Source organism: Euprymna scolopes, chromosome 9 (assembly GCF_053919585.1).
Source record: "Euprymna scolopes isolate OS-2025 chromosome 9, ASM5391958v1, whole genome shotgun sequence".
In the NCBI taxonomy this organism is placed as follows: Eukaryota; Metazoa; Mollusca; class Cephalopoda; order Sepiida; family Sepiolidae; genus Euprymna; species Euprymna scolopes.
In genome coordinates this window covers 52,339,411-52,403,275 of record NC_136490.1, presented here as the reverse complement: position 1 = coordinate 52,403,275, position 63,865 = coordinate 52,339,411, and the positions used below count along the sequence as shown (strand labels likewise).

The 63,865-nt window shown below is 34.5% G+C and overlaps 2 pseudogenes; one reads left to right on the top strand and one right to left on the bottom strand.

Moving 5' to 3' along the window:
* The first annotated feature begins 19,901 nt into the window (after positions 1-19,901).
* Positions 19,902-20,018, top strand: LOC145285054 (5S ribosomal RNA; annotated as a pseudogene).
* A 43,157-nt stretch (positions 20,019-63,175) lies between these two features.
* On the bottom strand, positions 63,176-63,292 carry LOC145285103 (5S ribosomal RNA; annotated as a pseudogene).
* Between the last annotated feature and the right edge of the window lie 573 nt (positions 63,293-63,865).

Genomic DNA, 63,865 nt, shown 5'->3' with positions numbered 1-63,865 from the left:
GCCTGTTGCTCCTTTCATCGGATTATTCCGATTATCAATATTTCTCGAAGACATTCCGATACAAAGCGTATCTGCCAGGCACATAAAGTACCTTGGTGTAAAATTTCATAAAAATCGGCCAAACCGTTTTCGAGTCCATGTGGAACACACACATACAGTTATTATATAAGTACGTATATATATATATATATATATATATATATATATATAAAATTTTAAAAAATTACTCAAAGCCATATACATTATAACTCAACAACCTAGAAATAATAACATTGCTTTTGAAATAAGTACTATTTTAAAATGGTTAACGTAATAAAATTATCATGTGACGCTAATTCTGTCATTAGGGAAATGGAAAACGTTAATCGCTCTCCTAGAACAGTGTGAAAATATATCAGCGTCTAATTTCACGCGGCCGTTTCACAACTACCTTTTGAAATTCTTTTTTGCTCATTTACCTTTCCGTCTGATGAGAATTTTATGAAGAATCCAAAATATTTGTGAGAAATATGGAATTTCGTATTGGTAAAATGAAGCCCAGTAAAGACCGTTAGAAAATGCGAAAAAGATAGATATAATTAAGCAGAAGATTTCTATTATTTTTAGCAACGTTTGCTTTAAGAAAAAATGCTTTTTGAATAAATACACGCACAAGCATATATATTATTAGTAGTATCCAAATATTATTTTACGTGTCCGTGCGTATAGTGTCACAGGAAAACCATTATCGCAAGCAGTTATTAATGAGAAACGAATTACCTCCCTTTACAGTCGCTCTTTATTAGTTAGAAATCATTAAACCCATTTCCTCTCCAAAATTTTTCAAAAACACATGGCTGTATGTTTACAGTTCCAAATTGGCTATTTTATTTTAAAATAAAAACATCGTGTTGAAAAGAGACTATTTTTTATTATAGTTTAGTTTTAAAATTTAAAAAAATATATACAAGTGAATTGACATCTGTTCCATTATAATTTAGATAAAACTTATTCAGAACAAAAAGAAAACAAAATGTGTTAAATTTTCATTGAAAAAAAATCTATATTTTTTAAATCAATCTTTTTAGCTTTAAAAAATTGTGTGAAATTTATCGTTATTTATTTTGTTTTATTTTTTATTCATTTTATTTGTGTTTTAAAAGATTTTTAACTACTGTGGAATTTTCACGGGTTCTGCTAGTTATTATTATTAACATAGCCTACTTGACTAAATCAGCATTCAACTGACAGCACATGCTTGGCGAGCAAAGAGACCAAAATATCTTTTAATTTACTTTTTACATAGGTGTTACTATCGTGCCCATTTTTTGACTAATTGGCACCTGCCGATTGTATTCTATTCTACCTGTATTCTATCTACTTTTAAGAACAATTTAATTTTCAGTTCATCTTGCAGCCTAAGAATATGTGTTGATATCTAAACGCTGCTGTACTCGCATAATCTGTTCTAATATCTATATATCTATAAAAATGAAAACGTCTGTGTGTGTATACATTTCCTTACCAAATAACTCTGTCAATTTTCGATCTAGAGGCTCGAGATTTGACATAAGGAGTATTGAGATTTGGGAAAATCTTTTTAATCGGTTTTTGGACAGAAATTTAGCTGTAAAGGGATCAAAGTTCAACGATTTGAACTTTGAAAACTCTTCCAAACTCCTCCGCTAATTTTGGGTGTAAACACTTTAAATTGTAGATGTAGGTTAGTTGAACATGGATCAAACTTTTTAATTTGACTTGAGCTCAAAACAAATGTTAAGGGGTCAAATTTTTAAAATATTGATCTCTGCGGTCTCTACTAAATTACTGAGCCAATTTCTGGTTTAAACATTTTAAATTTTACATAAAGGGTATTCAGAGATAGGGCAAGCATTTTAATCGGTGTTGGTCGAAAATTTGAGCTACCAAGGGGTCAAAGTTCACAGGATTTGACATTTGCGGTGTCTAGCAAACTACTCAGCCAATTTTGAGTCTAAACATTTGAAATTTATACATAAAGGGTATTCAGACATGTGGCAAGCATTTTAGTCAGTTTGGGTGCGAAAATTTCGCTGCCAAAAGTCAAAGTTGAAAGAGTTAAACTTTGCAGATTCTACCGAAATACTCCGCTAATTTTGAGCCTAAAGACTTGAGATTTTAGATGTAGGTAACTTGGACATGCGTAAAACTTTGTATTTTGATTGGAGACCAAAATAATAAATGTTATGGGGTCAAAATTGGGGCCAAAGTTTTAAAAAAAATGCCTCTGCGGTCTCTACGAAATTACTCAGACAAATTTTGGTCTAAACATTTTAAATTTTACATAAAGTGTATTCACACGTAAGACAAGTTATGAACAGTACATAGGACCCGAGCAAAGCCGGGCTGAACTGCTAGTATTATTATAAAATCGTATTCCTGTTTGTTCACAATTTAATTAATCATGATCATGATCATCATGACGGGCTCCTTGCCCGGACCAATGTGACTCTTCCTCTCCAGAGTTTCCTGTCTTCCATCAGTTGTCTCAGATCTTCAGGTTCACAGTTGGCGTCGTGTGCTATTTGTTGGATGTACGTGGATCTAGGTCGTCCTCTGCTTGCGCGTCCGTGTCGTGGAGTCCATAGCAATACATCACTCACCAATTCATGCTTGCTCCTCAGACAATGACCGGCAAATCGTAAGCATCTTTCTCTGATGGTATTAGACATGGCAGGTAGATTGCCATAAAGTTGCTGCTTCGTGGGATGATTTTGCCAAGATGTATTTAATATTATTCTTAGCATACGGGTGTATGTGCCGACTAGTTTTCTTTCCAATCTTTTGGTGAGTGTCCAGGTTGTAGCACCGTAAACAAGGACAGACGTAATTAATTTATACAAAAGGTAAACGGTTTCACAAATTTTTACACTGAAAATCGACTTTTGTTCCTTCATCATTTCTACATATATTATTTATTCAAAAGAAATGTACACTAAATAATTGCCTAATTTGCATATTGCATTAAAAAAACTCTATTGTAATAATTACCTTGATATTATTTATTGATTTTAGTAATAGAATTGTATTGTGTTTAGGAATATTATTTAAAGTTTAAACGGAAGTAAGCTTTAAAAGGTAAACTCAAGAATTATGCATTTCAAATTTAATTTGGCAAAACGCGGCTCATGTCTGTTAACAAAGGCATATAGAAATATGTGTGTACCTGTGTTAAAATCGAAAAAAAGAAACGATGTGGTCTTTATTTTAAAACTTTGTCAGTCAACGAACCAAGGTTAATCGTTGGATGTTGTCAACTGAAATTTGAATTTAGCCGGTTACATTCAGTTGCAGTCACGTAAAATATTTAGTGCAAAATGTATCCCGTTATCAACTTCTTTTTTCCTTTAAGCACATAGAAACATTAACGTACTAAGTATGGCGTAGTTTGCTTGAAGCATTGTTAGAGAATAAAAGTTATTTTTAGAAGGCTAGAACAATGTAGGAATGTACAGTCGTTGTGAGAAGATAAATAAATTTATAAATAATAAATAATTCAATTTTTTTTTAATTAATTTGCTTTAATATATATTCATTTATCTACCTGAGTTTTTACTGTGGGTGGTATTTAACATTAACCCACAGTAAAATTATGTAGATAAATGAATAAATATATATTTTTAAAAAAATCTATATATCTGTGAAAGTGTGTGTGTGTCTGTATATTTCCCTACGCAATAACTCTGTCGATTTTTAGTCTACAGACTTGAAATTTGATATACAGGGTATTGAGATTTGGAAATATCTTTGTAATTGGTTTTTGACCAGAAATTTTGCTGTTAAAATGTCAAAGTTCAACGATTTGACCTTTGAGAACTCTACCAAACTCATCCGACAATTTTGGGTCTAAACACTTAAAAATTTTAGATATAGGTTCCTTGGACATGGATCTAACTTTATTACTTGATTTGAGCACAAAACAATGAAAGTTAAGGGGGTCACAATAGGGGTCAAAGTTAAAAAAATTTACCGCTTTTTCTTTTTTATTTTATTTTATTTATTTTGCTCAACATACACCTCCAAACACCCAGGCAACGCCGGGCTGAAATACTAGTAAATAAATTTAAAAAATTGAATTATTTATTATTCATATATTTATTCATTCATCACCTCACAACGACTGTACATTCCTGCACTGTTGTAGCCTTCTAAAAATACCTTTTACAGGGTGACCCCCCCCCAGGACATTCAATTGTTTTTCTGGGCATTTTACAGTCATCAGAGAAAAAAAAAAGGCCAAAGACCCTCGTTTTGATGTGATGTTTTGAATATAATAAACTAGTCATGAGCAAAGTTTCATTTCATTCGGACAAAATACTAAGAAACGGGGCCTAATTAGAGCCGGGGCCCGTTTTTTGGGGGGGTCGCCCTGTATTAACGTACTAAGTTATAGAAATACTTTATAATTATTGCATTGGCTTTAAAAATCGAAGTGTATCCATTGTACAGAAATCCCTTCCTTATTACCTATAATCAGTACGGCATAATCACGTTTGACACACCGGTTCTCATTAGCGAAGTTAAGCAACGTTGAACCTGGTCAGTACTAAAATGGGTGACCAGGTGCTGTATGTGCTCTCTGTTCATCTCTACATTGTTTCCAATCGTCCTGGACTTCTCCTTTCCACTGGACTCAAATAGTACCGATTCAGGTGAGGGTTGGTTGAGATTGCACGATTCTTACCTCACAATTACACGTGCAGCTGCCCCTAATGAGGGTATCCTTTGTCTTTCGAGACTAAACGGAGGTACCAAGATTACGTATAATAATGTATGCATTTTATTTACTTCGGTTTTAATATATTTCTATACTGTAAGATCTTGTGCAAATCTTTTATTTTTAAAGTAACCTTAAATTTCAAATTTTAAAGTAACCTTAAATTTCAAATTTTAAAGCAACCTTAAATTTCAAATTTTAAAGCAACCTTAAATTTCAAATTTTAAAGCAACCTTAAATTTAAAGCAACCTTAAATTTAAAGCAACCTTAAATTAAAGCAACCTTAAATTTTAAAGCAACCTTAAATTTTAAAGCAACCTTAAATTTTAAAGCAACCTTAAATTTTAAAGCAACCTTAAATTTCAAATTTTAAAGCAACCTTAAATTTCAAATACTGAAATTTAAAAAAAATTGTCCGTTTACTATTTGGAAAACAAAAGAAAAGGGAGAAGAAAAAAAGAAAAATTCTATATACTTAAAATTTTCCTGTTATGTTATTCTAATATATTTGAAATATTTATCGCGTCATCTATGAAGCAATGGTTTTAAAAACTAATTATTTTTTTCGGGTCTCATCGGAATTGTTTTCCATTTCACTTTATTTCTAACTAGTCTAAGGGAGATAACTTTGTGAAGGCTAATTCAAAGTGATAATTATTTTCATTTAATTTTAATATTCTTCTATATTTACTACTATACAATTTACAATATATACAAATTATACATGTTTATATTTTCCTTCACCTGTCTTATTTAATATGGGTAAAGAGTAAATTTTTCCTTAGTAGTCTGAAAGACACCTATCATACACAGATCTTAATTATATTCTTCGAAATCTTATTTTGAAAGCCGCTCAGATTCGAATGCTAATTTGAATTGATATTAATTGTTTTATTATTTTTGTTTAACTCTACTCTTCTTATATATGCACTTATATTTTCTAGTTGTAAAGCAAATGATTATCGGATGAAGAGAGCTTGATATGGGTATCAAAAACGGTCCCCTATTATCAGGTTTGAAACCGACGGTACCGATGTGTAATCGCCTCTAAACTTTCTGAACATACATATGTGTGCGTGTTAGTTTGAAGATATGTGCGTATTTGCATATATAATATATATATATATATATATATATATATATATATATCAGCATATTTTTTAATGTGTTTATATCCGAAAATATGTAGGATTGTATGTAGGAATATGCATGCATGTGTATGTATATATATATATATGTGTGTGTGTGTGTGTGTGTAGGAATGTAATTATGTATAAATATAATGCATGAATAAGTAAATATAAATTTGTGTGTATATATGTATAAAATATATGATACACGTTGGTGTATGAATATGACCATGTTTATGTGTGTGTAGGTGCAGCTATGTGTATAAATATCTAATCCATATAATTTATTTGGCAACAGTTTTCAATTAGTGAACGCGAAGAGACGAAGATATGTTGTTTAATTTCCTTGTTATTTTTATTTTGCCTTCACACAAGGTTATTAACGGAATAAATGAAGAATTTATCCGAATTAATTTTCTCTTTTGGCCATTCTCTGGTCATTATCAGAAAATTGCTTTTATTTATGAGCTAAATGGAATGTCTGCTGACTGTCTGGCCCACCGCAGGGCCTAAAACTAAGAGACATGAAAGAAGAAAGAAATTAGAGAGTTTCGGAATGGTATGGTGTTATATCTCCGCGACAAAGCAGCACTGTCCCTTATAGCATTGACAGGGTTCGATCCTGACAGCTCGTTTCTTTTTGAAAGCATCTTGTAAGTTTTAACGTCTCTTTATAGTTGTCGTTTTTAACGAAGTTCATACTATCAGGTCATCCATAAGTTCTGTCTGAATGCTTACTTTTGTTTTTAAATTGAACGAAACTTAAAAAATATTGTGTATATTGTGTAATTTTAAATGTTTGTTTAGATGCGTTTTAACTGATTACATTTTTTTACAGAACGATAAAATTTAAATTTGCTTGATTACAACCCTACTAACATGCAAGTGCTAAAGAATCATTTGAGGCATATAATGAGTTCAAGAAAGGAGAGTCAGCAGTCGAACCGGCTAGAGATATTTCACTTTGAATTGTTTCCATCTAATGTAACAATTAATACTCAAATCTACTGTCAGTAATTAGAGCGTTTGAACCAAGCTTTGAAGGGGAAAAAACCTGCTCTAGTGAAGCCAGAAGGGGTGATGTTTGATCAGGACTATGCACGACCCCACACAGCAGGAATCGCCTCACAAAAGATCGAAGAACTTGGTTAGGAGAATATTCCCCATCCACTTTATTCTCCTGGCCTTGTCTCTTACGACTACCATTTGTTTCATAGCTTACAAAATCCTTTGGAAGGAACAGCTTTTGTAACGCAGAAAGGTGTTGAAACTGACATTCGTGATTTCTTTGGATCCAAGCCAAAAGGATTTTACAGTGATGAAATTAATAAGCTTGGTAATAGATTGTTGGTTGTTTTTATTTTACGGCATATCAACCCTTTTCAAGGGTATTTAATGCTGAATCCAGTGATTATGAAGAAATATTTTTTAATAGAATATATATTTTTTTTTTAAGTCGGTTTCTATTTAAACAATAGTTGGGACCCTAACAGGTACTACCACTTCGGGTCAGAGTGGGAGCAATGGCAATTAAAGGGTAGCTCCACACTCCAACCCACAAGCTCGAGCCTCACCATCGGATATAGTTTAAGGTCATATCCAGTACCGTTAATAGATGGAAGGAAGACATAGATAATCAAGGAAAGTATATTGATGATTAAATCTTAATTGGTCACTTTTTTTCTTTATTCATAAAATCTGACAGAACTTATGAGATGATTTAATATTTCGATTGTTTAAGTTACTGTTCTCATCTTGGTTATTTTCATAACGTTTTGGTTGATGAAACCTTCAACCTACTTCGGGTGCGTCGTTTCCAACTTGTAAATCTTTTGTCGAATTCGGCAACCTAGTTTTAATCTTTATCTGATTGGCCCATCTCTTTGATGATCGCCTTCTTGATCTTTTTATAATTAAATCCTTTTGATATGATATTTTTAATATATTTGGAGTCTTGTAGCTATTCTTTCTTTCTTTTTTGTATAACGTTATAGATAGATCTTCCCTCCCCCCCCAAAAAAAAATCAATGAAGATTAGACCATTCCTGTGATAAACTGGTCTCTAATGATAGTGTTATACTGGTTCTCTGCTGTTCTAGGAGGTCCACTCTCCCGAGCTTTTCGTTCTCTCTTTGAGAACTAGTTAATTTAAATTTATTGCTAACTGCCGGCGGCGCCCTTACCAGAGAATGCCGACGGCGCTGCATAGGAACTTTTTGCAGGTAAGAGTCTCCCTCCTCAGGGGCACTGACTTCTCAATCTCACTTTCCGACCTCGGTGTCACAGTTCTTGCTGTGAGAAAGAACTAAATCCTCTTTCTGATATGAACATTTTTAGCCTATCTCGCAAATATATATATTATGGATAGAAATATGTGTAGATGTAGGTAAGAAATCTAAATGCAAATTTTTACTTTGAATGATGACTCCTTAATCGATTTTGTAGCAGTAAAATTTGCTATTAATTTTCTCTTGTATTTACGTGAAATCCCTCGCATAGTGATGCATATGTGGTTCTGTTGACTAAAGCCGACATATCCAAACACACATAGAAAAACATCCGGTGATTAAAACCCTTCTGCACAGGTGTGCCCTTTTCGTATCTTCACACAATCTTGTTCGGCACATTTTATAAATAGTCTTTTGAGCAACACTCCCAAGACCAGACGCTGCAAATCTTGTCTCTCGCAATATCCTAGCATAACGAGATGGAACTGTCGAACCAGCCTAATATTCTTGTTACTAACCCGTTTTAGTTCACATTCTGTTTGAGGAACCTGCTGAATGAAGTTGATTCATTCATAGAATATTTTGGTCCTCCGACAAAAGGAAGGTGGACCTGTAAATTCACCCTTGTCCGTTCATTTGTTCATCCTTTTCTCAATAACTATGCTTTGGAATTTTTTGAAATTTTGCACAAACATTAAACATGATATGAGTAAAAAAAAGTAACAGAACGGATTTTCCGGAAAAACTCCGGTTGCCCCCACTAGGCGTGCCTTTCAGGTAAAAATGGCTAAAATTGAAACTTTTGTGCTTATTAAAAAAAAATTGATGCCTTGGATTTTTATAAAACTTTCTGAAAAGTTGGAACTACCTGATTTCTATATAATTTTGTTTGTCTATACGTTGCGATAACTCTTGGGTGTGCCCCAGGGGCTCTTTTAGGGCTAATTAAAACACTCCATTTTTGGGACTATTTTACCATATTTGTCCAATATTTTATGTGTATGTCTATTTAGCAGTTTTACATGTGCTGAACTCAAATTTAAATATGTAAAGGCCTTGAGGACTTTTGGGGCTAAATGGTGGGGATGCTGACACTATTATAAAGTGCAGCAAGCATCTTCATATACTAACTTAAAAAAACAAACTTTTTTAACCCAAACAAGGAATATCTACACTTGGACGTAAGGGCTACTATTTGGGATCATGTCTAACAAGGAAGTGTAGGGAGTTGAACAGCGAGACGTTTGTTCATATTACAATTAAACGTCTGTATGTTAGTACAGTCAGGGAAGCAGGAAACACAGGAATTACAAACTCTAGCAGTCTGAGGGAAGAAACTATTAAAGTAAAAGGCTTTCTGCTTATCAAGTTAGTCAAGAGTATGTACGTCGAGGGGGACACAAGTGCCATCCGTTCATCAGAGCATTTTCTATTAAAGTACTTATAAAACGTTGATCAATGGTTGGATTTTGACATAGAATTTTTACTTTTTTTTTCGTGTCTAAATGCACCACAATACTCCATACATTGTGGATTGGAAAAGATATTATACCATATGGTATGAGTAAGTTTCTGTACATAATCGGTGCTTTAGTTGAAGTGTTCTTGTAAATCATTTTTAACCAAAATTTTCTAGACCCAAATATTTTCTGGTAAGTTTTTGTTTGGGCGCCTCGTATTTGGTACCGAATCACCTGACAGGCTGACAGCAACTCAGTTTGCAGTCAAAATCCTGGCAGTGAATCACCAATCACATCTATTATATAAAGGGTAAAATGGATGTGAAAGTTTTTTTTCGTGGGAGTTCTCGCGTTGGTTAGATTCCGGGAGAAGTTATGGCATACTTCCTAGCTCGTAATATCTCAGATTCGCTAACGGACATCATCTCTATCCATTTTTTTTTTTTTTTTTGATTGAGTTTTTAAAAATATTCTCACCATCTCGTCGTTTTTGCTGTTTGTTTGTCTTTTTCGTATAAATCAAGCGAAACTTTTGGAGCGCAACCGCCTGGAATTCTGGCCAAGATGTAGTATATGTTCTGGTGCTTCACTTAAGTAATTAGGCGTTGGTCAGTGTGGGGGGAACCCTTTATACCGAGACGATTACATTAAAAACGACCTTGTGTCTAATTTGCGTTTATGGGAAGCAAATAAATAAACCACCTGGCCTTCTGGCCAGGTAGTATCTGTTCTGTAATTGGTCCTTGGATAATGTAGGGGAAACCCTTCATACTGAGACAATTTATTTATTTGGATACTGCCAGTGTGCCCCCTTTTTAGGGAAGCTGCCCCTTCCCCCAACAACAATAAAAACAACTTTGTGCCTAATTTGCTTTTGTGAGAGGTTTAAAAACAATGCTATTTTTGCTAGTCATCTTTTGTTTTTAGATTGACTATGCTAAATCTGAACGCTTTACACTATCGGTCGCGTCATGGCATAGCAATAAGATGTCAGACTTTTTTTTCACTTTTTTTTCGCCTTTGCGTCGCGGGTTCAAGCCTGCCTGCCTGACACATTTTTTTTTTTTGCTCAACACACATTTACAAACACGCAGGCAATGCCTTGCACTCAGGTTAATTGATTTGTAGACTTAAATTATCAAAAGATTAAAAGTTATGGTCAACACATTTTTAGTATTATCTAGGACTTGTTTTATATTTATATTTTATAATTTGATATTTAATTTATAGCATAACATATTGCAGCATTAAGAATTAATTATATAATATTATAAATTGAATTTTTAAAAATCGTTCATGCTGCAATATTTTAAGTTATAAATGTATTATGTTTTTCACTAGAATATCTTGTCCATTTCTTTTTCAGTTTTAACAACTAGTTCTTTACATTTCCATGTTTAAACTTAACCATATTACTTTTTCATGCTCGCATTTTTCTATTGTAATCCATGATTTTTCCAGGCTTCCAATAAGTTCAATTGTTCTTTGTTTAATTTCAGTCTTATATTTCGCCCCCTTAAACGTAATATACACATATGTAATTACAATGTACGACACTCGTCTGCTTCAATAAAATCCCCCCAATTATCTCCTTTCATTCTGTCTGTTTCACTTGTTACTTCTCTTTTCGCGACAGCAGTGAATTAGTAGCAGCATTATTCGCTGAAGCGACGTGGTTGCTATGGAGACCAGTCATAAAAAACGTCGCTCACCTTGTTTTTTATGCTTTTGAACACTAGAAAATTCATAACTTTTGTTTTACTGAACGAAAATTGAAAAAAATTTTTTTTTTCACAATATAGCTGAGGTGTTCTATAAACTAATAATTGTTTGAAATTTGGTCGAAAAGTGAGTGTGGGTTGAGGCTTGAAGGCAGTTCTAAATTACTCAACCTGCCACTTAACCATATATTCATCAAACACGGTAGTGTTTGAATGATATATACACACACGCAAATGTATATATAGATGTATGTATGAGGGTGAAGGAATCTTAGGGGATGAGAAAGAGATAACTGCGCAACGGTGTTTATATAATAGCACTGATAACTGTTTGTTTCAGCGCTTTGTCTAACCGAGCAGATCTGAAAGATGTCTTATCGCCTGATCATGTTCTATTACTGAAGGTTTCTCTCGCCCACAAGCACCCATATCTCTTACAGTTTATCCCTCTTAGGTTAAAAGGTCAGCTACCAATTACTGGATAGGTTGCCGTCTATTTAGCCAGACTAGTGACACACAGACTATTGTAGATTAATTAGAAACCACCCTCTATCAGAATATAAAGAAAAGGCTAGAAGAGCAAAACGTTGATTTGAAGGAGACCCACTCAACACCACGCACAGTTGAAGAGGTGCAAAGTGCTTGTGCTGTAATCGATGATTTACTTATAAATTGATACGTAACTACTTATTTTTAACCTCCGTCTAATCTTCAGGCACAACCGATATCACTTTGCACGTGTAATTGTGAAGCAAGTGTTGCACAATCTACAACCTCACTTTACCTTAATCAGCACTGCTTCATTTCAGTGGCAGGTTTATTGGTTGTTTTCTAACAGCATATCGCTCCTGCTAGATCATTTAATACCATGAAAGATTATTTATTGTATATCTTCATGTGTAGGCTATTTGCTGTAGTATTGGGTTATATAGTTTGTTTTTTTTAAACGTATAGTGGTAAAGAATATTTGTAATGTGCGTACAGAAACGTTTGCGTTTTTCAAATTATCTTCCAACATCATGTAACTTTCAGAAAATTGAATATATTGTCTACATGAACTTAAACAGATTGTCTTGTGGTTAAAACAAAGAAAAGGGTTAAATTCGATACATTGCTACCAAAAATTCGCTACTGTAATTCTCGACGATCTGTTGTCACAACTCACTACTAAAACTTGGCACTCTACTGTCAAAAACTCAACTCTAGAACACTATGCACTGCTGAAAACGCTTGCTATACTGGCATCGAAAATCAACACAGTCTCTTAAAAATTATGCTTTTTATATCGAACCGGAAGCATCTAATTTACATGTTAGGTGGCACTATCACAAGTATATAAAGAGAAAAGGTTGCCATTTTTTTCTTCATTCTTTTTGTCTGCACGGAACTTTACAGGCTGCACGCAAACAGGTTTGTACTAATATTTTATGCATTTAATTAAAGAAGAGCAACTTATTTTGCCTTTAGTAGCATTCCATACCACATGTCTATTTAGTAGGGTTTTTTAAAATCTGGTTTGTTGCAGGTGTCTAATGTTCAACGGTAAAGGGGGGCAGGCATAATATATATGTTGGAGCGTTTTTCTCCCTTTAGGAGAGACTAGCGTGGGTGTCCAGCGTTGTCCAGGTGTCAGGAGTTGAATGTCGAGCAAAAAAAAAAAAAAAGAAAAAAGAAAGTGTTAGAAGGCAGGCAGGCTCGAACCTTTGACGCTAATGCTTAAAAGAAAGTGAAAGAAAATCTGACGTTTTACTGCTACTCCATGACGCGCCCGGAAGTTCGGAACGGTAAAATTAGGCAAAGTTAATCGAACTGATACAATGACTTGCAGAAAATAGCCCACAAAATATCGACGCATCCTTGTAGAAAACTGTCCAGTTGAAGGTGAAGATATTAATGTTTTTAGTCAATTTCTCGATATTTGTCGTGCGAGACGTCGAGCTTCAAACTGATACCGATTTTATGAAAATCTTTCGCCTCTATAAAAAGTTTTTGGCATACATACATAATACATACATTTAAACAGACAGGTGAGATTTATATTACAGACTAGCAGGGCTACCCGGCGTTGCTCGGGACCGTATAAACAATGGAAAAACAAAAGCAGATATTGAACATATGTTTTATTCTTAGGGGAGAGGAATCTTTCATATCTATGTATTATTTGTTTTATCTACCCTAGGACTGGTATTGTTCATGTTTTATCCCTAGCATAGGTAATTTACAGCATGTATATGAAATTGTTTTACCTTAGGGAGAAGAGAACAGGTAATATACAACATAATGTGTCTATATTACATCCCTGGCAACGCCTAGTATTACAGATGAGTTAAATAAGTATGACCAAGTTATATATTTGCTAATACAACCAGTTCCGTCCTCGGTCTTTCATTTTTTGGTTGCCATTCTTAGATGATAAGCATGATAAAATCTAGTTTATTCCAAGAAGTTCAGGACAGCTAGAAACAATATTAAAATAAGCAAAAACGCATACAGTATTTAGTATTTCGAAACGGTCACCCATTTAATACTGACTAGGATCAACGTCAATTAACTTCAGTGATTATGCAGTGCATATGCAATTATATCCTCTACTAAAAGGGCCAATGCTCTATGTATGTATTTATTCAGTAATGAGTTTAGTTTTTATCATCTGTGGTGGTAACATTTCCTTGTAGCAACAAAACAGCATTTTTACTTTTGTATAAATAATAAAAAAAAAAACAGTTAAGTTAACGAAAAAATTAACCTGATTTTACGTTTCTGAATTTTGTTTTTTGATGAGAATTTGTTATTATTTGGACTCATCGGACTACTAGTCTCATCTTGAGTGTCATTTTCACAACGTTTCGGTCGGTGTAACCTCTGAACTTCTTCAGGTGTATCTTGTTCAACTCGAGAATGTTTCTGTCGAACTCAGGAATTTGGACGGAATTTAAAACAGAACCCTTTATTTACTTCACGGAAGTAGCAGCTCTTGTTCCATCGACCATGGCTGGATAGAGGTCCTAAGTAATTCGTAATTGTATTTTTCATTCGCCCACACTGGGAATTGAACGTTCATGAAAATCTCACTTTTATAATTGATTTTTCCAACTATTCTAACCACTGCACCGCTGGTCCTTGCGGAACAACAGGCACTCATCTAGCTACGACAACTGTTCTCTACTCCTTTTCTAAAACTAAACTAAACGCAAATTCTACAAAAAAATTATTTTCTAAAACTGCTCTCGTAGTATGGGACTTCCAGGTATCGTCAAGTCAGTTAACTGGTTAATATCATTATTATTCTATGGAGATGTTATGAAATAGATAAATTCAAGGAATGAATATTATATAAAATATCTGGCATTTGCTGTGTCCTTCATCTTTTTGCAGCTTTTCAGGACCAAAAAGAGGAATCCCTAGAAAAGATGTTATCCTACTCGGTAAAGAACTGTCCTTGTACATTATTGTCCACGTTTGTTAAACTTTGTATTGAATGTATATACACCCGCCCACGCACGCCTCTACTCAAGGAACATTGTAAACGCCAGACGATCACAGATATACAAACTGACATGTATATACACACTACACGTAATCACACATTTCGACACGTGCATACAAACGTCCTAGAAACGATATGGATGGTGATACAAACATACATGAACGTAGATAATATGAATGAACACGTAAATATATACACACATTAAGTAGATGTGTTTACACATTGACTCTCGTTATGTATACACAGCTACATAAAAATACCAGCTTGTGGAATTCTATACCGCGTGGCTTATTGTCAGCTGACTACAATATGGTCGTTTTCAAGTCCAATATAAGATCGTGTTGAGATATCCTCTAAATAATCAAATTCTACCCAATTTTCGCAACTAACCAAACTTGTGCTGTTGTCTCACCGACTTCCTGACACTCAAAATCCCTTATCCTTAACTGACTTACTGATCTTGCTAAATGTTGTCTCTTTGTGTGTGTGTGTGTATATATATATATATATATATATATATATACACACACAAAAATACAAAAACAATTTTCTCATGAGCTAATTTTCTGGGCTTCTATCTTATTTCGTTTTGTTGAAACTTTACTGAGCACTGAAAACTAAATGTAATACTTTGTATATTTAATTTAAGTTAATTACGATTTTTTTATGATTTCGACCAACAGTAAATTCATAACTTCTGTTTTACTGAACGAAAATTGAAATTCTTTATCATTTTTTTTTTAATTTTCTTCCTTTGAAGATTGTAATGCTGCCAACATTGCCCTTCTTTTTATTGAAACCAACCGAGAGCTCTTTTTAGTATCCTCGCTGTTCCCTTAAGCGCAATTTTCAAAGTATAGCTGCGAAGGTGATCTTTAAAATGTAATAATTATTTGAAATTTGGTGGAAAAATGAGTGAGCGGTGAAGTTTTAAAGCAGTTCTAAATGACTAAAACTGCCACTAACCCGTATATTCAAACACTACCGTGTTTGAATGATAGCTAAGTTAATTAAAGTATGCCTTTGTCTTTATGAATTGTTTCTGACCGGTCGATCTCAGTAAGAGTCTAACTGACCCTATGTACCAGGATTGTATATATTCCTTTATTATTTAATCTGCAACTGGAAAATTTACCTCAAATCTTTTTCATACCACACATAAATAATCAATTTCTCCAGCATTAACATTCACATTGATAAACCTTGGGTTATACATATTAATCTGTTACTTGTTCAAATTTATATCTGCACCTAAAGCCCAAATCGTATTGTTGCTAAGTGACATGTAGTATTTATTCTTGCAAACTCTGTGTTTTTTACTGTAAGATTAGAGATTTGTTCGTAGATTGTTTTCTAGCCTTCAATTAGGCAATAAAGAGTGCGACAAGGTTAATAACAGAGTTGGTAAATAATCTGTCTTATTCTATTCAATCAAATAATCAGTGTTTTTCCCCCGTTTCTGGAACGGCCATTTTTACTTGATCTTTTTTTTTTCACATGAAATAGAACGAAATTATTAATCTTATTATTATTATTATTATAAGCTTTAGATTTTGAGTAAGAATCCTGCTTTCTTATTGAGTCATCTTATGATAATCGATGTAGAAAACCGGCTTTACGTCGACTCTTTCAGATTCACTTTATTCTGATTCATCTCTGCATAGAAAATCGTTCTTTCTCATCGTATTAGTTTGGCATAAGGGCAAAACAATGCAGATCAAACTTTCCTTCTTCATTCACTTGATTCTTCTTTTTTGCGTGTCATTGAAGCAATCGTCTCTCACTTTTTTACACAGTCGTCTGCATTATTGATGTATTCTACAAGATATTCCAAGCTGCACAAATTGGATAGTAACGATAAGACAATGCAATGCTGCACCGTATGGTTATCCTCTCCACATTTGCAGATAAGTGAGTCAGTTTTGTAACCTCATCTTGTCATAGCAACTTTTGATCCCCATATTCCCTTTCTTTTCCATTTGATCCATCGTGCTTCTAAGCCGGGAAGAAAGATCTCAGAACGGGAGATTTTCATGTCAGTAAGAGGGGAGGACATTCTCTAGCCATCTGGTCTACAGCTGTAACAGTATAGTCTATGTTATTATTCCAGTAATTGCACGCTGCACAAAGTGGAACGAGATAGACATTCATTTCTTTCTTAAATCAAGAGATATTAACTCTTTTCATGTATACAATTTGATCAAAGCTTTCCAAGATGTCAATAAGAATTTTTATACTTGCCTTTCCATCTTTGTTATGTAAACATTTTTTTAAAGAATTTAAACAATATAGACAATGTAATTCGTGATTATTTTCTTTTTTGTTTGTTCACCTAAAACAAGGTATATTTTCACTGAAACGCTAGAACTATTGTGATTATGGGCGGTACATTAAATTGGAAAAACATTTTCATTTATTTCAAGATCGAGCAATAGAGTTTATTGTATTAAAACTTATACAATGTTGCAGGCTACGACATTTGACTTTATTGTATGTCTTTGAAGCATGTTGTCATACAGCAGTTTTCAACTACATTATTTTTGTATTCTACAAGATTTTCCAAGCTGCACCGGTTCGGGTAGTGGAGAGCAGACGAGTCAATGCTGCATCGTATGATTCTCCTCTCTACCAATGATTGTGTTTGTTTTGTAGCCCTATCTTGTCACGGCAATTTTTGATCGCCTCCCTTGTTCTCAGGCTGTTGAGTTTATTATTGGAGTCAGGGTGCTTCTTATAAAGGAGAAAGAGCATCAGAAGGGGAGATTCCCATGTCGGTAGGAGAGGAGCCATTCTCTAACCGTCTGGCCCACAGCTGTAGTCTGGTCTCTTCCTGAGATGTTGTTAGTGACTTGTTTTAAGGCAGTTGAGTCAAGGCCCCTCTCTCTTATCATATGAAATCAAATGAAGTTAATGAAATCAAATTTATTTGGCAAAAAATATCAAAGTGCAAAAAGTCCTGTAAAGATAGCGATAGAATGTTTTTTGCATCTACTCCCTCAAGCAGTAGGAGCCTTTGGGATCTCTGCAGTTCTCTCTCACACTTTCTTTATGCAATACAATCAGTCAATGTATGCCATTTTCTCGCAACTCTCAATTTATGATCCTTTCTACTTCAATATTCACAATAAAAACTCCTCTAGATACAACCACTCTAAATAATCTTATTTTCGCTCTATCTATTTTATCTCTATCTACCTAAAAAAAAAAAAAAAAAAAAAAAAAAAACGGAACTTCCATGCATAAAGTTTCTTTCCTAGAAGTATCTGTGGGGCATAATACTGCAGCGCTGCTTCCTATTTGACTATAACATGGTCGTTTTCAAATCCAATGTAAACAAATTCTTGTTGAGTTGTGCTCTTAAATATTTAAATTCTGCCCATCTTTCATCATTAAGAATTACAGTAGAACCCCGGAATACAATGACACTAGAATACGCTTTTTCCGGTTATAATGTGGAATACAATGTTTTCCGGAACCTGGTTACGGTATTTGCCCCGGTTTACTGTGTTATTTATAATGTTATTTGGTTATATACATGTATATTATATATTGCACTGTATTTTGTTACTAATTTTTAATGCTGTATCCTGGGGTTTTACTGTATAAGGTTTGTCACATTGGCCGCCTGATACTCATTTACCCTTAACCTCTCGTGGTCTTCGGCCTTAGTAAGTGCTAATCCACCGCCTCCACAACAAATATCCCACTCTTGGAATTGTATAAACATAAAAGAGCCACAATCTGCTAATAAATTTCCTAAAGAAGATAAAGGCATGAAACCTATGAGAAAGATGTAACTCCTTTCAATATAGGTCTTGGATATGACCTTAAACTATATCCAGTGGTGAGGCCCCAGCTTGTGGGCTTTGGGGAGTGTGGAGCCCCCCTTTAACTGCCATTGCTCCCAGAGTGGCAGTACCTGTTAGGGTCCCAACTATGTGTTAAATAGAAACCAACGTGAAAACAACAAATATATTCTATTAAATTTTTTTCTTTAAAATCTTTGGATTCGGCATTAAATAACCTGAAAAGGGTTGATATATTTTTTTTACATGGAGTTCACCACTTATCAAGGCCCAATGGCCACTCAGGGATAAGGGTTATTGTGTGTACAGTAATCAAAGGGATAGTGTAGCAATAGTATTGGAGAATTGGTAAGGTGTCATTACTTAGGGGTGGGGGCGGTTCATCAGGAATTTGTTTTTGTTGGACTTGAATACATCCAGGTTGAAGTCGGAAGGGAAACAGGCAAGCGGAACAGAGTTCCACAGGCGTGCAGTTCTAAGAAAGAAGCTTTGTTCATGGTATCTACGTTTTGATTTAGGCACAGATAGGGAGTGGGGAAAATTATTGACGGTGGTTTCAGCTAGTCGGGTGTTTTTTGAGAAAGATTGGCGAGGGGGGACCAGAGAATGGAGCTCAGACGAGCACCTGCCATGGAAATAACGATAGAACAATGACAGGCTCGCTACGTCTCTTCTGTGGGAAAGAGGTTGCAGGGTAGAGAAAAGGGCATCCCCCACCAAGCCACGGAGTCATAAAACAAAAACAACCAACCAACCTTTCAATATAAAAAAAAAACTGAGTTGCTGGCAAAGGTATAAGTGAATAAGATAATCCCTCTTTGACAATCTTTCTTTCTTTAGTCATCCACCATCCGTGCCTCTCCGCTTGATAAAAATGTGTGAAAGAAGTATTTAACACCCTAGGGAGAATCTGAGATTCGGTTATGCAAGCCAAACGGAATTAAAGGGATCCTGGAATGAAAATGTCTTCGAGCTAATGCTTTTAGGAATATCTCAGAGGTTGATCATGTTTTCGAACGAGATCAATAGATTATTGATCAATCAAATTATCAATGAAAAATCTCTGGAGCAAACTTTTTATATTATTCCAAAAAAAATGTTATATCTATTATAGAATGCCAGATATTCACACAAAGATAAAATCAAATTTAGATCCGTGAGAAAACTCTTGAGTTAACAACAAAGACCAATCGTCAACTTAGAAACACCTGTACTTCAATATATAGTGAGATATATAATGTACTAGCAGGATGATCCGATGTTGCCCGGGATTGAATAAAGATCAACGAACGTTCCACATTTTCAATACTTTTATTCTGATTGAAATTTCTGAATATACGGCACAATCACGTTGACACACCAGTTCTCACCAGATCACCGAAGTTAAGCAACGTTGAGCCTGGCCAGTACCAGATGGGTAACCATTTGGGAAGGCGAGGTGCTGTATGTACCGCAGGGTAAAATACCAGGTTGAGAAACTGGCGCTGTCTATACTTGTATAGAGGGTAGATGGGACTCTCTTAAGCAGTGTTTGGCACCTCGTCTAGTGATGGCGTCATGATAAGAAAAAATACCCTTGATAGCACTGACAAAGCATCAAGTATTTAGCTGCCAACAAGATTTGAATTACACTACAAACTCGTGTAGTGTGTTCAATCTCGGCTATGGCCGCGCTGAATGGGTTATGGAAATTTGTGAAATCGCTAATTTTTCAATCAAATTGATTGCTTGCCTGCTCTAGCCAGAGAGCCACCTCGATGCACCTGAAAGAAATCTTCACATGTTTGCCGCAGTAACTTAGTCCACAAAACATTGCATTGTGGACTAACCTGCATTGTAGAGCACCTTCTGTTGATTTTATAAAATTATCTGTATGTAATGACTTGAAGTAAAGTTTAAAATTCAAAAATCATGTATCACAATTGAGTTGGGATCAAAACGGAAACATTCATTTCAAACGCGCCCCTGTCTATTGATTTTATACGCCGCTCCCGTTTGCATGTATGATGATAGACATTCTCAAATGCACTTGGGATGTTGAACTGTCTTTGGTCAAAATGCGATTGTTCCTTCTTTAGTCAGTTTTTCGATTATCTATTTTCAATAATTTTCAGCGTTCTTCTGATACAAAACCTATCTAAGAACACTCCCACACGAAAAAACATTTGTGTTAAATTTTTAAAAAATCGACTGAATCATTTCGAAGGCTAGAGTGAACGAACACATACAAGTGCTTTATATATATATATATATATATATATATATATATATATATATATATATATATTGCTAATCCCTACCCTCTGATGAGAAGGAAAGTATGTCTTCGAAACTCCGCGGATTAGGGACTATCCACTTATCTAGTCTTTCCTTTTCAGATTAAATATGTTTTTAACTCATTTCAAAGTGTTTTTTAATATGTTTTATTAACTGTTTGCTCGTATATATATATATATATATATATATATATATATATATATATATACAAATCGAAATACTCGCAAAGGATGTCTCCTCAAACGAAAAACTTCCTTGATCGGTGTTTTGGAAAAAGTTACTGAACATTAAAGACGTGTGCAATAGTTCGATCAAAACAAATAATATAAACAATCACCATTCACCTAAAAAAAAAAAAATTGGGATTGTAAAAAATTTTGTTGTTTAATGTTTACATAAATTAGAATATTCTGCCTAAATCACACACACACACACACACACACACATAAATAGAGAGGGGGCACTGTAAAAGTGTGTTGTAAATGTTTATGTAAATGGACATATGTTGAGGTCATTTGCAAGCACCATTCCCATGGGCTGGTGGGTAGAACTGCGGACTATCAACGCGACGGTTGTAGGTTCAATCTCCGGCTAGGAAAAGGTGCCAGTCTATCTGCACTGAGTTGTGATACAACGAAACAGTACTGTGTATGGATAACTATATATATATATATATATATATATATATTAGGGGATTTAAAATTGTTTAAAATAATGTTCCTAATATAGAGTATGCACAAAATATTAAAGTGCCTTACACCTGTTTCAAAGCAATGATTGTTTTACGTCATATAATCCATTACATGGTTCAATTGCAATAGCTGCTTAAAATGTGAGGTTTAAGTTTAAAGAGGTCTTATGAAAAAATTGAAATTAAAGGCATCTTGCCAAATTGGTGTCCAATAACTATGGATTGAATTTAATATAAATCTGAAATATCTGAATGTTAAAGTGGGAGGCTGTGCTTACATTCTCCTCTCTAAAACCCTTATCCTCCCCTTAAGAACACCCCCTCTCTGCAATTTAGGGAATATTTATTGGTGACTAAAATTTCACGAACATGGAAGGTAACTGAATTTTCACGAATAGTTTCCATCCGTTTTTATATCCGCTTTGCATAAACGAAGTTAAAACTGAACAAAACCGTCTTACACAGTTGTAGTCCGAAATTCATGATGATCAGTTACTTTAGGTACAGATCCGGTACGTACAAATCTATTAGTATGTACACAAGTTTAGATTGATTTTTATTCATATAAAAAGGATGCGTTGACCTTGACTTTGCGTTGAACTTGCTGCCAGCATGAAATGTCACATAAAAATGCTGGTAGCAAAAGTCGTCTCTATCCCCGTTATTGATCCATCGTTTTTCCTGACTCGTGTTTTCAGATCGCTTACTCTCCCTCTTCTCCTTCTCTTCCTCCCCCTCCTTTTGTTCCCTCATCTTATTTCTTTGGATTTGCAAGACAAGAAACACCAGAAGAGAATAGAAGAAAGAACACACACACACACACACACATACGAGAGGTAAACCGCCTTGCTATCAATTGTTAGTTTTATTACAGTCTCATTTAAATAGTCCCAACGACTTGGCCCTTCTTTTTTTCCTTTGCTGAATCTTTTTCCAACTGAATAACGCCAATCTCATTAAGAATATGAATGAGGTTAATCGGCTCCAAGTTGTAACATTTGTCTTCCAAACTTGTAAATGGTTCCAACAAATCTAAAAAGAGGTGGAAGAATTGCTGTTATTTGGGTCACAATCTATCCATCTAACATTCTTATTGGCTAGTTTTTCACCTTGTATTTTTTTTAAAATTTCTTACATCAAGTATCTCCATGCCTTGTCTGGATAGATTTCTATAAAAATATACAGATAAAAGCAAAACAATAAGATATATGAATTTATTATATTGCGGCGTAGTATACTTATCTTTCTTAGATGTTGTATCACGACGTTTCGGCGAACTATTCTTCTGAGCTCCGTCAGGTGGTAAACGCAACGGGATAGGAACTTCGAATCTCCTAACTGCATTCTCAGCAATTACTGCTATCCATAGTTGCTGTCGTCTCACAACGTGTTTTGCTCAAGTAAGCCTCGGGCCAGCTGTGAGTACGATTGAAACCGCTATCTTCAGACAATTCTCACCTGAAACCGTAGAGATTCAACGTCTCTATCCACTAGCCCCATACCGTTCCAGGTGAAAATTGTCACCAGACTGACGCCGACACAGTATTTCTGTTATGGAATTGTTTGTACTACTACGTCACACTTCAGAGCGCACGCACACACGACCATTACAGCGTGTTTCTCTTTCTTTTTTTTTTTTTTTTTTGACGACGTAACTTCTTAATGTTGTTCCGTTAATTGGAAAGACGTTCATTGATACAATTGGACAATTTACTTTATTAAATCAAAAATTCTCAGGCGGCAATACATCAATTATAGTATAAATACAACTTAACATGTTTTTTATATTTTAAAATAGTTCTTCCATTTTTTCCATAAACATGACTTTAATTAACACTTTAACTAACATTATTTATACAAATACAAATTCATTAACTTACCAAGAATGATTTTTCTTTGACTAACTTTTGGAAAATTTATATTTTTACATATTTATCAAAGGTCGGGTAATACTGCTTGTATATATATATATATATATATATATATAATATTACTATGGGCATGCATTTTTCTAGCTCTCCGCAGTCTGGCGTTCTACCGATGAGCTACGATGACCTACCACTTGAATGCATTTTTTTTATCGCTAAATTTAAAATTTGTTTTTGTTGCTTGTTTTAGCGATATCAATAGAGTGGAAATTCCACCAGAAACAAATGATTCTGATACAAAATAAATCAATAAATGAAATATACATATATAATATGGGATCTGTGTGAACTGACGTAAATTGACAGAAACCAGGCATAGAATTTAATAATGACGAACACAAGCATATAAATATACTGTAAATAAATAACATATCGATTAGCACCGATAATAAAAGAATGATAGTGAAGCTGACAACCATTTTAAACTTGCATTTTACTTTATATAAAACCTTGAGTATTATATATATATATATATATATATATATATATATAAACGCAGTATTTCGTTTTATATATATTTTTCTAGTTTTATTACGAAGCATCTTTCTTTAACGCTTCTGCTATTCAGATATGATTACCTTATGAAAATACCACCTTTTGTAGGAACAATTGATTTCCATAACCCTGATTGGCTACGTACATCTGCCACTCGTTTCCTTTTTCAATTAACCGATTAATTTCAAGAAGTGATTCTCAACGTCTCTTTTATTCTACAGCAAGTTCGAATCGAATATTAATCCTAAGTAGATCAATTCCAATTCTGAATCCCTTCAAAAACAGAAACGGTAATGCCAAGTTATTTCGATCAATATTTTTTTTCCACTGGATTTCATGAACAATATGAAGAGGGGAAAAAACTGGAAAATATTTATTCTCCTTCTGTAGAGGAAGTTTATGATCGCTTTCAATCGTTTAGAAATGATCTAATCTTCATGATAAAGAGGAGATTTAACCTATATAACATAAAGACATAACCTGTACTTATGTCAGCGAGAGAGGCGCAACTTGTACGCACAGTTCGGAGAGAGAGAGAGAGAGAGAGAGAGCGAGAGAGAGAGAGAGACGCAACTTGTACGCACAGTTCGTCGAGAGAGAGAGAGAGACCCAACATGTACATATAGGTGGGAGAGAGACTCAGGAGGAGTGATATTTATTTAAAATAACATCTGTGAATAAAATATATCAAAGTATTGTGATATATTCACTGCAGTCGATCGTCAAATGTGTTTTTCAGGCTATATATTTTCTAAAAATCAACTTTTGTCATTTCTCAATATACTGGGCATCCCAATAAAATGTATACACTCTTTAAATGACCATAAATCCAACATTTATAATAAGAAAGAAAAGTTTTATACATCAAAATACTGTGAGCATATATAGAAACCAGCGTTGAAATCATTGACGATGGTGGTCCATGAACAGCTAACAACGCTCACTGATTGAATCGAAAAGTTCCTAATCAGTGTAATTGGTATGTTGACACATCTTCTTTCAGTGGTTGCTTTCAACTCATTCATTGTAGCTCGTTTTGTGGTGTGAACCCTGTGTTTAATGTGCCCTCCCCCACTCCGAAAAAGAGAAAAATCTAGTGGGGGGGGGAGGTCAAATCCGGTGAACGTGGACAGTACTCGATTCTTCCTCTTCGTCATAACTATCTGTTTCGCAGGTGACTATCAAGATATGCTCTTACGTCATGATGATAGTAGGAAAGTGCTACATCCTGCTGGAAGTGCCATTCTTTATTCTTAAACATCTCTTAGGAGCGCGGCATAGTGTATTCCTGTAGCAAGTTGAGATTTAAAGAGTGTATACATTTTATTGGGACCCTCTGTATATACTTGTTGGCGATAATTAAATGTACAGGTGGTTATAAAAATATTTTGTTTATTCAAAATAACCTTTTCGGTTTTTGAATGACAGTTTTGGCATTAATGATGGTTGGTGGAATAGATGTGTGGATAAAAAGTGTACCTTCTCGCTGTCGTGCTCTCTCTCCCCCTCTCTCTCCCTCTCTCTCCCCCTCTCTCTCCCTCTCTCTCCCCCTCTCTCTCTCTCCCTCTCTCTCCCCCTCTCTCTCTCCCTCCCTCTCTCCCTCCCTCTCTCTCTCTCTCTGTGTTGTCTGTCATCTCTCTTATTGGCCAAAATGGTATCAGTATTTCAACATGCATTGTTTTAAAAATGTGGGTCAATCTCGTTGACCCAATCTCCGGGGATTTTACGTCCCACAATTTGACTTCCTTTTACGCCATTCTCAGCCATCCAATTCAGGCTTCTGACCGACTTTTATTTTGATGTCATCCCCGGGGATCTGGATTATCGAACGGTATGTTTTTTCCTTATTGATTCTGACTCTTAATGTGAAGAATCTGCATTCACTCTGACTCCAAAGCTCTTGTTTACAACGTTTCCCATGGAGTATTAGATCAGAATTGCAGTTTGACGGGCATTTTACCACTTCAGAAAGTATCTGATTCTGCTGCAGTAGTTGACCTATATACAAGTCGGATAGATCATCAGATGTAGTGATGCTGCCACGTCTTGACAGATGCTGCTTGGATCACTTTTTTTGCTTAGGTAACAAACAAATTCGACTAGGGATGCTGATCATTCTCTATGTTTATTTCCATAGAACGTGCGCATTTAAGCTACCAATCTATCTATTCTAGGTCAGATATTTGCAAAAAGAACTATTCCTTCTACTGCAATGAAAAATAACCTTTTTTTCTTCATGTGTCTTGCATAAGGCGAAATTTCAACGACCAGTTTCTTCTCAAGAGCTTATCGTTTAATACATTACTTTGGGACTGCTTCCCGCAAACTAGAACATAGACATATTAAAATCCCATGCCAACAAATACTTGTCATATACTGTCCCTATAAATAAACAAGCTTTGTTCATTCCATTCTGTATTTTCAATTCTTCCATAATAGTCATCATTCAACTAACAATCTATTTAACCTTTCTCTTTAACCTTGATTCGCATCTGTATGAATAATATGGGTGATATGTGGTTAAAAATAGCTCTATTAAAACATAACAAATTTATTGTGTTATGATAACTCTGACTCCTAAATCAAAAAATTACTGCCTTTGACTCCATTGTCCTGGTTGACACCCTTTTCCAGGAATAATAGAGAGGAGTCACATTTTGATCTCAACTGGCTACAGCAACTATATACGATTCGCCATCTCTCTATCTGTGTCTAAATCTAAACGCTGAGTCCATGAACAAAGCTTTTTTTTCCAAAATTGCCCGCCAGTGGAACACTGTTCCACTGGTCTGCTTCCTGATCCAATACAATATGGTAGCTTTCAAATTCAATGTAAACAAGTTTTTGTTTAGCCGTCCCCATTAATAATCAAATTCTACCTAATCTACTCCATTAAAGATTACTACACTATTACCTTACATTCATTAACTCTTATCCTCGAGTGATCTGCATGCCTTCATAAGTGGTGACTTCAAGTAAAAGAAAAAAGGTATCAGTATAAGTAAATTGACACTTAACAGCAAAAGAGCTGTATAATAGATGATCCACCCTTGATTTTGGACTAGCAGCCAGTCAGAACTCTGAGATGGGATATCCAAGCATAATGGAATGGCCCCTTTTAACAAACTAACTGGTCACTGATTACTAGATTCAGTATGCTGCTGCAAACTGGACTGATAGGTCAGGCAGAATCGACGATTCTTCAGAAAACTTGAAACACTCGTGTGTGTGTGTGATGTAGCAGATAATACTCAATTGTATGATCAGTTCAGTAACGGAATAAGTAAAATTGAAAAGAAGCAGCTTTATATGAAAGTGTGAATAGATAATAGTGAAGAGTGTTTGCTTTTTTCTTTCCGGTTTCTTTTTTATTTTTCTTGATAATTAAACATGGTCAAGCGGTTAAGGAAGGCATGTTTAACATGGTGAAAGAGGAACTTTCACGTTATCTGTCAGAAAGATCTCCATTAATTAAAAGGAACAATACCTTTATTTTTAATTGGAATTCATTATTGAGATGAGTATTATATAAATTTATTTATTGCGGATTATTATTGTCATCTTTATTAAAGATGAGAATAATAATCCACAATAAATAAATTAACATGAACAATCTCTTGCTTGTCAACGTTGTCCCATCTGCGAAACTGTTCATTATCTGCACTTTGATTGGCTGCTGAGTGGATAATCTGTTATGTAAATATTGTTATTAAAGCAATGTTTGTATATGGAATATTAGAGGAACTTATGTCGGTCATTATTAATTTTATTTTATAAATAATGGTGTAGAGTTTAATGATGTATCAATATTTCTTTTGATCATTTAATGTTGAATCCAGTCACTTTGATAAATATTAAATATTAAAACATTTTACTCATCAGGGTTGTCAATTATTTATAGGGTAAACTCATTTGTAGTTTCTGTATGTAATTTTATGTAGTACTCGATGGATATTCAAATTTGTAAATTACTGGTGTAAGGGCTCCAACTGCTGTCAAGTTGACAGAAAATGCCTCTAATATTTGTATAGTAATGTATCAATGTATCGACTACAAACCAATCAGAAGCCATGTCTGTCTAAACATAATGGTGTATTCCACCGTACTTACAAACCAACATTCTAGGCTTCTGATCTCATTTTATTTCTAGTTTATGGTTATGTATCTGAATTTAAGGGTATATGTGTGTTCATATAAGATATCCAGAAATACTCAGTTTCTTTTTTTCTGTTTTTTTCTTACTTGTAAAATTCAAAATTGTTCAAAGAAAAAAATATTTTGAATTTTTGAGACGAGGATTTGTTATTCGGATTTATTATCAAGTTTATAGGAAAATGCTTCCAAATATTTATATAGTAGTATATCAACTTATGACCTACCAACCAGTCAGAACCCAATTAATTTATTTGCCTTGCTAAGCATAGTGATGCATCACAGCTTGCTTATAAACCAACTTTCTAGGCTTCTGATCTTAGTTTATTTAATTCTAGTTAAACTGCTTAGATAGCTGGTGTATATGAAAGTGAGAATATTTCATTATGTACAGATGGACAAATTCATTATTGGAGTGGATAATCTATCAAATGCTGTTTCATTAAAGTAATATTTACACATGGAATATTGCAATTATTTCTGCCTGCAAGTGGTAGTTTGATTTTATAACCGGCAATTCTACACGTTTTGTAGAAAGACATTGATTTTACAAATTATTTTTTGGTCCATTCGTCCGTCCGCACTTTTCACAATAACTATACCTTGGAATTTTTTAAAAATTTTGCACAAACATTAAACATGATATGAGAGAAAAAAAAAAGTAACTGGACGCATTTTCCGGGAAAACTCTGGTTACCCCTCTCGGGGTGCCTTTCGGATTGAAATGGCTAAAATTGACACTTTTGTGCTTATTAAAAAAAATATGATGCCTTGGATTTTTATAAAACTTTCCGAAAAGTTGTAACTAACTGATTTTCTATATAATTTGTTTGTCTATACTTCGCAATAACTCTTGGGCTCTTTTAGGGCAAATAAAAGCACTCTATTTTTGGGACTATTTTACCATATTCGTCAAATTTTCTGTGCATGTCTATTTAGCAGTTTGAACTCAAATTTTAATATGTTAAGGCCTTGGGGACTTTTGGGGCTAAATGGGGGCGGTTAATGATGGATTTAATCATTTCTTTTTTTCATAGTGCAGAACTCAAATTTACATATGTTAAGGCCTAAAACTGCACATTTTGTTCATTTTCACCAAGATTTGACGTCCCTCTGGGGATTTGGGGTCTAAATGGGGGGGTAATGCTGAACTTAGTCATTTTTTATGCTTCGTCCACTGTGCATTCACAGAGGGGGGGGGGAGCATGCTCACTTTAATTCTATTTGGAAACTGCTTTCATTATTGATGTAATAGGTTCATTTTAAAATGTATAAATAGGTAAAGTTTAGTGTTTTTAGTTTTACCCTTACTTTGTTGCTTGAGAACAGATTTTTTTCTCTTCATTTTTGTCAACAATTTTGAACGTGACCTAAAAGGAAAAAAAAAACACTTCTAGATTATTGACTGACTTGAACCTACTGATCTTAGTTGTTATTCGAGAAAGTGCCTTGTTGGCACTATTCCCAGGTGAGGATAGCGAAAAATAAAAGACGCGTGATTGAAATATAATGTAGAAATAATGCAGGGAGTTCAATATCAATGTTTAGAATCTAGGTCACACTGAAAGTAAAAAAGAAAAAACTGATATTAGATATTTATGATATTCATGCCCTCTCCATCCGGGCAGGTTTGGTAAAAAAACAAAACAAAAAAATGACTTGATTCTCCAATTAAAATGATTCGAGTTTCCTATTAAAAATGGTCTATTACTTTTATTTTGGGAGAGATTATGAAACTGACACTATAATTGAAAATACTTTCTTTTTTTTTTATAAGCATCGTTGTTATTAGAATTCAAGATAATTCTCTGTATACATGAGTATTGATCAGAGCAAACTATGAGAAAAGATTAAGGAGCTGTGTGTAAGCGTGAGTTGAGGTAGTTGTGCCCGTCAGAGAGGTGAGTGGAAGTCGCGGTGAGGAAAAGTAGATGTTATAGATGTTAGGTCTGTCGTGAATTTTATCGCAACTGTTTATTAAAGAAAAGCCTGTCATTTTATGCCTTTAAGAGTGGATCAAAAGGAAAAACGTAATAAATTCAAAGAAATGCATCTGATTGGTTTAAAATTATTTTATTTGTTTTAAATTTATTCAGGCGAGTATATGTGCAGACAACATAATCATTTTCATTTCGGACACTAATAAATAAAGTCCGATAGTTATAGGTGAATAATTTCTTAATCTAAAGAAATAATCATCCAGGTGCCATATGTAACAGAAAGTATTAATTCATGAATGGCCAGGATTTCTAACTCTGCATAGCCGATCCTACAGTCCAAGACGGTAGACATTGGGCTAATCACGTGTCTCCTAAGTAGTGTTTGAACCAATAGTAAGCGACTTTAAGTACTCGAATCATCATATAATGTCTGTCTAAATATGGAGACAGGTTTCTTACATGATGTTTCATCTTGGGATGATAATTGTCTGCGGCTACAAATCTACATCAATTTAGGCATGTTTGTGAGTGTTTATATCTCGACTTGTGGCTCGCTTTGCTGATTAACGAATGTCATTAGGTCATCGTAGTACGTGTATGTGCGGCGGGGGTGAGGATGGAATTAATAATGAATCGTGATTAAGAATCAAATTTATAAAATTGATTAGTCTTCGCGGAATGGAAATTAGTCATGTGGAAACAGAATTCTGAGCAGTAATTCTAGTTTAATTCAGCCATTGAGTTGTGATCATTTGTGTAAGCGGGATTATATCGATACTCATTCCTTTTGCTGGTCAATTTAAATTTACTTTTAGTTTTATTATATTTTAGGAATTAGGATTCTATTTCCTTGGACCCTTGGGCTAGAGTAAGCTAATGCTACACTTCGTCTTTTCTGTATTCTTGTCGGTGAAGGAGAAATCCGTCTAGACTGAAACACTTTTTACTTTTGCCCTAATCCAGAACACGTCTTTTTGAGAGCTGGATTTTTCCTACATTAAAATCTAATCTTAGGTCTAACTCTTGCTTTGTAACAAGATAATCAGATAGGGACTCATTATTCTCATTTTATTTTTTTATTTTACGAGATGGCTTAAGTAAGTTTCCAGAGATTTTTCGTATGGGCACTTTTATTGAGAGTACACACATTAAACTCTAACCTCTGTCGAAGTAATCTCCTCCGTACCGTGACACTTCTGCAAGGCCCCCTGTGTAAGAATGTCAATGATCCTCGCCACGGCCTCTTTCATCTTCTCAACAGTCTCACAACAGCAGCCTCTGTTTTCCTTGAGCTTAGGGGATAACCAAAAATCATAGGAGAGTAAGGAATTGTCTCCATGCTCATCTTGGTCAATCTGTGATCTCTGGGCACCTTTGGGATAAACTTCATGCAAATCTTCCGCATCTTCAATTCCTCGTGAATAATTGTCTGTACAGTTCCAAAACTGACATCAAACTATGCGCTTATTGTTTATATAAACATATGGCGATCCTTATCCATGAAATTCTTTATTTGGCTAATCAACTCTAGTGTTCTGACTTCCTAACTCCTCCCACATCTCATAATCCCTCAGATTTCTTGCCTTCCTTAAATCTCTTATGTCACTCAAAAACTGATGATTGATTCATGCAAGATGGTCCAAAATCAGTCGGAAGCATTCCATACGTTTTTGTGCCATTTTTCCAAGTTTAAAACATTTATTGCATATCGTTCTTCTAAAGCGTCCTCACAGATTGCATTTTTGAAATTCACTAGCTGTGAGACAATCAAGCTTTAGTAGGGTATATTCCAAGTTCTGCTGCAGCTGTTCATTTGAACCGAAAATCATGAAAATTGGGCAGTCATCTTATAAGATGTATAGCAATAAAATACTGAGTTTTCAAGAGTCAGCAATGATTTTAAATCCCTGTACAAAAAGTCTGGAAATGTATTGAAGGCACCTCATACAAATATAAAAATTAGCTGAGATATATGTTCTTTTCATTCTCAAAGGATAAAACAAACTTTGACCGACCCTTTTCTATTTTGATTATACTGCTAACATGTTTACTGCTTACGATTCCGCAATTCGGAGTTGAACAAAGAAAATAATCCCTGTTGGCCGAGACGACCAGACAGCTATCAACAGACGAGGTTTGGAGACCTTTTCCACACAAGGAGAGCATGACTGAGTTATACCAACTCTTTGTCTTGTGTTGTTTGCACTGTAATGTTGCCATGGAGACGATCATTATGCTACAATAATAACAAAAACAGGTAACAGTTATTTATATGATCCTGTACAACACTTGGTCTTTTTGCTGCTATTTAGTCTATAAGATAAATCTAACCTGTCTGTTTAAATGTATGCCTAAAATTTTCAACAGAAGCAACGGATTTTCACAAGATTGGTATCATTTTGAAGCTCGATGTCTAAGACGACAAATATCGAAACAATTACCCAAAACTATAATTCTTTCACCCTCAACTGGGCAATTTTGTACAAGGATGGGGTCGATTTTTCGTGCGCCATTTTTTGCACGTCATCATATTGGTTGGATTGACTTTAATTTTAATATCCCGAACTTCCGGTCGCGTCATGGAGTAGCGGTAAGACGTGAGATTTTATTTCATTTTCTTTTCTGCCTTCACGTTATCGGTTCGATCCTGTCTGGGTACTACCTTTTTTGCTTCACACACACGTCCAAACACCCGGGCAATGCCGGGCACCCAAGCTCGTACAATATAAAAAATTATGAAAGAAAATGGTTAAAAATACCTGCCAAGTCTTATTTAGTAAGGTGTTGTATCTGATGTTATTTCAAAACACTTTAAGACAGCGCTTGCTTGCATATAACTTAATTTCACAATGTTGTGATATTAAATCTCGTTTGGAGGCGGTCGGTCTTTTATTACATCAAATACAATAAACCATTTCTTATTGTGTGTGTTCGGAAATATAAATGTATATTTACTTCAGCAAGCAGAGTTGGATGGCGCGCGTTCAAGCGTGAATGTTTGATTATTCGTTCATATCTTCAAAAGAACTCTGAAGTTTTCAAAGTCCGAATTTCACTAGCATTTGTTGCGCATGATTGGATCATCGGCTAAAGGGGAAAAAATTGATTACATTTTTGGTCAAGTCCCAGATTTTTTTCGATCAGAATATTTTTCACCAATCACGATGTGAATCTGTGGAAATAATTTCATCATTGTAAATACCTTCCATTCATTCACACATTTTTTTTCACGACAATTAATTGAACAGACATAAGTTTTATGTACAGCTAACTAGGATTCATATTATCTTCCTATAATCCTTTAAAAGTGAAGATGTGCTTAATCTTTAAATTTTCTAGCTAGCTGATAAACTTATGAATGAGAAGGCAACAACCTTTTTTATCTTTTACTTCCTTTAACTAATTGCTTCGGGTCATATTCAAATGAGACTCAAAGAATATAAGTTAGGTTGATTCTGATTTTTAGGTGATTATTTAAAAATTTGATGTAGAGCAATTTTTTCTCTATTAAATGGCTTGTATCCAACTTTTTTTAAAAGATCAGCTTTTAATGTGGGGAAAATCGAACTACCTCAAAACGGACGCTCGGGATCGGAAAAAAATAAAAATTGGTTCAGTTTAGAAGGATTCGCCTTTCCTTGACTGAGGATAAAAAAATAACGTGTAGTATCAAAACAGATATTACGCTTTGTTTCTAACCAAAAGACTCCTGTACCAAAGTTTTGCCGATCTAAGTAAAGGATGGGTAGCCAAAACTGTATCACTCTTCAGCTATTTTTAATAGAATTTCATGCTCTGCTTAGATGACATTTTTTTACTAAAGATGTACTACTTGTCTCTATAACCCCATGAAGGTAGATACTAGTGCTGGGACGATTAATCAGAATTGGAAAAATCAGAGCTTTTTGGGGTATCGGAATCAGAAAAAAATGAGCCTTCCTTAAATTATCTTTTTTATTTGATTTTGGTTAAAGAAACATCTTCCACAGCTTGTAGTAATAAAATATTAAATATTGATTTTAAACTTTCAATAATACTAAACTCCTTCAATCACCCCTTACAAATTTGTTTTTACGTTTGAGAAAATATATGCACATTTAAACTGTGTTTTTACAGTAATCAATAACACTTTCATAGTTAAATATTAAGAGATTTATAAAGAATCGAAATCTGTAATTGAGTACGGAATCGGTAATTGTATCGGAACCGTGAAAAATATTGTATCGTCCCATCACTAGTTGGTACTTCAGCTAGCTGTATAATGTCGTTTGGGTTTTATTGCAAATTAAGTGCATAGATGTGGCATGATATTCAAGCCCTATAATCACTTCACCAAACCCGGTACTGCACATAGTTAAACACGTCTAATAGCATTAGAAAGATATGTGATATTTTCGATATACACATGTATGTACGAAAATTCCAAATATCTGTGCTAATGTGAATATTTGTGAGAATAAGTGAAGAGGTTTTAAAGAGTCGGTGCATATACTGGCATACATATATAAGGTTATGAAAAACGCAATGCACTCACACATATAACACTCTGTAGATCGTCCGGGCGTCCTGGCTTGCTTGCTTGCTTGAATCTGGTCTTCGATCGGGCGATTTCATCTTTTAAAATAGATGACAGGTTAATATATATATATATATGACAGAATCCCGTTGACACATGGCTCTTGCCAGGTCACTCAAGTTAAGCAATATTGAGCTTGGCCAGTACCAGATGGGTGACCATTGCGGAAGGCTAAGTGCTGTATGTGCTGTGCAGAGTTGTGGAAATTTCCAGGTTGGTATCTGAGAGATACACCCCTCAATCCAGATGGAAAGCAACGGGTAAATTACTGTTTTACTTGATATCCCAATTTGGAGAGCTATGGTTGGCGATACTGTTAAAACAGCAAGGCCACTGCATGCATATATATATATATATATATATATATATATATATATATATATATATATATATTAGGGCAGGTCGATTTTGGAACCCCGGTGATGCAATTGGGGTTTGACATAGAAAAGACCTACACAAAATATTTTTATCAAAATCGTTACCTTTGCTTGAGGAAATGACTTTGAAAGTTTAAAAATTAAAGCTTATAAAAGTTTATTGGTGAATGTTCAAGAACGTCCCGTCATCAGAACAATCTGTACTGTTAAGAAAATGGAATCATTATTTAGAATATGTTTTAAAGTATATTTTTAAATAAAATTAGTGAGGATAATGAATTAATAAAATAAACATTAAGTGTAAAGCTATGTTTTTTAAATATTAGCGACCAAATTTCGCTTGTTCATTTCAGGAACTTTTTTTCGGGGGAGAAACATTTTTGATTTCGCCGTCGCAAACACGCTCGTTATTGATATTGAAAATTAACATTTGTTTATTATTTAATTTGAAAGCATTACCATTCAGGCTTTATTAACTCACAAGGAAAAACGAAAAAGACTTATTTAAAATATATATTATATATCAAATGTCTGCAGTGAATTTAAACATATTTGTTTTATCTTTTTTAATTTTTTTTCTATTAGGTTGGTGCAAAAATAATGGCATTTTTGTACGTTAATACTAAATATTTCACATCAAATTCTATTTCAATTTTTTTATTAAAATATGGTAATACTCCAGTTTTATATTAAAAAAAATAGTCCATACAATTTTATTCTACACATTCTTTACGAAACATAACCATGTAAAGTTTTAAGTTTTTCTACTTAATAAAAAATACTTTGCAAAAAATTAGTGTTAAATTTTTATTTCTTTTATTTGTAGGGAGTAATTGTTTTTAAGCAGTATTTTTCTTCTAAAATTATAGTTTTAAAATCAGATAACCCACAAAGATTATTACGAGTAAATAAGGAAACTCCTTTAAATGTTTTTCGTTATTTGTGCATCTATGTTATTGTGCTAAAATAACTTTATTTAGAAAGCCATTCTTAACATGGGAGGATAGGAGATTGTGTTGTAACTATTCTGTACTTTCACCTAAGAATTTAATAAACAAAAATTTCATAAAATTTAAATTTAACTTGAAAATACTATTAAAAATAGCATGGTAACATAGATGCACAAACTCTGGGTTTTAAACTCTAAACACAAAACACTCATTTAAAATGGCACAGCTACAGCAAGAATTAATCTCTTTAAGGATAAATTCATGTTATCGAAGGAGGATCTAAAATCTGCTAAAATTGTCTAAACTAAACACTACTATACCTCTTTTTTTACATGGAGTTCACCACTTATCAAGGCCCAATGGCCACTCAGGGATAAGGTTTATTGTGTTTACAGTAATCAAAGGGATAGTGTAGCAACAGTATTGGCGAATTGGTAAGGTGTCATTACTTTGGGGGGGGCGGTTCATCAGGACTTTGTTTGTGTTGGACTTGAAGACATCCAGGTTGAAGTCGGGAGGGAAACAGGCAAGCGCAACAAAGTTCCACAAGCGTGCAGTTCTAAGAAAGAAGCTTTGTTCATGGAATCTACGTTTTAATTTAGGCACAGATAGGGAGTGGGGAAAATTATTGACGGTGGTTTCAGCTAGTCGGGTGTTTTTTGAAAAAGATTGGCGAGGGGAGACCAGAGAATGGCGCTCAGACGAGCACCTTGCCATGGAAATAACGATAGAACAATGACAAGCTCGCTACGTCTCTTCTGTGGGAAAGAGGTTGCAGGGTAGAGAAAAGGACACCCCCCACCAAGCCATGAAGTCTATTTTGTACTCTGTCAAGGCAGGATAGGCTGTTTTTAGGAGCTCCCGCCCAGATGTGGCAGCAGTACTCCATCTTTGGACGTACTTGGCTCTTATATAGATAGAGAATTGCATCAGTAGTGAGATATCTTCTGGAGCGGTAGAAGGATCAAACCATTTTCCCAGCGAACTTGGCCACAGACTTGATGTATGTGTTCCATTTAAGATCAGGTGTAAAGGTCAAACCCAGGAGCTTATCAAAACCTGGGGCCTCCCTTAGACGAGAGCCATCCATTTCAATTGATGCCAGATGGGGATCAGAGCGTTTTTGATGTAGAGATAGGAGCTTGGTCTTAGATGCATTAAAGGTAACCAGCCACCTCTTTCCCCACTGTACCATGCGCTCAAGATCAGAAGAGAGAGAATCAGAGAGAACATCATCATTTACGACTTTTTATTTGGTTTGGTCCTCTCTCTCTCTTCAATACATCTAATTCAGCTCTACAAAGTTTTTCATTATTTCTTATAACTACACTTATTGTTTTACATATGAAACTGGAAGATAGCCTAAAACAGTTTCCTTCAGTTATAATTCATTTATTTATTTTACTTTTCAGATTAGAATGACATTCAGTTTTATCCCGTGGTTCACAAAATTTCCCTGTCGTTTGGATTAAATAGCACCCCCAACTTCACGACAAGTCATCCAGTTTAGTTATTTCCTCGAAAACAGTTATCCCCACTTAAAAATTTAATTGCTAAGGAATTAATTAGTATTTGGCAAGCAGTTAATGCACACTTGCCTTTGTTAAGGGAACGTTATATAAGACAGAAGGTCAATATATTTTTGCTATAAGAGGACCAAACAGATTGACAGGAAATCTCTTGCAGCAACCCAAGTAAAAAGAATGAAGGAACTGCTAGACAGACTGTTCGATATATTTTCTTGTAGTCGTAAACTTCCTGTCTTGAGATGAGATGACTTTGCAGTAAAGTGCAAGACAGAAAATTGTCAAACAAGGCACATAGTTTGCACTTGTCCTATCAAGGAGGGAAAATTAATTCTATAGATTCACCTGCAATTATGTTCTTTTTTTGTGGAAAATACAATGATATTACGTAATCTGCCTCTATTATTAAACATGCAAATTTTGCAATTTTCAGGTTCCACTAGAAGAACTGCCATTTAGAGCAATTTTTAAATGAATAGATGGAACAACAAAAAGCCTAACAACATTTACTGGTCCTTCGGGGAAATTTAGTATCATTATCAAGATTTTCCTCAAGTAGAATTCTAAAAAATTAGTGCCCCTCTCGATCATCATTATCTGACAGCAGAAGAAACAAATAATTTAAGTGTGAAGACCAGAGGCTACATTTTAAGTATGCTGTTGGCATTTTTCGAGATGTTAACCTAAGATATGCAGCTTAGAAAATTGGGCCCTTGAATCAAGCAAGATGGCTCACATAAACCACAAAGTTAATGTGTTTATGTTTGTGATTATGGACTAGAGTTGTGTATCCTCAAACACTATGATAAATTAAACATTCTAGTCAAATTTATCATCCAAGTGTATGCAGTTAGTTGGTTTGAGATCAAAACCGACAATAATTTTTTAAACCAACAACAGTATATTTTAATATGATTCAGAGAACAAAACAGTTAACTGAAATCCAAATTACTGTTTTAAACAGTTTAAAATATAGTGCTTTTGCACTACTTCCAGAAAATATAATATCGATGAAAAACTCAGATAAATTGGACGTGAGAGAAGAGGGCATTCATACGATTTTGTCCATTAGGTAAATAAATATTTATCCATTAAATTTTATTTGTTTTCTTAATTTACCCAAACAATAGTCATTTTTATTCATATTACATTGCAAAAACATAAACAAATAATTGTTTGTTTTTTGTGTGTTGTTTTTTCAGAAATAGTGAACAACTAAAAGAAAAAAGACTGAAAAAGATTACTGCTATCAATTTTACAGCCACACATTGCTCAAATTTGATTGATTTTTCTCAAAAAGTTGTATATGGGCAGGAAGCAAGAAATAGGCACATTATTAAAAAGTCATCGTGCCAGCAAATTAGACTTTCATTTTCCTCGAAAGGAAATTATACAGAACAATTTAGTTCTGTTATAACAGTTTATATTATTGCGTTTAATAAAAAAATTAAAATACATGGTTCTGTAACTTGTATCAAGTTGTTATATTGTGTAATACATCTCCACATATTTTTTTGAACTGTGAAATTTAAGACTTAGTTGCTAATTAGCTTTTTTTTACAATTTTTGTTTAATCAATGCAGTAAAAGTTGAGATATTTTGCTAGTTGTGATTCATAATTAAAATAATAACTCCTGTATTTATTTTCTTTCAATGTATTTCATATAAATATATCAATTTTAAATGAATTTTTTTTATAAAAATAGTGAAATTAGAAAGTCAGTGTTGTGTAAAATGCTCTGAAAATGAAGGATTTCTCAGCATTTTTCTACACGATTTTAAAATTAAATGCTCAATTTTCTGTTCAAGATGCGAATCTAATTTTTGGTATCTGTTCTTATCACATCAAAACCCAACTATCATCACTAGTGCGATGTTGATTTTCTGAAAAAAGTTGCAAATCGACCTGCCCTAATATATATATATATATATATATATATATATATATATATATATATATATATATATATATGTGTGTGTGTGTGTGTGTTATGTGCATGCAGCGGCCTATAATGCTCCCTATCTTGGGTTGAGCATATTGGGAAATGATATACAAACTGCCATTAGCGTATTAAGCGATGCTCTTTGTGTAAACAAATCGAGCTGAGGCATTTGAATGATGTAAAAAAAAAACAACAAAAAAAACATCGTTAATTCATTACCTACATAGCAGCAGCCGTATAGCGCAATGGTGAGAAGCTTTGACTGTCATTTGGGTGGTCGGGTTTCGATCCTGGCTTGAGGCAGTTGCCTGTCTAGCCGCACTGATGAGCTGTGAAACAGTGAAACAGTACTGCATGTGGATGACTATATATATATTCTGTGGAATTGATTTTTTAATTAAATCTCACCTTTTTTTATACTAATCCTTAATTCATGAAGCTCCATGTAATTACAGACCAAATAACCCCCAAATGACAAAATGAATGTTTTTGCGATACGGAACAGTTGCTATCAAGAATTTTGAATGTCAACGTAATTAAAAGAATAAATTGTAAATTGGACTATAGACTTAAGTCATTTGTTTGTGAGTGTATGTGTGTATGGGCAGAGCTCAGGGGCTAAGGATGAGGGTGCTTTGGTTTCGATTCTAACTGATTGCTCTCAAATCATATAGATATATATTGCCGTTTCGGTCTCATTACAATATAATAATCGATAGAGAATTGTTTCTATAATAACAAATACGTAATCTGCATGAATTAAAAAAGCATATTTTACGTCCAAACGACATGTGCGGCCTACTCGCGTGTGTGTGTGTATAAATTAGTCATTTTTACCTATAGACACTCGTGTTTCATGCTTACGCAGGCAGCAATCTACAACCCAGTCACAAAGTCACATTCAGCTAAATTTGCCGAGCTTAACTCAGGGCCATCAAACTCTTGCCACGGGAATAAAGAAAATTAAGAACTATGAAACACCGAATTCAGGCGAATACAATGATAATATGGAGTGTTCGTTCGAACGGAAATCGTAAACATTGCATAAACTCTACTTGACCGCCTTAATTATCATTCCGCAGACAGTGCCCATCCCTAAGTATTCTTAAAGAGGCTTAATAATTACAATAATTATTAATTTCTATCTACAGAGACATATGATAAAAAAAGCACTTTATACGTGTGAATTCATTTGCTATGGACTCCGAAATGGCTGAACCGATATATATATATATATATATATATATATATATATATATATATATGTCTTTGCCTCTTCATCGATCATCTCTCTCTCTCTACCATGTTTTCCTCCTCCTTTACCTTTGCTCACTCTTTCATATCGATGAGAAACCAGGGGTTAAAACTAATGATTATATCATAGATGAATGATGAAAATTCGAAAAGAGAAAAGAGAAGAAAATATCAAAAAGTTTTCTTCAAAACAATTACTTTCCTTCTCTCCGAGATGAACACCTTTTGGTTCCATTTGTCAAGAAAAAGAATTCAGAATATTTTCGTTATTGAAAAGACATTAGCATCACCTTCTCTATCACTCTCCTCTATTTTGTGACCCCAAAGGAAATAATGAACAAAATGAGGAAAATCCAAGTTACTTGTGTGCATTTTTTTTAGTTCTTTCATTTCGAGTATATTTCTTTCTCTTGCAGCAATAAATATCCAAACAAAAATGATCTTTTCTTTTTTTTTTTTTTTTTTTAGAGAATTAGAAAAGAAATTTTTCATTTTATTTAAGCAAAAAGTTATTTTTTCTTCCGTTTGGTTTTGCTTCCTCTTCTTTTTGCAACACATTTCCTCACTTTTCCGTCTTTCAAATGAATTCATTCGTTTATCTTAGTTTCCCACTTTCATTTTCTCCTTTTTTTTCTCCTTATTTTTCTTTGTCTCCTCATTTTTATTATTTTAAAATTTTTTTCCTTTAATTTCTCTTTTCATCTTATCTTTTCCTTCTCATTTCTTTCTCGTGTTTCTTTTTTCTTCTCGTGTTTCTTTTTTCTTCTCGTGTTTCTTTTTTCTTCTCGTGTTTCTTTTTCCCTTCTCGTGTTTCTTTTTCCCTTCTCGTGTTTCTTTTTCCCTTCTCGTGTTTCTTTTTCCCTTCTCGTGTTTCTTTTTCCCTTCTCGTGTTTCTTTTTCCCTTCTCGTGTTTCTTTTTCCCTTCTCGTGTTTCTTTTTCCCTTCTCGTGTTCCTTTTTCCCTTCTCGTGTTCCTTTTTCCCTTCTCGTGTTCCTTTTTCCCTTCTCCTGTTTCTATTTTCCTTGTGATTCTTTTTCCATCTTCGTGTTTTCCCTTCTCGTGTTTCTTTTTTCTCTCCTCGTGTTTCTTTTTTCTCTCCTCGTGTTTCTTTTTTCTCTCCTCGTGTTTCTTTTTTCTCTCCTCGTGTTTCTTTTTTCTCTCCTCGTGTTTCTTTTTCCCCCCTCTCGTGTTTCTTTTTTCCCTCCTCTCGCGTTTCTTTTTTCCCTCCTCTCGCGTTTCTTTTTTCCCTCCTCTCGCGTTTCTTTTTTCCCTCCTCTCGCGTTTCTTTTTTCCCTCCTCTCGCGTTTCTTTTTTCCCTCCTCTCGCGTTTCTTTTTTCCCTCCTCTCGCGTTTCTTTTTTCTCTCCTCTCGCGTTTCTTTTTTCTCTCCTCTCGCGTTTCTTTTTTCTCTCCTCTCGCGTTTCTTTTTTCTCTCCTCTCGCGTTTCTTTTTTCCCTCCTCTCGCGTTTCTTTTTTCCCTCCTCTCGCGTTTCTTTTTTCCCTCCTCTCGCGTTTCTTTTTTCCCTCCTCTCGCGTTTCTTTTTTCCCTCCTCTCGCGTTTCTTTTTTCCCTCCTCTCGCGTTTCTTTTTTCCCTCCTCTCGCGTTTCTTTTTTCCCTCCTCTCGCGTTTCTTTTTTCCCTCCTCTCGCGTTTCTTTTTTCCCTCCTCTCGCGTTTCTTTTTTCCCTCCTCTCGCGTTTCTTTTTTCCCTCCTCTCGCGTTTCTTTTTTCCCTCCTCTCGCGTTTCTTTTTTCCCTCCTCTCGCGTTTCTTTTTTCCCTCCTCTCGCGTTTCTTTTTTCCCTCCTCTCGCGTTTCTTTTTTCCCTCCTCTCGCGTTTCTTTTTTCCCTCCTCTCGCGTTTCTTTTTTCCCCTCCTCTCGCGTTTCTTTTTTCTCTCCTCTCGCGTTTCTTTTTTCCCTCCTCTCGCGTTTCTTTTTTCCCTCCTCTCGCGTTTCTTTTTTCCCTCCTCTCGCGTTTCTTTTTTCCCTCCTCTCGCGTTTCTTTTTTCCCTCCTCTCGCGTTTCTTTTTTCCCTCCTCTCGCGTTTCTTTTTTCCCTCCTCTCGCGTTTCTTTTTTCCCTCCTCTCGCGTTTCTTTTTTCCCTCCTCTCGCGTTTCTATTTTCCCTCCTCTCGCGTTTCTATTTTCCCTCCTCTCGCGTTTCTTTTTTCCCTCCTCTCGCGTTTCTTTTTTCCCTCCTCTCGCGTTTCTTTTTCCTTCACATGTTTGTTTCGTCCTCATTGATTATTTTCTTATTTCCTGATTTGTCCTTTATCTTTTTCGTATTATTTTTATATATAGATATTTTTACACCCTTCTCTTACTGTCCCCATTTTTTTTCTTTTCACTCTTTTCTACTTAAGCTGATCGGTGCGTGAATCAAATCCTAACCTATTGAACTAATTATGGAATATATATTTTAGGCAATAGTGAGTAACGTGGAGACTTTATTTTGTAAACTGTATCATTTAGGGATCATTCCGTAAACCGTTTGCACATTCTTTTAAGAAAAAATTAAAAATTTTAAATAAATGCAATATTTATTGCGCATACCTGTCCTGGGTTGAGTATTCTATTATCTACCCCCCCTCTCTCATATATTATGAGTTTTTCATTTTTCTCATGTCTTTCCTTTAATTCTATACAAGTCTTTTAACATAATTTTCTTTGTTCATATTTTAGTTTTGTCTAATTTGCAAGCTGTTTATTTGTCCTTACGTTTTTTACATGGATTATTTCTATCTTTATTTTATTTTACTTCAACTTATTTTCTTTTATTTCAATGTATTTTTTTAAATTTTTCATTTATCTTTTTTTATTATTCATGTCATCAGCGTTTTTTCACTCTGTTTCTTAAACGTTTAACTTGAACAAAAAAAAAATGACATTTCACCTGCTTCGCATCTTCTCAGTGTAGCAGTTAGTATTTGCTATCTCGATAAAAAAATACGAGCGGATCATTTTTTTTTTTTAAATAATTGTAAAAAGAAAACAGGCGAGTAATATTTGCTTTTCTAGCAGTGTTTGTTGAAGTTGTTTTGATGTTTCAAAAGAAAATGTCTGCAGATGAAATAAAAGTTAGGAAAATAAGCAAAATCTTAGTTATGTGTGAATAGTGTTTTGGAAGTGAGGACAGGAGGTAGGTGTCAGTTTCTTTATTTTTATGCATCATGGCTATGATAGAACCAGGTTTCCTAAGGAAACAATAAACTAGGACACGTATAAGCCATCCCTTTATACGTGCACATACATGGACTTATTACAACAGATGAAAATAACTGCCCTTAACATATCAATAGACTTTTAATTCCTATACAAAAGTGTGCACACACCGTGAAATGTTTTTTCAACCTTAAGCTGGAGAGACCAATAAAATGGTATATCTATTTTAAGCTTGACATGCTAAACAAGATGCTATTTCAAAATCAAGATTGACAGACCGACAGCCAAAGCTTCTCAGAGAAACTTGGGACGTATATCATGAATCCATGCAATCCGTGAATTCAGTGATGAAAACGTGTAACGTTGCACTTTCAAAAACAATAAATAAATAAATAAAATCCGGTTCAGCATTTTTTTTTTTTTTTTTTTTACAAAACATTTTTTATTTCCGTTATTTTGGACACTAAAAAACGTTTCTTGCTGTCACATGTTCCTTTTATCTGGTACGCATTTCCAATTCTTCCGACCGCACGTCGGTATTAGCCAGCCACTTTTTGCCTTCGCATTTATATGTCCGTTTTCTTTGACATCACCTCTTTCTCTCGCGAGCAAGTGTCGCATTTTTTCTCCTTTTTTCCTTCCTCTTCTCGCAAACACTTTTTAACTTGCGCGTTTTCTGCTGTTGCTAATCTCTTCACATGCTGTCTATCCTTTGCTGCTACTGATCCTTTCCACGTGATCACATGCATGATGTTACAAACATTATTTCCAATTGAATCGTTATAATGGACGAAAATGCTATTTCCAATTTAGTCGTTATAATGGACGAAAATGCTATTTCCAATTTAGTCGTTATAATGGACGAAAATGCTATTTCCAATTTAGTCGTTATAATGGACGAAAATGCTATTTCCAATTTAGTCGTTATAATGGACGAAAATGCTATTTCCAATTTAGTCGTTATAATGGACGAAAATGCTATTTCCAATTTAGTCGTTATAATGGACGAAAATGCTATTTCCAATTTAGTCGTTATAATGGACGAAAATGCTATTTCCAATTTAGTCGTTATAATGGACCAAAATGCTATTTCCAATTGAATCGTTATAATGGACCAAAATTCTATTTCCAATTGAATCGTTATAATGGACCAAAATGCTATTTCCAATTGAATCGTTATAATGGACCAAAATGCTATTTTAAACTGAGGCCTCAGGACTGACAGACGGAACCACTTTTTGATATATAAAAATGGCGAGACGGCAAGAAATTGAATGATAACCACTTTAATAAAAAAAAAGAACAAATGTACTGTAAAAATTTATTTTATTTTTTTTACTTGTTAGTGCAGACAACTTTCTCCACTTCAAAATTGCCGAAGGATATTTTATTTATTTCTTGTTTAAAATCACTGTCTATATCTGAAAATATTTTTTCTAGTTTAAAATCAATGCGTCCACGTCTGAAAATATTTATCAGGTTTAAAATTAATGCATATATGTCTGAAAATATTTTTTCTCATGTTTAAAATCAAAATGTGTATGTCTGAAAATATTTTACTGTTTCAAGTTTAAAATCAGTGTGTATGCATGATTTTAAACTAGGAAAATGTTTTTAATGTGTATATGCCTGAAATATTTTGATTTTTCTAGTTTAAAATCAATGTGTATATATCTGAAATAAGATCGAAATGAATAACGCAGAGGATAGTTGTTAAATTGATTCATGTAAACTCAATACTTGCAAGATTATATGGGTTGGTTTGGATACGCACACACTATTATATACATAAGGAGTAGTCGGGCTCTTGAAAAAAGAATTTCAAAAACTGTCCGTCGAATATACCCGGTGAACCAAATGTAGGAGAAATACAAACAATTGCACTTAAAAGAACGGTTACAATCGTAAAAGGATATCTCAGTTGGAGTGACTGAAATTTTGGGTGAATGTTTAGCATCCGGTAGAATGCTCCATCTCCATGTAAAACAAGAAAATGAGAAGAGAAAAGAGAACTTGAATGCTTACTAGACACTATTCTCGAGTGTCCAAGATTTCTTTGCACAGGGATTTGTCAGGACAACCTGGCATGAGAATATTTTTTTCCATGTCGCTTGTTTGAGATGGTTATATTTTTATTCTATTTCATTTTCATACAAATATATATATATATACTAGTGGGGATACCCACCATTGTCCGGGATTGAATGAGGATCAACAAATGTTTCACCCTCCCATGCTTTTATTGTCATCAAAATCAGAGAAATGGCCCATTTTTTTTAATCAAATCGATTGAGTGCCTGCTCTAGTTAAGGACCTTCCCCCTCCCCCGTATTGTACCGAGAGGAACCTTCGTATGCCTCATCACAGTAACTTAGTTCACAATACATTGTAATCTATTTTCACTGTAGAGAATCTACTGTTGATTTTCTCAAATGATTTGTAAATAATGTCATCAATTAAAGTTTAAAATGCAAGAGTCAAATATCATGGTTCAGTTATACTCTTCACAGAAACAGTCATTTCGAACGCGTACGTGTCTTATAAAAGAATCTACAGAAAGAATCTTTTATAGGGAGGGTCTTTCTGCTTGTGGGGTGACAAAACTTCTCAAATGCCCTTGTGATGTTTGATTATATAAAAATGTTAAATTTGATTAAAACCGACTTCTTTTTTTTAAACGAATGTTTTCCATTATCGTTTTTTTTTAATATTTATAAGACGCATTCCAATACATAACCTCCCTAAGAACACTCTGATAAATCAAGTACCTTCTTGTGAAATTTTAAAACAATCGTCCCAGCCGTTTCCGAATCCATAGGGAACGAACACACACATACACCTATTATATAATACTATATATATATATGTGTGTGTGTAAAAATAAATTAGAAGTTTGAGATCTTAAACTTGAAACCTTGATATGAAGGGGCAGTAAAAGATTTCTGTTTGTTTAACCGATTTATTAAATACAAACAAATGCAAACATGCGTCCAGCTTCTTCAATCACGACTTGCTGAACGTGAGTCCTAAAAGCACGATAGGACTTGACCGCTGACTCCTTCTCGATAGCGCGGAATGCTCGTCTTACAGAGGTCTTCAGGAAGGCCACACTGTAATTAGGGCGAACATTAGAGACTTTCTCAACATCGCCCCAAAACTAATAGACGCACGGGTTTTAATCTGACCAGCTAGATGTCCAGATATTTGAATGCACAAAAAGCGGCAACTCTCTCTTCAAGAAGGTCTGCATTGTTTTTAGCAGGTGCAGGGTCTCTGCTCATAATCCTTAATCTAAGGTAAGAGAACTTCCTCTAGAATCTTCAGATATTCCGCCGTATTTATCTTAAGGTTCATTTCAATGAAGTGAGAGGGCATGACTTTCCCACGCTGGTAAAAGGCTTCAAACACTATGACAGAAGCAGTGTTTACTGGAAGAATATCAGAAAGGTAATTGGCGATAACTTGGAAACTTCGTCTACCTTGAACTTTTTCTGTTCCACAAAAATGCGTACTTTACCACCGTAGTGATTGAATAGCAAAAGGCTTCTCTTTAGGAATGATCTTTCGTTTTAATAATATTATGACGTCATCTGCAATAAGGTTTCATCCCAAGGTCTTTCTGTACTACATTAGTAATGATCATTTTGGTTACATTCTGTTTTTTCACCTGTTCAGACATTGAGCGTGATGGATTTGCTGCAATGGACCGTTTTAAACCACAGAGAAACCTTCTAGTGCGGATTTTATCACATTTCTGTGAGACTTCCTTTGGATGCATTTACCTTCCCTCAAGTTCACTACAGCACGAGAAACAGGTCTAGAAGCATGGCCAGTGACTTTGATAACGTCAGATGCCTTATGCTCGGCGCGGAACAATACAGCAATAACCATTCTATGGTTAAATTTTAAAATGGCACTCATACAGGTGTATATTAAGTGGCTAATCTGGAACATCAGACATTGAAAAGTAAAGCAACTAACATTTCAAATATGTATTGCTGCATAAAAAATAATAAATTGCGGATTTAAAGTAATGCTAATTTGTTTACACACTCTCTTATATATATATATATATATATATATATATATATATATATATATAAATTTCAATGTGTAAAATAAATGTAAACTTTTAGGTCAATATAAACTAATTTATACTTACTGAAAATATTAAGTCATGCTAATAACTTCATCCATGTTTAAATTTTATATATTTTATATATGTGTATGTATGTGTGTAATTGAATATTTCTCCAAGTTTTTAGTTGTGATCTTAGAATTAAAATTGATTTTTCTGTTTTTTTTTTTCCATTCCATTATTTTTCCCCAACTAATTTTCGCAAAATTCGCAAATTTTCATATATTTTTTCTCATCTTATGTAAGTCATAGAATTAGAACTTTTTATGCCTTACATTTCGCATTGTTCCACCAGACTTGTTTTGACCGTATTACTCTAAGAATAAAAAAAAAATGATTATGGAAGAAAAAAGAAACTGTTTCTTCAAGTCCAAAGCACAATGCCATGTTTTTTTTTAAACATATTTCTGGCATTATGTGGTATCTTATATTCATATATTATTTTTCTATAGAATATTCTCGATGCTGAGAAGGACGAGGACAATAAAAGAGCTCTGACAGGGATTGAAATGTCTTGAAGAATTTTCCTTTTTTTGTTTTATACTTTTTATATATAGACTAATCCAATCACACACTTTCTCCAGATGAGTAGAACAGAACTATTGCTCAGCGAGCAATGTGTCAACGTATGTAGATTAAAAGATTACATTGAATTACTTTTTTGGAAGTGAATTTTTTACAGTGAGATTTGGCCGTTCTCCCAACATAAAGCGTCTAGTATGCCTAAATTGTCACCCATTTTGTACTGGTCAGACTCAACATTGCTAAACGCCGGTGCTCTAAAGAAAATCGATGTGTCAATGTGATTATACTGTATTATCTTTGCGTATTAGCCCCTTAGATTTTTTTAAGCAATGCTGTAAGGATGCGTGCCTTTCCTATAGAAAGGTTCGAGAATGTACATAAAATCTAAGCTAATATTTTAATATAGAATTAACCAGAGGAAACAAAGTTACTGAATTTTTAAGTGCACTTCTAAATGAGGGCATAATCCTTTTAAAACTTCAAGCATAATCTATTTTTAAATTTGAATTATACGTATAAAAAAAAATTGGGGGGGAAGACAATGGAAGTGGTCCAGATCTCCACGTTAGCTTCTATTTGCCGAGTATGTACGTGTATCCACCTCTAAGTGACCCATGTGGATAGAACCCTTTAAAACTTAAAATACGGATACTCATTTTAATAAAATGTAAACAATATCTATAAGAAACTGATTGGGAGAGTTTTCCAACATATCAACTTCTTTCAGTTTTATTAGAGAGTGAAAAGAGAGAAAAAGAGAATGAGTTCAGTAAAAACAAAGAAACTAATATGGTTTTATGAACATAGTGAAAAGGTACATAGCGATCCTTATTCAATTCCGAGCAACTTTGGGTGTTCCTGCTAGTAATTAACTAAAAAAATACACCTTGAATAGAACATCACTTGATCTATTCTTACGCCTCCGTGCTTCCATACATTTTAAAGCAAAATCGATTAACTAAAAAAATGTCTATTTTCAAAGAGTTAATGCAAAATTGTATGTGGTGAAAAGGTACTCGTATGACCAAGTAAACTAATTTGTTAACTCAAGAATCAGTTGTTTTTTTTTATATGCTATTGTAGGAAGCCGTGTTGTCTTGTTTGGTGAATATTTTCAATGGTATCAGAGCAGGAGATGTGTTCAGTATCACGAAGATGTTGAATTCTTGCCGACGGTTCCTGCAAATGCCATCACCGCCAAAGAAAAATCACAGACTCTTTGTTATATTTAAATCTTAGCAGTTTGCTAATTTACTTACAGCTAGATGTATTTGTACAGTGTTGTCCGGGATTAAAACAAAAAATGACTGACTTGTTTATAAAGAAATGGGTACAAAAGTTTGTAACTTAAATTTCGTTATGAAATTATTTTATGAATATTTAAGAGTTAAAGTACACGATTGTAATTGATGAATACTAAAGACAGGGACAAATAAAAACAAAACAGAAGCCAACACTACAGCTTTATTTGAAAACCTTTATTGAAAAAATCAATTCAGGTAACGTGAGTATGTAGTAAAGCTGACAAAGTTTTTTTGTTACATAGGAGACAACACTTATCAAGGCCCAGAGGCCAGTCGAGGATAAGATTAAAAGACTGTACAGTAGTCAATGGAACAATATCATAGTAATCGTTACTGGTGGAAATTTGGTAAATTGGATTACTTAAGGGGAACGGCTCCTCAAGAACTTGTTTATGTTGGACTTGAAGACGATCATATTGTAGTCAGCTGGAAAGCAGGCAAACCGAAGAGAGTTCCGCAAGTGTGTAGTTTTAAGAAACTTGTTCATTGAATCTACGTTTACATTTAGGCACAGATAAAGAGTGGCCGAAATTATTGATAGTATTTTCAGCTAGACGCGTGTTTCTCGTGAAGGTTTGGTGAGGGGTTGACCATAGATTGGAGCTCAGACGAGCATTTGCCATGAAAATAACGATAAAGAAGAGACAGGCTCCCAACATCTCTTCTGTGAGAAAGAGGTTGCAGCGAAGAGAAAAGGGCATCCCCTACTATGCTACGAAGTCTATTTTGAACTCTGTCAAGTCAGGATAAGCTGCTTCTAGCAGCTCTTGCCGAGATGTGGCAACAGTACTCTATCGTCAGACGTACCTGGCTTTTATATAGGTAGAGAATTGCATCAGCAGTGAGATCTACTAAATCGATAGAAGGATCCCACCATTTTACCAGCGACCTTGGCAAGAGATTTGATGTACGTGCTCCATTTTAGATCAGGGGTAAAGGTCAAGCCAAGAAGCTTGTCAAAACATGAAGCCTCCACAAGAGGAGAGCCATTCATTTCAATAAATGCCAGATGGGGATCAAAGCGTTGATGATGTAAAGATAGAAGCTTGGTTTAAGATGCATTAAAAGTAACCGGCCACCTTTAGCCCCATTGTACCACGTGCTCAAGATCTCGGTAAGACAACGCTTAAACAGCTAGTTCTGGTTGAAGCTTTTTTGAGCACTATAATAGGAATGCCGTCAGGTCCAGTTGCTGGAATCAAAGTTTTTGATTAACTTGGCAACATCACGCACAGATATTTGCATGTTGCATAGCGTGTTTTCTGATACAGGAGAAAATACTGGGGTTGGAGGCCTTAGTTGCATAGGGTATGATCATGGCGATCTAGGGGGTCAAATTTGGAAGTTAAGTTAGAGTATCCTTTAATTACGATGTCATCTAGGGAAATAGTCGGTCCAATGTCAATTTCACTTGGGAATAATAGGTCTGGTTTAGTCTCCTCTAATTAGGTTTCAACCTATGGAAGGTTGGAACGTAAACCCCTGAGAAAGAGGCATGGTAGTTGGGGTCTATATTGGAAGTTATAGATCTAGGTTTAGTCGTGTATTTTTTTCTGGATACTTTTCACGATAAAGTTTGGGATTTGTGGCATAGGTTGACAGACTTGATTAAAGCAGGGTAGAGAAGGAAAGTAAGAGAGAAAAAGAAACAAACATATATTTTTTTATTTTGTAGCACATAAGGTGAAGCCGTAAAAATTACCCACTAATATGGCATTGAGACGCCCCACCAGAAGCTACTGCATGGTCCAGAATCCATTCACCAAAATGGCAATGCAACAGCCCCAGTACTTGCTGATAAGACAGCCTCCTTAGTGGTTAATCCAAAGTTTAGGTCCTTGCTTATCAGGCGGATAATGTCAATCCAAATAAAACGTTTACCTCCAGCACCCTTACTAGTGACATGGCTACAAGGATAGACATAGAAACAGTAAATTCCCAGCATCTCTGGCGATTGTTCACGCAAAATACTGCCCACCTAGAATACAGGTCTTTCTTCCCCCTTTGTCAGGAAAATCACTCATTAGAAATGAGGACTGAAGACCAAATAAGGAGAAGCGAAAGTAACAGGAGCTTCCGATTACACATCCACAATGCCTTGTCTACTCTTTATTAAAAAAAAATAATTATGATATTAAGTATTGTACTTATATAAGTCCCATTGACGTGTTTAAGGGCAAGTATGGTGATAGATTCCCTTCTCACTCGCTGAAAATAAATAGAATTGTCGAATATATTTATGCTGTATTTAAAATCAACTTGGCAGATATGAGAACATTCAGAGATGAGAAAACCTATTATTAAATATATCAAATAAGATATAAATTAAAATCTGAAATAAATATAGTTAATATTAACATTTGGATTTAATAAAAAATATATATATAAAATAAATATGGCAACAACTTATCAACTTCAGCCTAAATCACTGCCTCGATGCAAGTCCAGAACTGGGAGCATGTCTTTTCCACAAGTGCTGGCGGGAACACCAAGTTGGGGTAGAAAGGAAGTCAGTGAGAGAAGGGTACAAAATCCTAGCCTGGGTTTCTTAGAACTTGTGGGTTGATGCAGAGTCCTGCGACCACACCCAGGGTCTGCAAGTGGCCACCTGATTGCACTAGGGGATCATCACACTCTTCAGCACATCCAGGCTCACTTTGATGTTGACTTTCAAGCAGACTTCGAAAATTTTAAGTGGCATGATGTAGCCCTCACTGTAACCTACACCAAAGACCATAACTCTGGTTGGAAACTTTGTTTTCATCACCTTGGGCACGTTCCTCAAGCGTTGAACCATCCAGATTTGTATTTGAAGGGTGCTGGCAATAGTCTTGTTGTTATAACTTGGATCAGAAAAGAGCAGGAGTTGTACAACGGCTCATCTCCGCTCGTTGAACATTGTGTCACTGTCAGACATGATAGAAGGCTCTTATCGCTCTTGGGATTTGTACACAACTGACTCCGGTTTTCATCAAATGGAAATGAAATCATGTCGTCTTTTCTAGGGCAACAATTTTATCGTTTCACCCAGTAATACATTCCTCTTCTATTCCCCACCCCCCATCATGTCTCGTCTCATTCGCCCCTCTCTCACAGATTCAGTGTGCACACCGTCAACTATGATCAATTAGTGAGCAAAAAGAGTGTTAATCGATTTACTTACTAAAAATTTTCAAAGTAAAATTTGATGGAATGTTCGATTAACTATGTTTCTCATACGGACATCAAGTATTACTCCCCCTTCACTTCTGAGAATTTCGATTGAAGTAAAATGAAACAAAATTCTCAGTTTTAATTATTGATGCCTCCGTTCTGTCTCAAGAGACAATGGACATTCTTGTAACGGTAGTTGTGCATCTAATGGTAAGGCAAGTCTTGCGTAATCGCAACCACATCTCTCCTGAGTCAGCATTGCTTGCGTATAGTGGCAATGACAGACCCAAGACTGACTGGAAGCAATGCCGAATAAGCAGAGAGCACATACAGCACTTCGAATTCCCAAATGTTTACTCATTTTGGTACTGACCAGGCTCAACGTTGCTTAACTTCGGTAATATGACGAGAACTAGTATATTAACGTGTGTGTATGTATGTGTGTATATATCCACAGTATTATTTTTTGGTTTCCATAAAATACAGAAATTGCTACGTTCTCCCAATATTTGTTGATGCATTAAACTAGAAGAAAAAGTTGAATAATTTAATAGATTTTTTTTCTGGTTGACGTAAATAATCGTTTCTTTTGTACTTGTATAGCAAATGTGAATAACATGGAAGACTTAGCATGTTTTTTTTTTTTTTGCAACTTCATGGAACCATTTCATTGGCTCCTTTCCATCATTGGAATAAACTCTGACAGACGTTCTTCTGCTCGGGCGAACAGTAAATGAAGACGTTGGCTCTCTGCTGCTTGAAGACTTAGGTTTCCCCCCTCACGCTGAACAAAAAATAAGTTTAGCCCCATATCCAATTATTTAGCTATCCATTCTCAAAATGGGGTTTGCAACCCCTTGGGAGTTGTTACAATTCAAGTGTTGTTCAATGCAAGTCACAGTGGGAAAACTGTGTTCCATTTAGTTGATTCGGCAATTTATTCTCCAAACGAATAACATATTGTGACCTCGCATTTAAAATATCAAGAAAACCCAATCTCCCACGTAATGTGTTTTTTTTCTTTTAGTCAACAAATACTTGTCAAGCCGTCCTTTAGTTTGTCCCTTCTCTTCATTGTAATATTCATCATGTAACCATTCGTCAATAGTTTCTCGAGTAGCTTTTGACGTTGGTAAGTGACCCGTGTTTATTAAAATAGTCATTCATTTTCCTGCAGTATTAACGGTGGTAAATCGAAGGTAAGCATAAGCAACACTTGATTCTATGTATTAATATTGATTGTAATATAAACTAGACAACTTCTTTATTTAATGAATTCAATTAATCATTGAACCCCAAATCCATAGAAGTAACTGATATTTAATTTATTGTGGCAGAATAGTTTTTCATTGTATGTATATCTATTTTCTGAGTTTATTAGATCGCTATAAATGTATATGTTTTTGTGAGTGAAATACGTTATTAAACCATATTGCAACGCAATACTATGTAAAATAACCAAATATTTATCTGTTTGCAATATATATTTCGACAATATACGCTCTCGTCAGAATTTTGTACACGTTTTCCTTGTGTGAGTAAAAGGAAAGAAAAGTAAAATATTTGTTTATTTTACATAATATTGTGTTGTAATCTAGCTTATAAACTTATTTTATACGTATCTTATTTTAACATTTAAGCAACGTTTATATCACCGAAAACAATTCTGACTTTCATATTACATGTGTCAAGCGTAAGCTTTCGGCATTAGAAAACACGCGGATTTTATACTGACTCTCTAATGAATAAAATAAAGGCGAGAACAAAAATGTATAAAATTCTGAGGATGGCATACATCGCCGACATTAATTTTAAACAAATAAATATTCGTTTATTTTTACATAATATTGCGTTGTAATTTTGCTTATAAACGCATTTAATACGTATTTTATAACTATATAAAGTGAAATTTGTAAAAAGCAATCATAGATCTGCCAGTACACACAGTCTATAGAATCAGAATCCATACTCCATGTCTTGTTTTCAATTACATATTTATTAGCTACATTGGCCTTATTTTTTTACTACAGTATTGATTGTGTGATTTCAGAAAAAAAATATGTAAACATTGATCAAAAGAACAAAATATTAATCCAGAAATCTCTAAGTCTGTAGAATTTATTTGACAAAAGGAAATACGGTACATATCCAGTTTACAACCCAATCTTCGGCAACTTCTCGTTAGCACCTTCCGGCAAGTTACATTAATAGCCGGAAAATGCTTAAGTGCTTGGTTTAGATGAAGTTTTCCCCGTTTTCTTCATGTAAAGAATGAATGACTTTATTTCAAAAACATCTATCATTATATAAAAACAAATTTGTTTGTGTGTGGGAGTTCGTTCCCTATGCACTCGAAAACGGCTGGGCCGATTTTATGAAATTTCACACGATGGTACTGTAAGTACCAGGCAGTGTTCTTAGATAGGCGTTGTATAGGAATGTCTTCGATAAGTATCGATAATCGAAATAATCCGACGAAAGAACAGGCGATTTTGATAAAAGTTAACACCTTATACAGCCTAACATCACAAGTGCATTTGATGTTTTATGACACATGCAGAAAGGCTCGACATATAAAATTAACAGTAGGGTATCGGATATGACAGGGATGCGTTCAAAATTAATGTTTCTGTGTAAAGCATAATTGCATATGATACTCGACATTAGCATTTTAAACTTTAATTTAAGCCATTATATATAAAAAATAATTTTAGAAAATAAACAGTAGGCTCTCTACAGTGCAATATATTGCGGACTACGTCACTGCGGGGAGGCACGTGAAGCTTCCTCTCGGTGCACTACGATGGGTTCCCAACTCGAGCAGGCAATCAATGATTGAACAATGGGCGATTTTACCGATTTCGATGACAATAGAAATCGGAGAATGTGAAATATTTGTTTATCATTATTCAATTCCGGGCAACATCGAGTATCGCTGCTGATTGGGTCATAAACTAAAAATGTACCGAAAATGTTTTGTACTCGCCAGGCTATCAACATTTCAAAAAATGTGATTCACACATTGGTTAGCGCCTCTGACATGGAACAAAAACTCTGACAGAATTTTCATTGAACTTGCGCTTTGCATCTGTTTTGCTTCACGCTGATTTTGTGGGTAGGGTGTTTCTGGTTAAGTATCACCTCTCTTGACTGTTGCATGTCAGCGGTAATTAATTTCGTGCGTTTTAGGTAATGTTTACTTTTTTGTCAAATACATTCTTTTGTAAATTAATAAAGGTCAAAGTATCATTTTCAAAGTTTCTTTTTCAGGTAAATAGATAATTATAGGCTATTTACACTATTTTGTATCTATGTAGGTTTGTATGTGTTTATTGCTGTTATTTCCTTGTAGAAGTTAAATCTACCAGGGTTCTGATGAATCAAATTGGACATCTAATACTACTACTTGCTATGGATTTCTCCGTTTATATGTGTTAGGAGCAACAATTGTAATCTGCCCATTGGAACTAAGTTGATCACCTTCCATTGAAATAATATTAAAGTAGAGAAAGACTAATTTTTTTTAACGAGAAAGGGGTTGTAAAAGATATGAGATCTCCATCCTCACTAGATTTCAAAGTTAATGTTGGATATTTATATTTGAAGATATATGGATCTTCAAGTACAAACACTTTTACCAAAATGATGGCAGTTGAACTTACACGATTAAAAAAAAAATTGACTCGTCATAACGCAAATAATCTATTTATAATCTTTATAAAAACGTTAGTTGGTTATTGGCATTATAGCATTTCAATCTTTAAATTATTTTATGTGTTTATGTTTATACAGTTAATATATAATTATTTTTTGCGATGTTACTTCGGAGTTTATATAAAAATATATTTGTAAGATATACACCCTTGTATAATATTGTCCAAATTGTGTCAAAGGTAGGTGCTCGGAGTGATACTTTCCAGACATTGTATCGGTACTCGATCATAGAAAGTATCCCACCTTTATATAAGTAGGGTTGAGCTAGAACAATTTAATTATTTTTCTATTAAGTGACTTCAGCAATCTATATGGCGCCTCAAAAAATGTACGCATGTACACGCATTTCGAATGACTAGAAAATCTTTATTTATAAACATAATCATCATATTATATAAATCCATATCACATTGACACACCGGTTCCCACTGGATCACCGAAGTTAAGCAACGTTGAACCTGGTCAGTACACAATGGGTGACCATTAGGGATTTCTAGGTGCTGTATGTGCTCTCCGCTTATCTCGGCATTGTTTCTAGTCATCCTGGACTTCTCCTTGCCACTAGACTCAAATAGTGCCGATTCAGGAGAGGTGTGGTTGAGATTGCGCAACCCTTGCCTCACAATTTCACGCGCAGCTGCCCATACAGGGGGTATTTTTTGTCTTTCGAGAGCGAAGGGATAATCGATATGAATCCAAAGATTCTATTGTTGGCATTGTGTCTATTGTTCTCGCGGTATTTTTGTAGTCCGAATATTGAATACTTACGGGAGTGACACGAAAAGTTAGCCAACATCCTGATTGAAAGTGATTTTTCGTGGAAAGAAATAGATTCGAACTTGGAACACTCGGGTCATCAGCCCCTGTTGTTCATGACTAAACCACCGTTACCTCTTCATGGCGATTGAGTAAAATCGAATAGCTTCGAATATAGAAGACATATAATTGCAGAATCTTGTGCGCAAATGTTCAAATTGGTGACAATGTTGATAAGAATCAAAATATGAGTGCTTATTTTGAGGTAACAGGTATTCATATACTTGACTTTAGAAAAAGGATTTACTGCTAAGTAGTATGCAACATTCTAATTATAATTTTCGCCTTGGAAATGTCTTTAAAAAAAAAATAGATAAACAAAGACAGCACCAAAAATCTTGTCTTGAAACCCCAGAATTTTCTGAATGACTAAACTCTTGTTACAAAGAAACCGAACTATATTATTTTGAGTCTGAAGTGAAACAGCTGTTTTATGCTTGCAGCTGTCATCAAGGGGCATTTCCCATCTTCTCACAAGGAAGGGTGGTGCATAGATTTACCGCAATCCTTCAGAATTGAACTTAAGTCAAGAATAAATTTTCTTGTTTTTGTTTAAACGCTGTCAAAATGTCAATAACTTATTGCCGGTTATTTTTCATTTGTAGCTGTTTTTATCTTTGCTTTGGGATTGGACTGTGATTTCTCTGAAATCCTGCTTCCGTATGAGCTTTAGACAATAGCATACTAATAAGGGGGTGGCGATGCGATGATCACCTCTGGAATTAAAATTTTGGTCTGGTGGACTGGAGCATCCCATATTTAAACGATCTCCTTTCGAATATTTTTCCTGGTGCTGTCAGATCCGGCTTGCTGAGGATATTAGCTCCCTACCATAAAATGCACCGAAGAATAATGTAAATGATTTTTCCTTCCTCTTTGCCAAACGCAGTTGTATTCTGGGAAATCAAAACCATTAATTGTACCCTATAAAATAATCAAACCAAACATCATGAATAAATATATGAGGATATGCAAAGACTAAAACCTAGTATTTGATGCCTCCTAAGCATAAGATAAGGATCAAGAATAAGTGGAGCAATCCGAAGAAATGAGTATTGCCTTCCCCTACATATCTGTGTAGTATCTTATCCGAGCTGCCTTTGACTATAGTTTCTCTAGTCAATCCATTATATATATATATATATATATATATATATATATATATATATATATATATATATATATAATAAAGAAATCAAAAGGATGTACTGTTTACCTAATATACGCAATGGTAAACTATAATCTAATATAAACACCAGTATTTATATAAAGCTAGTTTAATCCCAACCGAATGAAAAAAGCTCAATACGCAATAGAGAGTAGAGCTTATTATAAAAATAACAATAAATAATATCCATTATTTCGGCTGCTTTGCAAACTTTCCAACCGGACTATATGCAAAATTAAACTGGATTAAATTTTGGACTCCATTCTCTCTAAAGAACTATTTTCGCCTTTCGAATTTCCTTGAAAGCATTTTCATTCAAGCTGAAATATTATGTGCGGTTCGTTTTTATTTTATTTATTTATTTATTTTTTTTTTTTACATATCCAACATTTTTTTCCACTTGTTTTTCTTGGAAATTTATCACTACAATAAATTGCGGTTTCACTTAATGCCATAACTAGCAAATTCTAGCATTGTCACAAATATAATTTGCTGATTTCTTTCAGTCCTCTGATGAGAAGAATAACAAGAATAGCATTCTTTGAAACTCCGCGGAATAAAGACTGTAATTTTTTTTTCTTTAGTATTCAGTCGGATATATTTTGATTGTAAAGTTCAACTTAAAGTTTTAATTTTCTTTCTCATATATATATATATATATATATATATATATATATATATATATATAAAGGTTGGTGCAAAAATAATGTTTTTTTACATGCAGTTGAATGTCCAAAAACGACATTATTTTTGCACTAACCTAATATATAATATATTACATCAGTATTCAGTAATTAAAGATGCTAACCATAGCAAATGCTGGTATTTCGTTAATATATAGTTGACTATTTTAGAAAAAAATGAGTATATGTCGGCTATGTCTCATATGTTAGATATGATATTTCTAGAATGTAGTTTTAAAATGTAGCCTTTGGATATCTCTCAATGCTTGGATGGTATATTCTCTCTTTTCAGCAGATATAATTTTCATGTTTTAGAAACCAATTTTCAAAAGTATTAAAAAAGCATGAATGAAATAAAACGAGACATATTTCTATAGAAGTTAATACTTTTTAAATGAAATGTCAATTGAAAGTTATTAATATGGTTAGAAACAGAATGTGGGCATTGGAATCTCAAAGCGGATATTGAATGACATTCATTTAGAAATTAGCAACTCTTGAAGACAGTTGAGGATTTACTTAAAGAGCAAAGGTTATGAAAAGATTGGGGAAAGACCTACCAGAAATGTCAAGCAAATGGCGAAACGAACACGAGCAAAAAGATATCGAAAAACATCTCGACTTGAAATTGGCGAACAGCTTCCTGAAAATATTTCATCTTCGTTTGTTTCTCACTTATTCTCTGGGGGAGTCTTGGAAGATAGAACAAACCCACTCAAAGACTTTGGTTTAAGTTATTTCTTTACTCCGCTTTCTTTCCTTCCTTCCTGTTTCTTTACTTGATTTTCTGGATCGTCTTTCAAATCGATATTTCACCTTAAAATGTTCTAATATACTCTAAGGTGGTTTCAGGTCAGGTGCGATGATCTCTGATTTACCTGGAGCATCCCTACTTTTCAGTTAATTACCAAAATAAAGTTTAAACTATGATTGAATCAGTTTAGGTTGTTTTTAACTAGCAGATTCACCAATCTATGCGTGTGTATCAAATCTGTTGAAAATGCATGTAATACAGGGTCTTCTATAAATGAGTGTATAATTGTATTTGTACATAATTTTTGTGACCTTAAACAGCTGAAAAGAAAAAAAAGACAACAAAGAGCATGTATTTATAGAACAGAAGTACGGAAGTAATGTTTCCAAACACCGCTTCTAAATTCGTCTTAAGAACTCGCTCGCTCTCTCTCTCCACTATTATCAATATTAAAAATGTTGTGATCAGTTTATGTAGCATCATAACAATAATAAATGCAACATAGAAGAAATGTGTAACTATAATATATAAATATTATTTAATTGGAATTCATTATTGAGATGACTATTATTTATTAATTTATTTATTGCGGACTATTATTCTCATCTTTCCTGGTTATTGCTTCACGACATCTCAGCCATCTATTCCTCTGGCCTTTGTCAGGAGGTAACCGCGATGGGATAGGAACTCCAGCCATAGGCTTACTTGGCCAAAACGCGGTGAGACGACGACAACTATGGATGGCAGTAATTGCTGAGAATTAAGTTAGGAAATTCGGAGTTCCTATACCGTCACGGTTAACGAAGGCCAGAGGAATAGTGACTGAAACGTCGTGAAACAACAATGAAAGATGAGGATAATAGTCAACAATAAATAAATTCGTATATAATATATAAAGCAACAAAAGTGAACTTAATTTTTTAAACATAAAACGTGATATTCATTAAAGCGCTGTACGCTCTTTATGAAGCTTGATACACTTTGCTTGTTTTTTCAGATGTTGAACAGTTTACTTTGGTATACAGCTCCAAAACAGCACATAAGGAAGTAGTTAAGAAAAATTAACAGAAAATGCAGTGTTGTCAGAGACTGCTTCTGGATTGGTCTTAGGGACTCTCTTTGTAACCAGCATTATCACTGTTCATAATGTTGGGATGAGCCCATGTAGCTATGCAATAGGGGAAATCATTATAGCAATCTATATATCTATAAAAGTGAAAGTGTCTGTCTGTGTGTGTGTGTACATTTCCCTACCAAACTTCTGTCAATTCTCAGTCTACAGACACGTGATTTAACATAATGGGGTATTGAGATTTGGGAAAATATTTTTCATCTGTTTTCGGACATTAATTTGGCTCTTAAGGGGTCAAAGATCAAGGATTTTACCTTTGAAAACTCTACCAAACTCTTCCGACAATTTTGGGTTTAAACACTTGAAATTTTAGATGTAGGTTACTTGGACATGGACTAATTTTTTGGTTTATTTGATTTGAGCCCAAAACAATAAATGGTAAGGGATCGAAATTGAGGCCAAAGTTTAAAAAAAAAATTCACCTCTGCGGTCTCTACTAAATTACTCAACCAATTTTTAGTCTAAACATTTAAAATTCTACATAAAGTGTATCTAGACATAGGGCAAGCTTTTTAATCGGTTTTTGACCGAAAATGTGTCTGCCAAATGATCAAAGTTCAAAAGATTTGACCTTTGCGGCTTCTAGCAAACTATTCTATTAGTTTCTACAAAAAAATTCCTAAGTTTAAAAAAGATGCCCCTGTAGAAGGTTAAAAATTTCATCCTCCGAAACTGGAGAGAATTCATAGAGTGGCTATCCGAATGGTGTAGAATCTATGAGATCAACTCTATGAAAGTTGACTGAAGAAACTAAACCTTTTCGTTCTTGAGCGCTGATAATTAAACGTTGAGCTGATTTTAGCTCTTCAATATTTATTTATCTCAGGATACAGCAATTCAAGGCGAATTTGCACAGATGCGGGACTACTGTTTCATGCTCTGTGTAAATTCTCGCCACCTTTTTTACTAGATGAAAACTGAAGCAGAAGTGTTTAATGTTTTGCCAAATTAATTAAACTGGATTTAAACGTTGTAAAAGTAGCAGCCATGATGATAATGTTAGTCCGAATAATCCAAATAAATCCTCATCTAAAAATTTTGAAACATAGTAAAATTCTAATGATCTTACTTTTTTTGTTTGTCTGTTTGCATATTGAATGTTTTAGATAGTAATAGAATAACGAATTAGATGAGAAGTAGTGGGACGAGGGAAATAGAATAAGTGGCAGTCATTACGATGTAACTGAAACGTTCCTAGCATTAAAATACCCGTAAAGGTTGACATATTGTTAAGCAATGCCACGTACACTTTGAATTTACACGGACTGTGCCTAGTCAGCGTTGTCCGGGAGATTTTTAAATTTCATTTATTGTTTCGCTTTTTTTTTCTTCTTTTTTTTTAATGTCATTTAGATTATGTTTATGAAATTTTGGTTTATTTGTCTTTTTTAAACAGTATTGTGAATGTTACTACCGTTATCATAAAATGTATGTGTTCATGAATTTGTTAAATGAACCAATTGTTAGAAAGCTATTAGTGATTTTGTTAGGTTCATGTCGTTTTATAAAATTATTAACCGGAATGTAATGATCAGAATTTGGAAGCATTTAAACTATTGAATAGAATATCATTTCTCGTTTCAAAAATTTTTTAGAGAATTCTCATAAATTGAAACGATGCACATCATGATCAGTACTGCCGCTTTGCGTTTAACGTCTATTTTTCCTCTAACGCGTAATCGCTATACGGCACAGATCACTGAAGTTAAGTAATGTGGAGCCCGGTCAGTACCAGATGGATGACCATTTGGGAAGGCGAGGCGATGTATGTAACTAAAGCTTCCTTAAGTCTTAACAGGCTATGGATACCCTCTGTAAGATTGCCTGCGCGTGACATTTCGTAGCTAGAGTTGCGCAATCTCTAACCACATCTCTCCCGTGTCGACATTGTTGAATATGAGTTGCAAGTAGAGGTTCAGGATGACTGGAAACGATGTCGAGATAAACGGAAAATACATACAGCGCCTAGCCTTCCCAAATGGTCACCCATCTGGTACTGAACATGCTCAACATTGCTTAACTTCGGTGATCTGACAAGAACCGGTGTGTCAACATGATTTCGCAGTATGTACCACGAGGTAAAATACCAGGTTGGGTAACTGGCATGGTCTATACTTCTTTTGATGGTAGATGGGCCTCTTTTAAGCAATGGTAGGCAACCCATGTAGTGATGGTGTCACAATAAAAAAAAAACCCTGATAGTCTTAGCAAAGCATCAAGTATTCAACTACGGACAAGATTTGAATTGCACTAAAAGTTCGTGTAGTGAGTTCAATCTCAGCTGCGACTGCATGTTGTTCCATAGTTTATGTTAATCGCTATAAAATAGATGTTGCACTGATTATGATAATCATGGCAACTAAATTCTTGACTTTTTTATTTATTTATTTATTTTAATTTATTTGAATTTAGAGGAACTTGGAAGTATTGAACTTCAATAGAAATTTCTGGTTTTAAAATTTTTAGTTTGCAAAACTTTGAGCGTATCTATTTATTAGAATTCAATAAATACATCGTTATCAGCATTACCATATTCGGTTTGACGTCTGTTTTTAGGGGGTGACATGTGACAACAAGTAAAATAGATGTTATCCTGCAGAGCTGCTTCTCAGCTAACTATAACATGGTCGTTTTCAAATCCAA